The sequence below is a fragment of the Artemia sp. Qi Xiang Cuo genome, chromosome 7 (genome assembly GCF_049724085.1).
Source record: "Artemia sp. Qi Xiang Cuo chromosome 7, ASM4972408v1, whole genome shotgun sequence".
Taxonomy (NCBI): Eukaryota; Metazoa; Arthropoda; class Branchiopoda; order Anostraca; family Artemiidae; genus Artemia; species Artemia sp. Qi Xiang Cuo.
This window is the reverse complement of record NC_142800.1, coordinates 75,968,080-76,040,168: the sequence shown is the minus strand read 5'-3', so window position 1 is coordinate 76,040,168 and position 72,089 is coordinate 75,968,080. Positions and strand designations below refer to the sequence as shown.

General features: G+C 36.2%; 1 protein-coding gene across 2 annotated transcripts; it reads right to left on the bottom strand.

Annotated features, from left to right (window-relative positions):
- Window positions 1-32,132: 32,132 nt before the first annotated feature.
- On the bottom strand, window positions 32,133-59,103 carry LOC148950692 (protein lin-52 homolog). Of its 2 annotated transcripts, none has more exons than XM_089091719.1 (4): window positions 58,984-59,103; window positions 41,987-42,055; window positions 37,408-37,515; window positions 32,133-32,353 (listed from the first exon to the last, which is right to left on the bottom strand). In XM_089091719.1, exons 1-4 carry the CDS (start codon window positions 59,036-59,038, stop codon window positions 32,211-32,213), a joined length of 375 nt encoding a protein of 124 aa, XP_088947845.1. In that variant the 5' UTR covers window positions 59,039-59,103; the 3' UTR covers window positions 32,133-32,210. The 2 variants fall into 2 exon arrangements, with proteins under 2 accessions (XP_088947845.1, XP_088947844.1); XM_089091718.1 differs by having other exon boundaries at window positions 32,136-32,353; window positions 37,408-37,521; window positions 58,984-59,099.
- Window positions 59,104-72,089: the final 12,986 nt, after the last annotated feature.

The following is a 72,089-nucleotide window of genomic DNA, read 5'->3' as shown; positions in this document are numbered from 1 at the left end:
ACGGGCTGCGGCGGCCGTTCACTTGAACACAGCTCTCCGTCCCATGGTGTAGAGCTTTGAAGAGTCTGCAGTATTTCTCGGGGAGGCCTGTCGATTCTAGAATCCACCAAAGAACTTCTCGGTCCACTGAGTTGAACATAGCACGGACGTCGACGAAGGTAATAAATGATTTGGTTGGGAACTCCGTGGCTTTTTCTATGATTTGTCGGATCGTAAAATCTGCTCGATGATTGACCGGTCCGACATGAAACCAGCTTGCTCCGGTCACCGGATTTTACGAATGATATTTCGACATCGATCTAACAGGACTATTGAGAAAACTTTTCCCGGGACAGACAGTAGGGTTATTCCACGGTAGTTCAAGCAGTCGCTTCTAGAACCTTTCCTCCTCCATAAAGGGATAATTACACCCTTCCGCCAATCTTCGGGAATTATCTCGGTTTGCCGGATTGTAGAGAACAGGGTGTGGAGAAACAGGAGCATAACAGGACCTGCATATATTAGCAGCTCCGCACTCAGGCCACAGATACCGGCAGCTTTATTGTTCTTGAGCCTTTTTACTGCATTTCCAATTTCTGATGGGCTGAAAGGCTCATCTGGAGGAGCATCTGTTTCGGATCTTGGACTGCCAGGTTGGCTGGGACTATCAGTAGGAGGCATAGACGGGCTAGTGTTGTTCAGGAGTGAGCAGAAGTGGCCCTTCCACCGCTCGAGACAAGAACCCTCATCAGAGAGAAGTGTCCCATCCCTGGATAGGACGGGTCCCAATGCTGGTGTTTTATTTTCTGTGAGATTGCGGAGGTGCTTGAACAGGCTACCCATGTCTTTCTTTTTTGCTGCTAGTTTGATTTCATTGGCTTTCCTTGCAACAAACTGAGTTTGGTCTCGGTGAATAAGTCTGTTCCGCGCTCCATTGAGCCTTCGATAGGTGGCCATGTCCCCAAGAAGTCTTGCCCTCCGCCTTTGCTCTATGACCTGCAGTGTTTCGTCAGTTAGCCACGATTTCTTCGGGAAACTTCGCTTGCCAAACACCAGCTGTGCTGCTTCGCTGATCTGCGATTTAAAATACTTCCAGGCGTCTTCGCTGTTGTTGAGTGTGCCCAGGAGCTCAAAGCGATTTGATATCTCAACACTATACTTCTGGCGAGTATATGGCTCCTTCAGTTTCCCAATATCCGCTGCTACTGGTTTTCTTTTCGATCGCTGTGCATGGAGGCGAAGCTGGACATCAGCACACACAAGCCTGTGATCTGCATTTCCGAGCTCTGCTGATCTGTAAGTTCTGCAGTTCTTCAGCGATGATCTCCAGCGTTTAGAAATAATGACGTAGTCAATCATCTTCTTTGTGCGACCGTCGTTACTATACCACGTGTACTGGTGGATAGTCTTACGTTGAAAGTAGGTGTTTGCGATCACAAGATCATGGGATCGGCACAGTTCGAGTAGGCGAAGGCCGTTGTTTTTCAGTGGGGCGGGGGATACAGGTCCAATTGTGCCACGCCAAACACCCATATCATCTCGCACTGTAGCATTGAAGTCACCGAGAAGAACAGTGACATCGTGGGGGAAACTGTTGACAGACATCTGGACAGAGCAGAGTAGAACTCTTCCTTGGTTACGTCGTCGGAATCGTTGGTCGGGGCATAGCATACAAAAATTGTCATCTTGCCATTCTTGTGCCCAAAGCGGGCCTTCATTAGTCTGTCTGATGCAGCTTCGTGCAAGAGTAAGGCCTTTCTTGCAAGGCCGTTTAGCGCGAGGCCAACACCATTTCTTCTCATGCTCCCTGCATACCAAACTAACGAATGATTATCGCTTATTCGCTCTTCTCCACTCCCAGTAAGACGGGTTTCTGTGAGACCTGCAATCGCCACTTTATTCTTACGAAGTTCTTGAGAAAGTAGGTTCTTTGATGCAGGTGCATTCAGGGTCAAAACATTCCAGGTGGCTATTCGAAGCCCCCTTTGGTCTAGAAGGTTCAGTCTGTCAGTTTTTCTGACGTCGTCAGCATGTCCGTTGACGCGCGTTGGTCGAGATCTTAAAAGGAGGTCCGGATCCAAGGCTATGTAGTCACTTTGCGTAGCACTTGATTTTCAGGTGGATGGTCGCTAGCCCAACCGACCCTAGGCCTGGAATCTGATTAGAGCTAGGTTTAACCTAGATACTGAGATTCCCGGGGTGGGCTCCACCCGCCACATGAGGTTGCAGCAATGTTTGAATAGATTATATACGTAAATTAAATACACTTAAACATTTTATATAGGAAAAGAGGGAAATCACCATCTATCCCCTACCCCCAAAAGTTTTCTGGCAAGACCCATGATGCCCTTCCTCGCCTTTTCCCCCTTTTTCGGTAGGCATATGAATGCAATATTTATACTACATAGAAAAAAGATTGTAGCCATGAGATTTGCACTATTACCCCACCCCCAGTACCAACAATAAAGGTGTAGACCAAAAATAATTGGACGTCTTTAAGGGAAAAAGGGTCAGGGGGTGGGGCTAGTTGCCCTCTGTTCGTGGTATTTAGCCAGCAGTGTTATACCAGTAGGCCAAAACGCCACTGGCGTGGTAATATACGGATGTCACCACTTATTGGAGGGGAAAGCCCCGGCCCCAAAATATAATGTGATGCCGCGTCTACCACACCGGTTCTGCGAAAATCGGGTTTGGTACTAACCGATTTACAGTACACCCTGTCCCAGGTTATGATAACGCGATCGAGTGGTCAAATAGCCACTTTCTAAAGCCAAGTTTACCCGCCTTGGGTTACGGCTAGAAAATCTTTAACTCTCCTTGGAGGTAATAAACCTCCCTGTCAATATAATAATGACGGTACCTCGTAGCTCTATTCCTACCCTGCCTGGGTTACGGATACTAGTACACAGTTTGTAGAAAACACCTTACTTGTATTCTTCCAAAGGGTCACAATAATCACAAAAATATATCTCCCCGAACAGAGTCCAAACGCAGAATAAAAAAATATAATAATAATAGGTACAGCAACTGTTCATAGGGGTGGACCTTCACTTGGCTCAGCCAATCATCCCAATCCCCATTTGTAACCAATTCTACCTCTTAGTTTTATCTTTCAATGACTCCAAACCAGGAAGTACAAAAATAGAACTTAATTCAAAGCTTACTTATTGCGACGCCTCTAACTTAGCAACGAGAATTTAACCTGTCTTTTGAAATTATACTATAAGCAAATGTAATTAAGAAAACGAAAACAGGTCTTTTATCTGAGAGGAAAAGAAACAGCGTTGGAACCCCAACACCTCCCCCCGTAAGATAAATGACCGACCACGCGCTACCTTGGTCCACCCTTGCACAAAGTAGCCCATAACTTCAACTTTAACAAATGCATTTGTCTTCACTCTTCTGCCTGCGTCGGTGCTACTACTTCTACCACTTGGTTCTGGATTATTCGTCATCGACACGTCTCTACTGTAGGACCACCATGGTCTAAATCGTATAGCATCCGCATTACGTTTTAAAAGTTGAAGTCCCCAAGATTCGTAGACAATGATTGTGCGCAGCACGATCAAAACAAAAAATATTCTCGCTCTCACGAATTTACATTCGAGAGGAGCAGAGAATCAGTTTCTGGCACATATGATGATGCCAGCCATCATGAATAATTGGCTGCACTAGCCTCTTAATTTCTATCTGTGGAAACAACCCCACATCTCAATAAAAAAGTGAATTGCCCTTTGGCATAATTTCAAATAATCTAAGGCCGAAAATGCAATGGCCTGTAAAAACGATAAGGGCACTGGGAATGAAGTAAAATTTTGAGCGAACCATGAATCGCCTTTTTTCTGGGTTCCCTCCCCTGGAATAATCAGATGAAGAATATGCGTTGATGTTAATTGAAGATGAAACTTAGATACATCTCCCACTGAATACAATTTGCCGGAAATAATCGTCGTTTCCCATGAAAAATAACAACTATGACTAGGGTTACTGGAGAAAGGTTTGGGTGAAATATGAAGTGACTGGGAGAGAGTATTCCCCAAGGACTCCAGATCAGAGTGGCAAAATCTCTGTAAAGGGATTACAACTTGTCCGCAAGTTGTGCATTGAGGAAAAGGGCTATCTTTCGCAAGTTCCCGCAGGGGATCATCCCCAAGAGATTGCTCCCCCTCATAAAGGATCGACATATCTTTTGAGTTGATAATACCAATCTTAGATTCCCTTCCAAGTTTTGCCAATCCGACTCGACATTCAATATCTCCCAACTTTCCCCCAATCCGTTGTAGGTCATTCATCTCTATTTTGTAACCATCTTTTTTTATTCCCCATGGGTCTTTGATCTCTTTCCCCCCCCCCCCCCCATTATTTATATTATCAAGGCACAGCCCATCCAACATTTTATTTTTCTCCCTATTATTTATGTTATAAAGGCACATCCCATCCAATATTTTTTATTTTTCGTCACTTCAGGCTGAATCTCCAAATTTCGTCTCTTTTTGCATTTATTTGTTCTTTTTCACTTTTCTCAATTTTTTCCATGGGGCAAAATAATAAATCATCGTTAAATCTGATTTTGACTCCAGTGTCCACAATCTTTGACTGCATTTCTTCATTGTTACTCCGTTTAATATCTTTTTTCTCTCTTTTAGTCTTCTTTATTCTTACCACAGAAACAAATATTTCGTAATAAAATGGGAACTGAATTCCGACATTTTTTTTTCATATTGTACTAAAATTTCCCGAACTTTGCGAGGAAAAGCGCGTACAATAAATTTCGTCTCTCTTTTCTCTGGTACAATCAGTGTTTCATTTTGGCAAATTTTTTTCGGCGTCTGGCACTCGTTAAAGGTGTTCTCAAGTTTTCCATCTTCTGGAAATTTTCCAGAAAAATAATTCTTGCGAGTCTTAGTTTCAATATTATTTTGTCTATTTACTTCCGCATCCAATTTTTGTGAATTATCAATATTTCGAACAAGCGTATCAAGCAATTAATTTTTCTGACAGGGCGGCACATCCTTCCATTTTGTTTTGGGCCAGTCCATCTCCCCTCGTAGTCAACGAAGTTGTATATTTTTCCGGGTTTCTAACCAATGCGATTTTATTGTACGTTTGAAAATGTCTCCCTGCAATTATTTACATTAGTTCTCATCTATCCTCTCTATCTGCCTCTTCTTTTCGTCCTCTAGCTATTCTCTCTTTTTCTCTTTCTATTCTATCTTTCTCTCTTTCCTGTCTATCTCTCTCTCTTTCTTTCTCTATAAAATTTAATAATTGTTGTGTCATATCTATTTGAGTGTTTTTTCGCGAGCTCCTGCTGGATTTCGATTCAACACTGCTCCTTCTTCTCGGACTACTTTGATTCCATCTGTCATTATTTCTTCGTAGTTCATTTTCTGAATCTGTTCGTCCTCAATACGTATTGTCTCTTTCTTTATAGGCTCCTCTAGCCCTTTCGTCCTCTTTTCTGTTCTTTTTAATTTCATCTTTCTCAGCCTGCATTTTTTCCTTGTATTCTCGGTGCTCTCTCTCAAAGGCCTCCATATTTGCCTTTCTTTCTATTTTCCTACTTTTTCTAAGGGCTTCACTCACCCTTCTCGATCTTGAGTTAATCTCATCTCTGTCTGACATAGTTTCAAAATTTCATTAACTTAAATTACCTCTTCAGTCTAAATGAAAATTCTTTTATCCATGTAACTGCCGGTCTCTCGCGAAAAATTGCTGTGTGTCAATTAGCCTTATATTTTTTCTGAATAATTAGTTGCGCGATATTTTGATCCGTAAATTTTTCAATTATTATCTCACAAGGCACAGTCCATAATAGATCATCATAATTTTATTAATTGATTCCGTATTTTTTTTTCTCTTTATATGTAACCACAATAGACTACTATCACTATGTAGGCTAACTCAACTTGTTGTTTCGAAAACGCAAAATTCTTTTACTCTCAGGTTTACTGATAGCTCCTTTTCTTGCTGCCACCAATGTTCGTGGTATTTAGCCACCAGTGTTATATCGGTAGGCCACAACGCCACTGGCGTGGTGATATACGAGTGTCACCACTTATAGGAGGGGAAAGCCCCGGCCCCAAAATATTATATGATGCCGCGTCTACCACACCGTTTCTGAAAATATCGGGTTTGGTACTACCCGATTTACAGAATAACCTGTCCCAGGGTATGATAACGCGATCGAGTGGTCAAATGGCCGCTTTCTAAAGCCAAGTGTACCCGCCTTGGGTTACGGCTAGAAAATCTCTAACTCTCCTTGGAGGTAACAAACCTCCCTGTCAATATAATAATGACGGTACCTCGTAGCTCTATTCCTACCCTGCCTGGGTTACGGAAACTAGTACACAGTTTGTAGAAAACACCTTACTTGTATTCTTCCAAAGGGTCACAATAATCACAAAAATATATCTCCCCGAATGGGGTCTAAACGCAGACTAAAAAAATATAATAATAATAGGTACAGCAACTGTTCATAGGGTTGGTCCTTCGCTTGGCCCAGCCAATCATCCAAATCCCCATTCAAAACCAATTCTACCTCTTAGCTTTATCTTTCAATGACTCCAAACCAGGAAGTACAAACATAGAGCTGAAAAAAATTTGAAAATTGAAAAGACGTGGGTATCAGATCAGATCAGAATTTGAGGTTTTCTGGCATAACCAGCAACACTTTAAGCCTCCTGAAGTACTGGTTCTACCTGCCTACCAGTGGGTAAAGGCAGGCACACATAGCAGCCCCCACCCCTGGGGTGTAAGAGGGGACTCATCAGGTGAGACCTAGACCAATTTTAACTTGTAATTTGACTACAGTAACCAATCCTTGGGTTTATACCACTGCTACTGTTGATGCTTGATTTTTTTTGCTGATTGCTTTCTATTCTTCAAATTTCACAATCCCCTGCTTTGGTATTTGAAATTTGTTACTTCATTGTGGACTACATCCTGCCTTATATCCAAACTGTCTTATACCACTGCTTATTCTAGTCCTGTTTTGTTGTTTACTTCAGATTAGAAATGAAAAGTCAACTCAAGCCACCTCGTGAAGGTCTGACAGCTCAATCCAATTCTCTGGATCAGAATCTGTTTCAGAGCAACTACTCATGCTCACTAACCATATAAATAGCATAAAAATCAAACATAAAATGCTAGCAGATTCACTACAACCTGACAATCTTAAATCTTCAGTGAAAGGGTTACTTGATGACCTTATATTGGCTAAGATCTCTTCCCAGGTAGATGAGGCAGCGGTTAAAATGAAAGAGGAACAGGCATTCATGCAACATAATGTCACTATCTCTTCAGATAAGCTGGATGCAATCAAGCAGGAGGTGTATGCTGGCCTCAATTTAGATCTTAGTAATCTAGTGGATAAAACTCTTGAAAGCTATAACAGACGCATATTTTCTGTTGAATCTTCATTGGCTACTTTAGAGTCATCCATGATAGACCTTAAAAACTCTTTCCAGCCTATCCAGTCCAACCTGGCAAGATTAAATGACCGTTTTGAACAGCTGGATTTGAGCAACCAAATTATTGTCTTTGGGGTGAAAGAGGAGACCTCCATTGAAAACACTGAAAGTCAATTCCTGTCACTATGTGCTGGGAAATTTCCTGGCATACCTATTATTCAGTCTGATGTTGTATCAGCCAAAAGAATTGGCAAACCATCTGCAAAACCCAGACCCATAGTTCTTGAATTTTGCAACTTATGAGTTCGTCAACTGCTTCTCAGACAAAAGAAGGATTTGAAAGGATCAGGGATTCTATTTTCTGAGACACTTACAAAACCATGCTTACAACTTCTCTCATATGCCAAGTCAAAGCTTGGCTTACGTAATGTTTGGTCCAGTAAAGGTGATATCCTGTATAAAAACCAATCTGGAAGAGTGGTTAAGTTTAATAATCAGAGTGAAATTGATTTATGTGCTGCAAATGCAGATAAATTAAAGTGATGGATTTAGATTTATTTTCTTATAATATATTGCATTGTTTCTGTAGGGATTTACTTGCTGTTCTTAAAATATTCCTCTATTACTCTTTACTGTCCTCACATAATTTAGACTGGTACCATATTACACTTTGTGCCAATAGTTTGGATGATATGTCCCTTCCCACTAATATTTCTTTATGTTTGTTTGTGATTCTGTCACCTTCATGTTGTCTGATTTATATTATATTCTTGTTGTGTCATTATACTTGTTACCCCCATAATATCAACTGGTCACACATTATAGTTTGTGCTAATACTTATAATAATATGTGCCTTCCCACTGATTTTTCTTTATGTTTGTTTATGATCCTTTCACCATCATGTAGCTTGGCTTCTATAATGTTTTTGTCATGTCAGCACACTTGCAGCTCATATAATTTTCACTGGTCCTATATTGCATTTTGGGCAAATATTATGAATCATATATGTTATCCCACTGTTATTTATTTATTTATTTTTTTATGTTTGTTTGTGGTCCTATCACCTTTATGCAGGCTGATTTCTTTCATATTTTTGTCATTTCAGCATAATTGCAGCTCATATAATCTTGACTGGCTCCACATTATACTTAGGGCCAATATTTTGATGAATATGTGCCATGCCACTATTATTTCCTTATCTGGGTTAGTGATCCTATCACATTCCTGTAACCTGAATTCTATCATATTTTTTTCATGTCAGCACACATGCAACTTGCATAATTTTGACTGGTCCCATATTATATTTTTGGTCAATATTTTGAATAATATATGCCATCTCATTGATATTTCTTTATCTTATTTTTTGATGCTATCACCCTTGTGTACCCTGAATTCTATCAAATTTTTGTCATGTCAGATTTTTGTATTTATTATTTGTGATAATTATGGGTGATTTCTCTTTTCTTTTGAATTCTTCTATTCTTAATTCAGTTATTTTTGATCAACCAATTAGGGCTGGTAAACAAGAGACTCACACGCTTGACCCTCTCCTTGAATCTATGGTTAATTCTAGCTGTAATTATCACACTATTATTGATTATTGTGATACAATTATACCCTCACTGTCTTTAAATAGTAGCTTCAATGTATTTTGTTTGAATGTGCATGGGATAAGAGATAAGTGGGATAGTCTGAAATCGTATTTGTGGTCTGATAATTCTTGCCCTTTTGATGTAATTGGTTTAACAGAAACATGGTTATCTGATGGTGAAAATTTTACAGCCTATGATATGCATGGTTATGTTGCTGTCCATATCCCCAGAATGGTAACAAAGTGCTCAGGAGGTATTTCTTTATTTATAAAGTCTGATATTGAGTTTAGAATAAGGTCTGACCTTGAATCCTTGTTTACATCAGTAGTGTCAAATAGTAGGACAGTTTATTCTCTTGTTATTGATCTGAAAAGCCAGTTTGGATGTGACACTGTTTGTTTGTTTTATAAGCCCCCTCCTTTTCCAACACATTTGTTCTGTGATTTGCTTGATCAACTTTCTTGTGTGGGGTCTTTCTCTTAAAAACGTATTTGTGTTTTGGGAGATTTTAATTGTAATATGTTAAATATTGGATCAAGTGATGAATGTGATCATCTCTTTGATGTGTTTTCTTCTGCTGGTCTACTTCCTTCAATTTTTTTTCCTTCTCGTGTTGACCCTACTAGAAATTCTGCCACTTTAATAGACAATATTTTCATTTCTCATTCTTCTAATTTGAAGTTTACTTCTGGTATTGTTTTCACTGACCTTTCTGATCACTTCCCTATTTATGTTTCACTTTTTGTGCCTCAAACTGAGATTGCTGTGGATGAGCAGGGTGAGTCTTCTTTTAGAACTTCCACAGATAAAGAAATTTCTAATTTAATACATAGTCTTCAGAGTAATGATTGGTCTAGTGTTCTTGATTGGTCAAGCTAATGATGTTGATTGTGCAACGAATTTATTTTTGTGTCGTATGGGAGCTCTGTTGGATAAGCATTTTCCTCTTAGAAAGAGGCCAAGGAATTCCATACCTAAATGACCATGGATGTCTAGAGGTCTGATCAATGCTACACATATGAAGGCGTCTCTGTTCAAGGCTGCATGTAAAAGTAAGACACAGGATGATCTGTTGAAGTATAAACTTTATAAAAATGTGCTTACTTCTTCAGTACGTGCAGCCAAAAAGCTCTATTTTTCGCGTCGAATTGATGAGTGTAAGGGCAATTTGCGAAAGGTTTGGACTGTAGTTAATGAAGCTTTTTCCCGCAAGAAACTCAAACAGTCTCCCCCCTTGTCGTTACAGGAAAGCTGATAGATCTTCCGTGGACAAAAATTCTTCAGCAAGCGCCTTCAATTCGTATTTCACCTCACTTCCTTCAGTTCCTAATCCACCCTACAGCAGAGTAAGTAGTTTTCCCTTAGCAGAAAAGTCATTTTTCCTTTTTTCATGCAGTGATACCGAAATTTCTAACATTATTTCTCAGCTTTCAAGTAGCCGTTCAGTTGATGGTTTTGGTTTGAGCTGTAATGTTCTTAAAAAAAATTGTCAGTTTGTTTCTAACCCCATCTCACACATAACTAACCTTTCTCTTTCTTCTGGTGTTTTTCCTCATTTATTTAAGGTTGCTAATGTTGTACCTTTGTTTAAAAAAGGTGATTCATCTCTAATTTCAAATTATAGACCTATTTCTCTCCTTCCTGTAATTTCTAAGGTTGTTGAAAAAGTAGTGTATTGTAGACTCTCTTCATTTGTATTTAGTACTAATACGACTGCAGGTAATTCTCTCATAACTAACCATCAGTATGGCTTTCGTCCCAGTTTCTCTACCTTGCATGCACTTTCAGATGCAACAGAGTTTGTGCGTGTTAATCTTGACAAGGGCTTGTGTGTTTTGGGTCTATTTCTTGACTTTTCAAAGGCATTTGATATGGTCGTTCACTCTGTTCTTTTGTCTAAATTATCTTCATTTGGAGTGCATGGAGTCCCACTTGAATGGTTTAGGTCTTACCTCTCAGGGAGATCTCAGTGTGTTTCGGTTAATGGTACTTCTTCCTCTTCCTTGCCTATTGTGAAAGGTGTCCCACAGGGCTCTGTGATTGGACCACTTTTGTTTTTAATTTATATTAATGATCTTGTTGATGGTCTTCATCCCCTTGTGCACCCTATACTTTTTGCTGATGACAGTAACTTTTTCATTGCTGCAGTGGACCTGCCAGCTGCCACTTCCCTAGCTCAAGGTCTTTTTGATAAAGTAAAAGATTGGTGCTGGTCAAATGGTATGACTCTCAACAGCCAAAAGAGTGCCATTGTACACTTCAGAACCCCTTATCGTATGAGAGACGCAAGGGAACCAACCATCCTGACTTATGGCAATGATATTATACCGCAAGCTACTATAGTGAAATTTCTTGGTGTGTATCTTGACTGTTTTCTTTCTTTTAAACCCCATATAACTCATACCCGTTCCCTTGTCCTCCGCCAATCTTCAATGTTATACAGGGTTAACTAATTTTTTCCCCCAGATGTTATGCTTTCTCTTTATTATGCTTTTATTTTTCCTTACCTTTCTTATTGCTGTTCTGTCTGGGGTAGTACTAATAAATCTCTTCTCTGCTCACTTCAAAGAGCCCAAAATAGGGCAGTGAAGGCTACTTTTCTTCTACCTCGTTTTTACCCTTCCTCGGATCTTTATAATGATACTGGAATAGCTCCGCTGGATCGTATTGTGGGTAAAAGTTACCTTTATTTAGCGCATTCTGCTTTTCTAGGTACACTTCCACCGTCTCTGCAGCAGTTTTTCTTTCTGTCAGGCTCAGGTAGGTACTGTTCTTTTTTACGTAGCTCTTATCACAGGTTCATTTTACCTAATCGATCATCGACAGCAGCTCAGAGGTCTCCTGTTTATCAATCTATTTTACTATGGAAATCCATCCCTCCTGGTGTCCCTGTATCTCTTTCTGCAAAGGCAGTTTCTCACTGGCTTTTTCCAGTATAGTATTTTTCCCCTTTTTTCTTCTTTTTTTTTTTGCATTCCATACACATTTGTATTTCTTTTTTTTTTTCATTCAATATATTTAAAATAATTCTCCTATTTTCTCCTATTAATTTTCCTATTTTCATAAATGTCTCTTATCCAATTTTTTTATTTTTTTTTTTTTTTTTTTTTTTTTATTTAATTTTTTTTTTTTTTTTATGTGCTTTATAATAGTGTCTCATTTGTTTTGTTGGCCCTTTACAAGCTTAGCTTCTTGGGCGTATATAAATTTTAAGTTTGTAATTGTAATTGTTTTTTTTTTATTATTAATAAATTTATTGCTTGATTGATTGATTGAAAAATTCAAAGCTTACTTATTGCGACGCCTCTAACTTAGCAACGATAGTTTAACCTGTCTTTTGAAATTATACTATAAGCAAATGTAATTAAGAAAACCAAAACAGGTCATTTATCTGAAAGGAAAAGAAACAGGGGTGGAACTCCAACACCCTCCATTCTGTTTAGTCGCTTAAAAAAGCATGTAAACTTTACATTTCTGTTCGAATGAGCCCTCTCCCGATCTTCTACGGCCCTTGGTTTGATATAACCGTCTGTTGGAAAAAAAGGCAACATATATCCATAATCTTAAATAACGACGAAGACCTCATTACCTTTCCATCATAAAAACAACAAACTTGGGACTGTTTTAATATTTTGACTTCAGTTTTAAAGATCCAATTTTATTGTAAGTTTTATTCTAATCTCTGAGAATAAACTCATCTCTGTTTATTCTAAGTTTGTGTTAACTCTTAGCATATCTAAGAGTTAATCTCATCTCTGTCCGACATAATTTCAAAATTCCGTTAACTGAAATTACCTCTTCAGTCTAAATGAAAATTCTTTTATCCATGTAACTTCCGGTCTCTCGCGAAAAATTGCTGCATGTCAATTAGCCTTATATTTTTTCACTAATTAGTTGCGCGATATATTGATTCGTAAATTTTTCAATTTTGATCTAACAAGGCACAGCCCATAATAGATCTTCATAATTCTATTAATTGATTTCGTATTTTTTTTTCTCTCTTTATATGTAACCACAATAGGCTACTATCACTATGTAGGCTAACTCAACTAGGTTTACTGATAGCTCCTTTTCTTGCTGCCACCAATGTTCGTGGTATTTAGCCACCAGTCTTATACCGGTAGGCCACAAAGCCATTGCCGTGGTAATATACGGGTGTCACAACTTATTGGAGGGGAAAGCCCCGGCCCCAAAATATAATGTGATGCCACGTCTACCACACCGGTTCTGCAAATATCGGGTTTGGTACTACCCGATTTACAGTATACCATGTCCCAGGGTATGATAACGCCATCGAGTAGTCAAATGGCCACTTTCTAAAGCCATGTGTACCCGCCTTGGGTTACGGCTAGAAAATATCTAACTCTCCTTGGAGATAACAAACCTCCCTGTCAATATAATAATGACAGTACCTCGTAGCTCTATTCCTACCCTGCCTGGGCTACGGAAACTAGTACACAGTTTTTAGAAAATACCTTACTTGTATTCTTCCAATGGGTCACAATAATCACAAAAATATATCTCCCCGAATAAGGTCTAAACGCAGACTAAAAAAATATAATAATAATAGGTATAGCAACTGTTCATCGCTTACTTCAAAGCTTACTTATTGCGACGCCTCTAACTTAGAAACGAGAATTTAACCTGTCTTTTGAAATTATACTATAATCAAATGTAATTAAGAAAACGAAAACAGGTCATTTATCTGAAAGGAAAAGAAACAGGGGTGGAACCCCAACACCCTCCATTCTGTTTAGTCGCTTAAAAAAGCATGTATACTTTACATTTCTGATCGAATGAGCCCTCTCCCGATCTTCTACGGCCCTTGGTTTGATATAACCGTCTGTTGGAAAAAAAGGCAACATATATCCATAATCTTAAATAACGACGAAGACCTCATTACCTTTCCATCATAAAAACAACAAACTTGGGACTGTTTTAATATTTTGACTTCAGTTTTAAAGATCCAATTTTATTGTAAGTTTTATTTAACTTATGTACGTAGTGTGCTGTGGACGACTCTTGGATATATTAAATAATAAAAAAAACAAGTTTTTTAAACTGAAAGTAAGGAGCGACATTAAAACTTAAAACGAGCAGAAATTATTTTGTATATGAAAAGGACTGTCCCCTCCTCACCACCTCGCTCTTTACGCTAAAGCTTTTTATTGTTTCAAAAAATAAAGATGTGAGACAGAGTGAAACTTTAGTGTAAAGAGCGAGACGGTGAGGAGGGTACAGCTCCTTTCATATACGGAATAATTTCTGTTCGTTTTAAATTTTAATGTCGCTCCTTACTTTCAGTTACAAACTTGTTATTTTTATTTAATTTCTGATCGTTTTTAGTTAATGCAGCTTTTATTTTGGCTCACCGTCATTGAATAAGTAAACAAAATTTGCATAAAAAATTTACTTTTCTTTTGCTAAATGGCTGTCTCTAAATTTGGTTCTGACGTAATTTACGAATTAACTTACGTAACGAACTTCTATATTCGTATATTTTTCTTCTGGCAAAAAATACAAAGTTGCAGATTTTTGCAGATATGAGCTTGAAACCTATGTTATAGGGTTTTCTGATACGCTGAATCTGACGGTGTGATTTTTATTAAAATTCTTTCACTTTTAGGGGATGTTTCCCCCTCTTTAAAAAATCAGGTAAATTTTCTCAGACTCGTAGCCTTTGATGAGTAATACTAAACTTAATAAAATTCATATATTTAGAATCAGCATTATAAGCCCATTCTTTTGATACATTTATTGACATCAAAGTTCCGTTTTTAAAAGTTTTGATTACTATTGAGCCGTATCGCTTGTTTTGTTTTTTTTATTTATTACGTATATGTTATTACGTAAATGTTTAATTCACAAACCCCTGAATCACAAAGGCCGTTTAATTAGAATAGATAGCTCTTTTGAAAGCACTAAAAAAAACTATAGTGTAAAGAGCGAGGTATTGACTTGGGGGAGATCCCCCTCATATACGTAATAATTTCTGTTCATTTTACTTTCTAATGTTGCTCTTTACTTTCAGTTGAAAAAACTTGTTTTTTTTTATTTAATTTCTGATCATTTTTTAAATAATGCTTGGAAATACGGCGCCCCCTTCATAGAAATGTCCCTTACCCCGAAGAAACATCCTCCACGGAAAGATTCTCCCGAGTAATCCCCTCCTCCAGCCCCCCCCACCAGAAAAAAATTCTTCCTGAAAATGTCTGTATACTTCCCAATAACCAATACAATATGTAAGCAATGGGCAAAGTTCATAACTTGTAGCCCTTTCCCTTGGAGCTGTGGGAGATTAAGTCATCTTAAAAGACATATTTATTAGATTCTCGAAAATGTTGAACAAAGTGGCAATCTCAAACTTTTAATTAGGTGACTTTGAGAAAAAAATGAGTGTGGGAGGGGGCCTAGTTGCCCTCCATTTTTTTTGGTCACTTAAAAAGGGCACTAAAACTTTTAATTTCCGTTCCAATGAGCCCTCTTACGATATTCTAGGACCACTGGGTCAATACGATCACCCCTGGGGAAAAAAACAAACAAACGAATAAACACGCACCCGTGATCTTTCTTCTGGCAAAAAATGCAAAATTCCACATTTTTGTAGATAGGAGCTTGAAACCTCTTCAGTAGGATTCTCTGATACGCTGAATATGATGGTGTGAATTTCATTAAGGTTCTATAACTTTTAGGGGGTCTTTTCCCCTTTTTTCGAAAGTCAGGCAAATTTTCTCAGGGGCGTATCTTTTGATGGGTAAGATTAAACTTGATGAAACTTATATATTTGAAATCACAATTAAAATCTGATTCTTTTGATGTATCTATTGGTACCAAAATTCCGTTTTTTAGAGTTACGGTTACCATTGAGCCTGGTCGATCCTTACCACAGTAGACAGAATATACCAGTATGATCATTCTCTATCTCTCCCATTATAAAAACCCAGACAGGGGTACGAGTGGAAAGAAACAGGCTAAACAAGCTAAGGCAGAAAGAAGTGGGAGGAACTTTTTGTTCACGATGACCAGAAATGATCTGCGATAAGCTTACTGGTATATTCAGAAACAGGCTAAACAAGCTAAGGCAGAAAGAAGTGGGAGGAGCTTTTTGTTCATGATGACCAGAAATGATCTGCGATAAGCTTACTGTCTATAAACTGTGCTCCTTACTTACAGTTCGTTACCACGAACTGTTTGATAACCAAAATATGTTTAAGGTCTAAACAAATTTCACGTCCCAACTCTCACAGAGTCTTCCGATAAATACAGAATTTGTTCTAAGGAAGATATGAGGGGCGGCTGGAGATAGAAACTGATATAATCCCAAGGATCATATCCAGGACTTTTTTTGGGGGGGGGGGTACAATTTTAAGTCGGACAAACATTTCCATCCCTCACTGAGCCTTCAGGTAAATACACAGTTATTTCTAAGGAAGGGAGGTGGGAGGTAGAAACCGATTTTCTAATCCCTCTTGATTTCTGAGACCATTTCTGGTCTACGCTGTTAGTGTGGAGTATCATTAAATCCTAACATGAGTAAAATTAATCCGCATTGGAAGGAATTGCCCCTTCCTCATTTCGACCTCCGCTGCATGGTCGTAGAAAACTCTGGAGGATACTCCTTTGATAAGAAAGCAAGATATCTAGTCTATTTTTTAAGTCGAAACTGATTGGAGACTAACTAGCCGTCAACTATTGACGATGACTGGTCTCCAGGGGCGTCCCCAGTGGGGGGCGGGGAGGGGTAATGAAACCACCCCCAAATGTTTTTGGCATTCGGTAAAATTTTGCAAAATTGGCTGAAATTTAGCAACATCCTTGAGTTCTGAAGAAAATTCAGCATAAATCAGCTAGCGAATTCGTTAAATTTAATGAAGATCACCCTCCCCCCCAATCAAATGAGCCTTGGGAAGCCCCTGCTGGTCTCTACTGTGGTGTCATGACTATCCATTTAAAATGTTCAAGTCAAGAATGATGAAGGTTGAGTCAAACCAAATGGTATGCTTCAATATTGCATTAAACTTGCTTGTAAATTAAAAGAAAACAAATTTGTATACAAAAAGTACTCTCCTTAAGCATAGTAGTCAGTTATAAAATGTTTAAGCCAAGAAAGTGGTATTTTATATTAGAATGTTTTATTTTAACAAGATTAAAAAAATAGTCACGACAGTGAAGACCTTACCCAGGGTCTGATTTTTTTAGAGGGAGGGAGGGTCATCCTCCCTTCCCCTATGAAAAAATCCTGCTCTTTCCTAAAGCAGAAAATCTTTAAATCAGAAAAATCCTGCTTTTTTAGCCAATGCATATCCAAATACCGTACATTTTACGGATTTTACACATTCTTGAGATGACAGGGGTTTGAAATTTTTGTCTCTGGGTCACCTCAAAATCGTACAAGAGTCGTTTTTGTACAGCCAGTGTTATTGGGGGTTCTTTTAACCTTTTTTCTTTTGTTCATGTCTTTATTCCTTTTGACGTGTTTTATTTTATATTTTGCTCCTTTGATCATTGACGAGTTTGAACACTGAGAAAATTCGCGCCGGCTAATATTATGCTTCATAAGTTTCTTTTCTGCAAGAAAAGCTGAAGCTGAAGAAAAACTTTTTTTTTAATTGAGACCGTCTCTTTGTAATTGCAAATTAATGTCCTTAAATCTTTGAAAAAATTGTGTCAAATAAGCTGTGTCTGTTTCTTTTAAATCGGGATCTTTTTTACTCTGTCTCACAACTTTATTTTTTAAAACAATAAAAAACTTTAGCGTAAAGAGCGAAGCGTTGAGGAGGGGACAGCCCCTTTCATATACGGAATAATTTCTGTTCGTTTTAAGTTTTAATGTCGCTCCTCACTTTCAGTTTTAAAAACTTGTTTTTTTTATATTTAATTTCATAAATAGGCCTACATTTTTGTTCAGTGTTTTTACAGCATTGATAATACAGTATTCAGACTTTAGCCGAAAATAAATTAAGGTTGAAATAAAGGAAAAAAGCAACACTAGTATTATTGCTGGATATGAAGGCAGCGTTTTGTTTTTGTAGGGTTGACATTGCATGTTTGTTAAATGAATTGAACAAGGTAAGGTTTGGAAGAGTATTTTAAATTGGATTGGTGATTATTTGATGAAAAGGAAAGTGGAAGTAAATATCGTCAGTAGGTCCAAAAGGTGGAAATCCAATTTAGGACTTCCACAAGGAAGTGTTTTAAGCCAATTGTTGTTTGCAGTTTATTGTAGTGATATTGATTTTGATAGAATTCTAGGATGTAAGCTATGTATTTATACTGATAATATTGCAGCAACTACCTCAAGAGATTATAATATGCTACATGCAATAACTCAAATAGTATTTATTTATTTGACCACATGAGTTGGAAAGAATCTACTGTAGATCTACTGTAGTAGATCTGAAAGATCTGAAAGATCTACTGTAGTAGAACTCTCCAGGGGGAAAGACACAATCAATTCCAGACTGTCACTAGATGGAGCTGATATTCAGAGAGAAGAAAAATACTGCTATTAAAGACTCGTAATTCATGAGAGACTCCACTAAAATTATCATGTTGATTACCTGGTGGGATGCTTGAAAAGCAGTACCAAAATTATGAAAGCCATGTTTTCTGGTAAGAGAGGGCCACATACTCTGTCATTACAAAGTTGACAAAGGCTGTGATAATCAGCAAGGTAGATTCTGGTTTGCTTTATGAAGAGAAAAGGCTACTCAGTATTTTTGAAGAAAATTCCAATTTGATAAGAGTCTGATCAGAGAAGAAATTATGAAAACATATAACCCCGATATTAGATTCCCAACTTGTACAGCCCCCGCATATTTCAGATTGGTTAGAAATGTACTGGAAGCTGGTCTCCCTCTCCCTAGTCAGAATGTGTTTGATAATGGTCCTAGACAACAAAATTTAGGATTACACCAGTTTGTGAAGGTCCCAAATTTAGATCACCATCAATAAATGCTGAATCATTAGTGGTTTAAGTCGACTAATCAATGGTCTAGACACATTAAACTATACAGTGACTCCTCTAAATGGGGCCAGATGTTTTCTGGTGATTTCTGGGTCGGAGATAAGTACAAGTTTTAAAATATCCGAAAAACTGTCAATTTTCTCCACTGGTTTACTTGCTTTGCTTAAAACCCTGCTGATGATTTTTATATTGCCAGCTGGCCCTTTTTTAATTTTTATCGATTGGTTTTCAGTGTTTGAATATTTAATGGTAGGACGTTTGCATACTAGAAAGTGGGTTTTGCAAATTGAAGATATGGCCTTGGTTCAACCAAGATGGACATAGCATTTTGTTTACATAAATAATTTCTTAGACCACACTGCTTTTCCATTTACGAAAAATTAAGCAAGAAAAACGGGTTTTAATTTTTATAAAGCAGTGAATACAATAAAATAAACACTTAATTAAACAAAAATATTCCGAATATTTCGGCCCCACGTCCGGGAGTGTTCTTTTTAAAAACCTTAACTTACATCAAAGTAAAAACATACTAAACGCATAAAAAGATAAAAAAAACAACAACAAAAGAAAAAATATAAATAAATAGGAAACAAAACTCACATATTAAATAAACACTTCCATTCACTGGCGTATAAAAAAAATCGAATGTCTATATTGATTCAAACACGCCTCCTCACAGTATATAAATGGAAATATATTAAATAAACACTTCCATTCACTGGCGTATAAACAAAATCGAATGTCTATATTGATTCAAACACGCCTCCTCACAGTATATAAATGGAAATATATTAAATAAACACTTCCATTCACTGGCGTATAAACAAAATCGAATGTCTATATTGATTCAAACACGCCTCCTCACAGTATATAAATGGCTGGTTACTCCCTTGAAAATCTTTTTCATTAATCTATGAACCGTTGCACAACCATGATGAGCCTTAAAACCAAACTGCTTAAAACCCGTAACACAAGACTGGAAAAGATGCAGCAGCAGAATTCTTTCGAAAATCTTACCAAGAACCGAAGAGACTGTTATAGGACAAAACGAGGAACATATACTTTTGTCACTCCCTTTTTTCTGTATATTAGTTGTTTTTCCACAACAAAAATTCTGCAGGACCATACCACTGTTCAGGCATATAAAGAAGGCAATGCAATCAACTCAAAAAGAAGCTTCGAACCTACATCAAGGTGCTCACTTTCAATTTTTTCAAGTCAAATTGCTTTCCCTTTTTTCAATTTCATAACAACAGCCAGCTATAATTTGACCAGCACTCACATTGATTAGTCTACGGTAACTAGGGTAAACCTGTAGTGAGGCTTGAAGTCTCTTTTCATATTCCGCATTTAAGGTTAGGTTCACATATTCACACACACTCCGGTAGTGATTTTCCCACTCCTCAATGGATATTTTCACTTAACCATCAGTACTTCGTTTCTGTGACTTTAACTGTCGCCACAGCTTTTTGGGTGATCTGATACAGTTTCTGATAACATTTCCACATTTCGCACTTGCAGCTCATGAACTATTTGACTATATTGCTGTTTAGACTCTTGAATTAGCCGAAACAGCGTCCCAGATCTAGGTCGACCTTGCGAATTCCATTCCCGATAACACTGTTTGACACGATTTTTTGCTGTCTTTACTTGTGGGTTTGACCATCCTGGCTTTCGCGTACCAAGAAGAACTCTCAAAACAGGTACAGCGTATTTCTGAGCTACTTTCGTACCATGAATTAATTCCTCAGTAAAAATATTAAGCCCAGTTTGGTCTTCACAACAACCGTGTTCAAGAAGCTGAAACGGGATCTTAATTTTCGAAAGCACAGAAACTGGAACCGTTCTATATAACACAGGATCAGCTTTACCCCAATCATCAAGGGTGTATAATTGCAACTTTCTAGCCTTTTTGGGGGAAGCCCTACTTATTCGGAGGCTAAGATCAAGATGGCCACTATAAACGCATTCACTATCAACTTTACTTAGTCTATCACAGGCCGTAAAGTTGCAGAAAAAATGGTCTATATCAGAAGTTGCACCAGAGGTCTTATGGATGAAGGTAAAACTATTACATTTTGGTCGCATGCCTGTAGGCGAACAGGTAAGTAATGTAGTGAACCACGTATCGTCGTCTCGTGAGCAAATAAAGTCACCGTAAATTACCACTCTTTCATTGCACAACCAAGCTAATGGTCGGCCAAGGCGAAAGCAGGCGTCGTTGAACTTCATTTCTGAGGCCTGGTTTCAATACTTCGTGGGTAAGTAAACAGTCACAATGTCGGTTCTCGGAGCTGCTACAGTTTTAATTCCTAAGAAGTAATCACATGATTCAATAAGGGAGGCATTTAGCTCTGGACTAATTACGAGTTACTAGTTACGACTAATTAGCTCTCGACTTGCTCAGACACCCTAAAGGCCAGGACATAATTCCCAAGGCCAGAACATAATTTGCACTTTAGTGAAAAAATACAAATGTTTTTAATTTTATAACTTTAATAAATTAAATAAAATTAACATTTTGATTACTAAATATCAGTATATGTATATTAAACTGACAACGGACATTCATTTGTATTTTTTTCAGTAAAGTACAATTTATGTTCTGGCCTTGGGAAGGCATAGGGGTTTTGACCCCAACTTATGTAAATTTCTGCTCGTTTTGAGCTTGACTCGGTTATTTATTGTAATTTCTGTTTGTTTTGGGTTTCATTTATTTATTGATGCTGATTTGTGGTAGTTTCACGCTTGGTAGATTATTTGATTTTATTTTTGCTCATTTTTTGTTTAATGGAGTTCTTTACTTTTCTTTGAAAAACTTATTTTATGGAAAAAGTTTTTTTGATTAATTTCTCTTCGTTTTATATTGACTTAGTCTTTTCAGGGAAAAAGAAAATAATACTTTAAACCTTATCTTTTTTTAAGACTTTTTAGTTTGGCCTCCTATTTGTATGCTGGAGAAAAATTTTCAGTAATTTTTAACAACATACACCCTCTTAAAAGTCTGGACACAAATAATAGTGTTTAATTTAGTTTCATACCTCCTCTAGATGGCCTGAAATGGAAAACTTGATACCATTCACAAAAAAATCTTTTTACTTTCTTTGATAGCTTGGATACATTTACGCTTTTTTGATTTGGTTTAATTTTAAGAGCAGAAGTAGCCCCAAAAGTTTGAACATAATACCCTCAGTCGTTCTTCGGATACTTCTGAGACGCCTTATTGGGAATTAGCATTAACACAGTGCATTTCGATTTAATCTTAAGGCAACATTTACAAAGCTTTCTATAAAAACCTTAGGTGCCCCAAGGACACAACTTACAACCCGTGTCCTGGGGGCTGTGGGGGGAGTGTCCTCCTCAAAAACATAATTTCTATTTGAAAGTCAGCTACGTAGAACAAAATGGGTATCTCAAACTTTTGTTTGGATGTGTTTGGGGACGTGGTGGGCGTGGAGGGGCTGTTAGTTGCCTTCCTCAAAATCACTTTTAACCCTTAAAAAGGCCACTAGATCTCTCGATTTTCAATCGAATGATTCCCCTTTGAAGCTTATACGACAACCCCTTCCATATGAAGTGGCTCTGGGGAAAAAATAATAAATAAATAGATAATAAAACATTGGAGCCGTACGGCCTTTACTATAGGCAACGCTATAGCAATACCCCTGATATATAGCTATGATTGCTCAATTAATCAAATATCTTTGAAAATATAAAAAGACATCTAAAGTGCAGTTTTTTTTGTAAAAAGTGATTCTGTTTTATTTTTACTTTCTTTTATTAAAAAAGCTACTAGAGCTTCTGATTTCTGTTCAAATAAGCCCTCTCGCAAACTTCTAGGACCTCAGGGTCGATACGATCACCCCTGATGAAAAAAAGGCAGATAAACACGCATCTGTGATCTTTCTTCTGGCAAAAAATACAAAACTCCATATTTTTGCACATAGGAGCTTGAAATCTCTACAGTAAGGTTCGCTGATACGCTGAATCCGATGGTCTGATTTTCATTAAAATTCTATGACTTTTAGAGGATGTTTTCACTCTGTTTTTGAAAATAAGGCAAATTTTCTCAGGCTCGTAAGTTCACAAATTGGGATTGAGCAAAGTTGTGCAGCTGAAAACAGTTCTCTTACACTTCATTTCTTTTAACTTACAGGATCCTCAGTGCCTTTAGAGAAACATCCCTGTTATGGCACTCTCTAGATGGCTGTTAGTTGGTTTGTCAATTCTTGTTATTCTGATACTTGGCTATTTGAAATTCTCCAATTTAAACCATGGGTAAGGGTCTCCCCAGAATGTATGGCCATCGGAGCCTTGGCACAACATCAATTTTGGAGGAGTGTGTACAGATGGTAGTGCTAACAGTTTTAAGTCACTAAAGTCGTGTTTAAGAATCGTGTGTGTACATGCGTTCTTTCCAGAATCGGTCGAGTTGTGGTGAAACTTTCTAATTAAGTCAATTTGGAATTTAGTAAAATATTAAGACGCGAATGCAAAAGTTTAGAAATACCACTTTTTATTAAGATAAGGAACATATCCTGGCAGGTGTATGCGTAACAGGAAATTGAGAAATTACTAGTTCCTAGCTATGTGCGTCAGTGGGTCCCGATAAGATGGGATTGAGGAAATGTATAAGAGATACATTTTATGGGAAGGGGCAGCCAGATACTAATCTTACACCGGACTGACTGGTCCGTTGATTTAGAAATACCTTGGAATATTGTTGGATTATTGTAACTGTCTAAGTATTTTATTGTATTATATATTATTGTAGATTTCTGATACTTGTGGTCTCTCTGGGACAACTAGTCCCAGCAGAATATATATCTGTTATCAATCCCTGTCCTAGTGTATGTTAACTGAATAAAAGTATTGTATTATATCCAACCTCTCTACAATCTACATTTAGTCCCTCGAATATACCCAGCTGGTACGCCTCATTAGTCAGGTCATAGCCTAAGGCACGCTACCAAAGTTTAATTACGTTAGGGCAACAAGTTATCTCCCCTATAAAGGGAGAAATAAAGGTATCAACGACAACATCACCCAAATACCATAAAAACCACTTTACCACAACCGGTGGCAGCGGTGGGATTGAAGGAAAAGAAATTGAATGGAGTCAGTTAAACTCTTTTATACGCACATATTGAACTGACCGAACGAGACTAGTACGAAATATTTGTATTAAAGTACAAAATAAGTAGCATTAATACTAGGGAGCCACCGTGACAGTGGTGTAGCTCTGGCCGAGATTAATAGAAATATTGGAGATATGCTCCAAGTAGAGAGAGGGAAAATTGTGCTCTTTCTTATGGGAGTCGTTTTAAAAAAATGAAAGTTCATAACAGTTCTTTAAGCATTAACAGTCAGACGAGAGAACCTGGATATGTTCTATTGTGCTACCAAAAAAAGCTTGTGGTAAACAAACCTTCAGAGTGCGGGCACAAGTCAATTGACAGTGTCATAACAGGTAAATAGGTGAACAGCTAAATTTTGAGCTTATCAGATCTAAGCTGTAAATAGAGCCTTGTCCCAAAAGGAACATCAGGATGATATAAAAAAAGAGTAAAGGTGAAAACTTTTTAAAATTATCTTAAGTACCTGAAATTAAAAAAAAATTTAAAAGTTCATAAGCTTGAATAAACAAACAGACAGTTAAGGACACAAGATGATTCGAAATAGAAATAAAGTTGTTAATCCAAGATAAGAAAAAGAAGCGAAAAATAATTGTTTACAGTCGCATATGGAAAATTTACACATTGGTAACAAATATATTTGAGAAAATATATACAGTTATAAAGGTATTTTGAAAACCTTTAATAAATATGGAATTGATATCGTAAAAAATTGTAAAAATAGAAATTTTAATAGCAGAGTCATGTTATATGAACTATTGCCAAGCCCTTATATAGAGGCTAATCACAGTTCTCAGTTATAGTGCATAAATCTATTTGTTAGAGTTAATTTTTTTGTAAATATTTTAATTGCAATTAAGGTTTATCAGATAAAGGTCTTAACAGACTTATTTAAAAGTTATACAAAGAACAAATATTGCAGTAACTAAATAAATTGTAAGGGTACATAATTATTGCTGTGTTTAAACATTTAAGTTATGTAAAAACATAACTTAAGTCATTTTAAATTATCAATATAAATATAGTGAATTGATATGTTGAGTATTTTTGTTTTTTTATTTTGCTTTTTGTATCATTCAAGAAGTATTCTACATTAATACTTTATAAGCAATTAACAAAACACTAATTGGAATTAATTCCAATGCTAGTCTATACCGTGTTTTATTTTTTTAAATGATCTAAATTTTAACCAGTAGTTTTATGTTCTATCTAAGTTTTGCTAATTCACAATGCTTGCGTGAATTTATTAAACAGTACTCGTGCGAATGCCGTGTTTTTATTTTTAGAACTGACGTTAAGTTGTAACTAGGGATTTAACTTTACTTCTAAGCTTTGTGACTTCTAGTCTACGTATAAATATTTTTTATTGTGAAATAACCCGTTAAGTGATCAATGATTCTATATGAAGTTTGAAAAGGATAATGAAACAAATCGCAAACAAGAAACATAATGTTTCTATTTAAGCGGGATGTTATGTTTAAAATAAAAAGAGAGAAAAGTAATTAAAAGACATTTGCCTCTCACTTAACAAAAAAAGAAGAAAGAATACAGTGATATATACAAAATTGAGTGTTTTTTGTACTATGTATATAGCACTTTATGCTTTATGTGTATTCTAATGTGAATATTTATTTTAGATACAGCCTTAGTTTTTTTTTAGAAATCAAATTTTTTGTGACATCCTTTCGGATTCATTTCTCAATCATTTTTTTTACACATTTTTGGGCCTAGAGAATGTGCTATGTAGCCTAAATGGCTTTATATTATTGAAAGATTGTGAAAATGCTTTGTGTTGAAAAAATATGTGAAAGTTTAAAAACCAAAATTTTCATGTGTATTTGGTCCAAGGATTTCTAACCCAAAAAAGTACGTAGTAAATTAGCCAAATCACCCAGGAAAATTAAATTATTAATGAAGATCACATATAAGCTCAAATAATTAGTATACGTTTCTAATATAACTTAAATCAAATGTAAAAAACAAAAAAACACTAAAATACTGCTTCAGCCACTGTAGGTCAATCTAAAACAGAAGATGCATATAAGAATGAGGGTGAAAAAATGATTTTACAGTCTTAAAGACAGAGAAAAAGAGAAACAAGGATAAATTTCAAAAATTGATATCCTTGGAAAAAAGGACATGGCATATATTTGGCCATAAACATGACCCTAAGGAAACCCATTGAGGGTATATGCACAGAATGACCCAAAGATGGCAGCATAAGAACTATGTACAAAATTAAGTTGTTTTAAAAGTTAAATATTGAGACTTGAGGGCAACTCTTCTTTAAAAAAGGGAGCGTTGTGGTGACGCTTTCTAATTAAGTCAATTTGGAATTCAGTAAAATATTAAGACGCAAATGCAAAAGTTTAGAAATACCACTTTTTATTAAGATAAGGAACATATCCTGGCAGGTGTATGCTTAACAGGAAATTTAGAAATAACCACTTCCTAGCTATGTGCGTCAGTGGGACCCGATAAGGTGGGGTTGAGGAAATATATAAGAGATACATTTTATGGGAAGGGGCAGCCATATACTAATCTTACGCCAGACTGCCCTCTGGCCCGTTCATTTAGAAATACCTTGGAATATTGTCGGATTATTGCCAGTGTCTAAGTATTTTATTGTATTACATATTATTATATATTTCTGATACTTGTGGTCTCTCTGGGACAACCTGTCCCAGCAGAATCTATATCTATTATCAATCCCTGTACTAGTGTACGTTAACTGAATAAAAGTATTATTATAGCCAACCTCTCTACAATCTACATTTAGTCCCTCGAATATACCCAGCTGGTACGCCTCATTAGTCAGCTCATGACCTAAGGCACGCTACCAAAGTTTAATTACCTAAGGGCCATAATTTATCTCCCCTATAAAGGGAGAAATAAAGGTATCAACGACAACATCACCCAAATACCATAAAAAGGGGGTCTGCTTTCACAACACTTTCAGGGAGACTGTTCCAGTCGTCTACAACTCTTACACTCCAGAAATTGGCTATTTATTTATTTAGGACATGTGGCTTGAACACTTTTGCCGACTGACCCTGTATAGTCTGGGTTTCTGGGAGTTGAAAGTGATTTTCAAAGCTGAGTTTTTCCAACTTGTTTTTCATTTTGTACATCTGGATTTGGTCTCCTCTTTTTCTTCTGTACTTGAGTGTTGGAAGTTGCAGTTTTTATAACCTCTCTTCATAACTCATCTCTTTGAAGCCTAGAAGAATCTTTGTGGCTTGTCTTTGAACTTTTCTATCTTGGCTGAGTCTGTTTTATAGTGAGGCCCTCATATGATATTACCATATTCAATAGTAGGTCTTACTAACCCTTTGTATGGCTTTATAAAGGTCTGCTGGTTGAGACGCTTGTAGCTCCGCCTAATGAGACCAGTGAGCTGAGAGGCCTCCAAAGCTATTTTATTTGTGTGGTTATGAAACTTAAGCTCAGAGTCAATAACAATTCCGAGGTCTCTCTGATGCCACTGTCTCTAATAGTACCCTTGCACCTGTTCTACTTTTTATAGTTAACTATGGGGCTGTTTTTTTTCTTTTGCCGATCTGTATGACTTTTGTTTTGCTTGGGTTGAAGTTTAGTCCGAGGTTGTTCAGGTTTTCTGTCAGTTTGTCAACGTCTTCTTGAATGATGACTTCATCCATGTGTGATGCCATTTTTCTGTAGAGTTTAGTGTCATCTCAAAAGTCTTGGTAGAGCTTGAAATACCGCTGTTAATTTTGTTGATAAATAGTATGAACAGGAGGGGCCCAAGAACACTAACTTGAATGACTCCACTCGTCACTCTGGCTGGTTCAGAAAAGGTCTCACCAACCCTGACTCTTTGCATTTGGTTTTTCAGGAAATACTCAACCCAGTTTGGTAGATGTGACTGGAGACCGAAATTCTGTAGTTGTTCGACAAGATGTGGATGGGAGATGCCCTCAAATGCTTTTTCAACATCAAACAATACTACCAGGATACTGTGGCCTTCTTCCAGAGCTTGGGTCCATTTGTTCAGAGTGTCTAATAGTTGTGTGGTACAACTTTTGTTTGGAAGGAACCTGTACTGATCTGGGTTTATCAGTTTGTTCTCTAAAACATGGTGCAGTATGCAGTCTCTGATACATTCTTCCATTATTTTACAGACCAGTGACGTGAGACATACTGGTATGTAATTTTCTGCATTTGCCCTTTCCCCTTTCTTATGGATGGGCACAACAATCGCTTCATGCCAGATTTTTGGCAGCTTCCCTTCCTCTATAGATGTCTGGAAAATCTCCAGGAGTTGCTCAACAATGTACTCAGCACATTCCTTCAGCCATACTGCCTATATTCCATTTGGGCCTTTTGACTTGTCTGTCTAAAGTTTCTTAAGTTAGTTTATTAGTTCCTCTTTTGTGAGTGTGTTTTCAGGGGTGAGTTTCTCCTTTGTGACATCTGGGTCATCTTGATTTGGTTTAAAAACTGAGCTGAAGAAGGAGTTGAAGGCATTTGCCTTTTAAGACAGTGTTGTGGCCGTCGATCCATCTTTGTTGACCAGGGTTGATATTTGTCTCCTCAATGCGAGTCTGGAGTTGACGTGTTTCCAGAACTTTTTAGGGGCTGTTTTGGCTTCCCTTGTTATCTTTTTCTCATGTTCTCTTTCAGCGTATCTTGTTGCATTGCGGAGTTTGTTTCTGGCTCTGTTGTATTGCATCTTAGCGCTTTGTGTGTCCAAGTTTAGAGATTCTAGTTTTCTGATTTTTTTTTAATTTTCGACTCTTCATGTTCATCAGCTGCTTCAGCTGAGGGTCAATATGTGGTAGTGTTCGCGGCTGACAGCTTTTCTTTGTTTTGGTTGAGCTTTTGGCACTATGAATCATGATGTCTCGAAATAGTTCAAACATCTGGTCACAGGTCTCTCCCATCTGCAAGCAAGTCCAGTCCATTTGGCTAACAGTTTCTTTAAGCCTTGATTTATTGAGCTTTCTGAATTCCTTTATGTTAAGGTACTGTGGATCTGTTTGATTCAGGTTCAGCTGGACAAGTAGAGTGATGCTGTCGCTTTTTTCCTAGTGGTGGGAGTGAGCTTAGTTTATATACTGTCTCAGGACTGCAGGTTAACACTAAGTCCAGGGTGTTTTCCTTTGCATTTTGGCAGAATCTGGTTGGTCCATTTACCAACTGAGTCAGACAATGGTCTTTGAGCATACTGACAAAGGGATGATTAGATGCTTGGTTTTCATCCCACTTGATTTCTGGGAAATTGAGGTCGCCTAGTATTTACATTGGGTGTTTCATATCTATGAGCTTAGTGAGAGCTGTGTTAAGGAGGTGTAGGGATTCTGTTTTTCTTCAACTGTTTGTGACGGTGACCTATAGACACAACCAAAAAATACATCGGACATCTTTATGAAGATTGTCTCTAGTCCAATCTTAGCACTATCTGCTCCTGGAGGGATTTGCTGGTATTCACACCCAGTTTCAACATAGATGATGCACCCTCTGCCGCACTCCTGTAGGTTTGATGCTGCAACTTCATAGTAGGGGATCTGTATTTCTGAATCCTGGATAGCTATGTTTCACTTTGGACAGACTTCGGTTATGCAGATAACATCTGGTTTCACTTTGTGAACAAGGAGCTTCAGTTCATCCATTTTGTTTAATAGTTAGTCAGTATTGGTATACAGGATACAGAATTCCTTGAGCTTTTCGTCAGATTTCCAGCAAATAAACACGCATCCGTGATCTTTCTTCTGGCAAAAAATACAAAATTCCACATTTTTGCAAATAGGAGCTTGAAACTTCTACAGTAAGGTTCTCTTATACGCTCAATCTGATGTGTGATTTTCATTAATATTCTACGACTTTTAGACCGTGTTTCCCCCTTTTTTCGAAAATAAGGCAAATTTTCTCAGGCTCGTAACTTTTGATGGGTATAACTAAACTTGATGAAACTTATATAGTTAACTCAGCATAAAAATCCAATTCTTTTGATGGATCTATTGGTATCGAAATTCCGGCTTTTAGAGTTTCTGTTACTATTGAGCCGGGTCGCTCTAACTATACAGTTCATTACCAGGAACTGTTTAATACTAAAATATTGTTTTTTCGTAAAAATTTATAAACACCTCTCTATTATGATGATGAAATACCTACGATTATGACGTGATTCATCAATCTTGACCATAAAAATGCCGTTTTTCTTAAAAAAAAATGATTGTATGTTAAAAATAACTTTTTTTAATTACAAAAGATTTTTAATCCCATCAATTTCCTTTAAAATGAGCCATTAAACAGCTTTCTATGATATTCCAGTTTCCCGCTATCTGAGGAAAAGAAGAAGAAAAGATGTCGTATATGCAGAATATCGTGGTTTCAGCCACTTTTGTTGATTTTCAAGCCAGTACATTTCTCTTTTTGTTCAAGCCAAGGACTATAAATTTCTTATATAGGGGTTTCGGACAAGGCGGTAGTATACTTTTTGTTTTGATATGGTTCTAGTTTTAGGAGTTATGACCTATTGCATTTTTTACTATGAAGCGTGATCGTCTTTTACTAGGTTGCTAGCTACCGCTGCAACCTGGAAAAAGAACAAAATCTAATAGTGTCGTATTTCTATACAAGTAAACCCTCTCGTTCTCTGTATAATAACCTACTACAGAGGATATTTATACAAAGTAAAAGACCTTAAGATAAAGTAAGGACCTGAATATACAAATAAGAACCTTTGTACAAAGGATCTTTATAAAAAGTAAAGGATCTCAATAAGAGAAAACTCTCTCTTTATCTGGGTAATAACCAATTACGGCGGTGGGCTTATTTACCCTGGAAAAATTCCCCCCACATTCAAAATAGAGCAGCCAAAGGGAAAGTATGATAAATAAAAGAATGAAGAAGAGAAGGAAGTTTGAAATGATCCAAAGTATAGGCAGAATATGTGGTGTAGAATATTATATAATAATTATTTTTGCATTTTTATTTAAAATAAACTCTTTTTTTCGTGTTTTTGGAGGGTTGAGTTATCATGGCAGGGTAAGATTAAGTTTAACATTGGGGCTGTGGGGGGGGGGGGTATCAAATCCAACGGAAAAAAATATTAGACATTTCGAAGTTTTTGAACAAAACAAATATATCTAAATTTGATTCGATATCATAAGGGTTAGAGGAGAAAAGAAACAAGAGAGAAAGGAATCAAGGAGGTTGATTGCCCTCCAGTAGGTTTGGGCCTTTAAAAAGGATACAATAACTTTCAATTGAAAGATTTCCCTCCTAAGTTTTTAAAATAACCCATTAAATTCGAAGCGGGTGGTAAAAAAGTTTTTGGCACTTTTCTCGGCTGCATTTCGAGCGGAAGCAACTTTTTTGTTCTACACTGAAGTCCCCTTAGCTTATAGTTTTATATAAGTTCCAATCGGGACAAGCGAAAAAAATCCGGCTCTATTTTTAGCCCCCTTCTTTAAAGGAGGGATCAATACGTTGAATATTTTTTTGTACATTAGTCTCCATGGCCCAATGACTTACGGCTGTAAATTTCAAATTAATATGGAAAAACATTTTATGGCTAATTTCTGGGCACCTAACCGACGTATAATTATGCACTGTTCTTCGTTCTTTTTATTTGTCTTCCCAACTTCCCTTTGGCTGCCCAATTTTACATGTGGGAGAATTTCTTTTTTTTTGGGGGGGGGGATTTTCTGGTGAGAGAATAAGCCAGGTTCTACCTAGTACTGAGGATCTAGCCTGCATATTGGAGTAGAAAGGAATAATATTTCAACACAAAATCAGACACTCTAGTAAAACTTTATAAACCGTATCGATAGTTTATTTTCCGTTAGACTACCTTCTTAGTAAAAGTTTTGTTGAACTGCTCAAAATTTTGATTCAAAGACGTTAAGTGTCACATACAAAATTAGACTGACACGAGAGATTTGTTCAGTGCTATATGTGAGTATGCGGTTGTACAGGAGTTTCCTCCTGGGATCGAACAAAAGAATGTCCTGAGATCCCCGCCTTAGGAAATGTGCGCCATAAGAATGTACCATCGTATTTTCGAAGATACAGGAGTTACTTTACGACAAACCTAATATTTTTGGTTTCAAAATATGAATTTTAATACAAAAATAAAAATAAAACTATATATAAGTTCTACTTTCTCCTCTTCTTCTGCAAGACGTTAAGGTACTTTCCCCGCGTCATTTCCTTTGCTTCCTCGAGGCCAAGCTCGTACGCTACATTTTGTAGTCGTTGGTATTCTTGAACCAATGCAGCAGGTGATAGCGACGAATACTCTGAAATTCAAACATAAAAACTTAGAAATAAAAAATGACACCACATCACCTGAATAATTGAAAAAAGACTTTTTCACTGAAAAAAAAACCCGTAGCAACTGTATAAGACAACTGGTCAGCCGTATTGCATTTAAAACCATCTCGATGAACGAATATACGACCGTCCCCCCAAACAAAACTTTTTGAACATTCATATGTTCCTGTACTTAACACCAGTTTTCAGTTTCCCATGTCTTGCACTTTGGACGGAGCACTAGAAGAAACAAAGGGCGAGTATACTTCAAATCGCTGTTAGTTATTCTGATTTATACCTGCTAGCCTATATATTATTAATCAGACTTACTCTGAATCAACTTTTGCTTCAACGTGGCGGGTAACTTTTAACATAACTTCCATATCTGTCTTACTCTATAAATATTTTTAACTACAGGTACACACTAGTTTTACCCTTGTATGTGTTCGTGTGGAGGGGGGGGGGGAATATGGTAAAACCTTACTTTTAGCCACAATGTTTGATCTTTCTGGGGGTGGGGTCTTAGTACTGGCCTGGGAGGAACCTCCCTCGCCTGTGAGCAGGTATACTTTTAATATTCCTTTTTTGGGAGCACTATATATCATTTCACAACAAGAATATCAAATATATCAACAGTTAGTGGTAACAAACTGTAAGTAAGGAGCGACCTGGTTCAATAGTAACAGAAACTATAAAAAAAATGGAATTTTGATATTAATAAATACATCAAAAGAATCAGATTTTAATGCTAATTTCAAATATATACGTTTCATCAAGTTTAGTCTGACCCATTTAAAGTTACGCGCCTGAGAAAATTACCTGATTTTCAAAAAAAAGGGGGAAACACCACAAATTATAGAACCTTAATGAAAATCACACCATCAGATTCAGCGTATCACAGAGCCCTACTGTAGAGCTTTCAAGCTCCTATCTGCAAAAATGTGGAATTTTGTAATTTTTGCCAGAAGAAAGATCACGGATGCATGTTAATTTGTTTTTTTGATTTTTTGTTGTTGTTTTTTCTTCCCAGGGGTGATCGTATCGACCCAGTGGGGCTAGAATATTGTGGGAAGGCTCACTCGAAAGGAAGTTAAAAGTTCTAGTGCCCCTTTTTAAGTGACCAAAAAAAAAGAGGGCAACTAGGTCCCCTCCCGTGCTCATTTTTTTCTCAAAGTAACCCGATCAAAATTTCGAGATAGACCTTTTCTTCAGCCTGGTCAAAAATATAATAAGTATGTCTTTTAGGATGACTTAATCCCCAAATTCCCCGGGGCAAGGACTGAAAGTTATGAACTTTACCCAATGTTTACATATAGTATTGGTTATTGGGAAGTATACAGACGTTTTCAGGGGGGATTTTTTCTGGTTGTGGGGGGGCAGGGGTTATTTGGGAGGATCTTTCCATGGAGAAAGCTTTCATGGGGGAAGGCACATTGCTATGAAGGGGGCGCCGGATTTCCCAGCATTATTTAAAAAAACGATCAGGAATTAAATAAAAAAAACAGGTTTTTCAACTGAAAGTAAGGAGCAACATCAAAACTTAAAACGAACAGAAATTATTACGTATATGATTGGGTCCACCACCTAGTCAATACCTCGCTCTTCAAGCCAAAGATTTTTGTGTACTTTCATAAGAGCTATTTATTCTAACAAACGGCCTTTGTAATTAAGGGGTCATTTTTAAAAAATTGGAACAAAATTCGAACTTTAGTGTAAAGATCATGGTATTCCATAGGGGGCGAACCCCTTAATATACGTATTAAAATATATGAATATAGAAGTTCGTTACGGAAGTTAATTCGTAAGTTACGTATATTTATTATTAATAAAAACGTTCGTAAATAAAATTAAACAACTTTCGAGAAACCCATTTTACCAAAAAAGTAAAATGAATATGAAAATTTCGTTTTAATTATTAATGTAAGGTGAGCCAAAATAAAAACCTGCATTAATTCAAAAACGTTCACAAATTAAATAAAAAAAAAGTTTAAGAGTTTAAAAGTTTTTTTAACTGAAAGTAAGGAGCGAGATTAAAACTTAAAACGAACAGAAATTATTCCGTATATGAAAGGGTTTGTCCCCTCCTCAACGCCTCGCTCTTTACGCTAAAGTTTTTTATTGTTTGAATCATTTCTGTTCGTTTTAAGTTTTAATGTCGTTCCTTACTTTCAGTTAAAAAAACTTGTTTTTTTCTTTAATAGAAAAGAAAGACCAAATATATAGTAAGAGAGAAAAGTGGAATAATACTTTAAAATAACTGGTGTACGGTCTCTGAGGTAATTTTGAATTTTGCGAATAAGACAATTCCACAATTTCTGGGTTTTTTTCGCAGTTGATATTTTTTCGAAGTTGGCATTGCAAGCTGTTGCTCAATTAACCAGTTGGCTTGGGGCATTACTCCCTCCAAGAATCCAACTCATATTAAAAACCAACCAAAATAATGCGCAAAAAACTTGGAAGTGGTCTTGTATTTTTTTTTTTTAATTAAAGTAACTTCGATGCTGCAAACTAATAAAAGAAAAAATATTTTCCAAGATTTGTTTTTACTGTTGAAGCAAAATAATTTCTATTATGCAAAATACTACAAAGAAATGTCTGACTTATTTCCGTCTTACCAAGAAGCTTTTTTAAAACCTTTAATACTCCCCCCCCCCCCCTATCAAGGAATTATCTTTTTTAGTGCCACCGGGAAATTTTCTACTTCCAATAACAAGATACTCTTTTTAAAATCGTGATTTAAATAACTACAATTGTGTAAAGCACGAGTACAAAGCTATAAAAAATGCAGACGCCAAACGCTAGATGGGGTTGTTTTTTTATTGGCACTGGGGCAAGGTTCCATTCTGCAGTTACCCTTTCTCTTTGATTGGAGCTTAAATCGGGAGCATATCCTACAATAAAAGGTTCAAGAGCTTTAAGAATCAAAACTACAGGTATTTAGATACACATAGCAAAGGTATGCCTGAAGTCTGTTCCTTATTTTTGAAATTTATTTTCCCTGTACAAGTTTTTGATATTATTTTTCTACAGTTCTACGGCAAACATCTCCTGCCATTTGATAACTGAGAATAAGTTCTGTCTGCATTTTTTTTAGATTGAGAAAAAAAAATACAGTGACATCCTTTTGGAGCAAGTTACAACAACAACATTGTCAGAAAAAGGTAAATTAAGGAATATAAACCTTAAGAAAGGTAACTTAAGTAGAATCTGGACAAATTATTTTAATTATCTTTCTGTTCTTCCAAATTGAATAAAAAACCGGTTGCTTGTGATTAATTCCAGTGTTTTTGGCACAATTACGAGGTTAAAGATTAAATAACGGATTAAAGAGGAAAGTCAAGCACTTTAACATGGACTTCTTGGGAATTCAAAAAACAGTCTCGGCCCTCAAAGTGCAGAGTTAACCAGCAAAACTAAAGAAACAATTTAACAACATTAATGTCAAAGAAACACCAAACAATGTCAACAACAAACAATACAATAACAAACAATAACAACAATGTCAAAGAAACACCAAACAATGTCAACAACAAACAATACAATAACAAACAATAACAACAATGTCAAAGAAACACCAAACAATGTCGACAACAAACAATACAATAACAAACAATAACAACAATGTCAAAGAAACACCAAACAATGTCAACAACAAACAATACAATAATAAACAATAACAACAATGTCAAAGAAACACCAAACAATGTCGACAACAAACAATACAATAATAAACAATAACAACAATGTCAAAGAAACACCAAACAATGTCAACAACAAACAACAACAACAATGTCAAAGAAACACCAAACAATGTCAACAACAAACAATACAATAACAAACAATAACAACAATGTAAAAAGGAACACCAAAGAAAATGCCCATGTATCTTGGTTTCGTGTTTATCCCCTTATTTGATTTATTCCTTGATAATGTTTTTTGGTCTTTTTACTATACTATTATTTAATATTTTAGTGAGTGGATTTCAAGTAAATTAACTAATTAATAAACGTGACAAGAGAATGCAGGCACACTTTATATGTGACCACTAAAATTTTTGATGCAATTTATTACTTTGTGCTCAAGTATCTTGGTTTCGTGTTTATCCCCTTACTTCATTTATTCCTTGATGTTTTTTTGTCTTTTTACTATACTATTATTTAATATTTTAGTGAGTGGATTTCAAGTAAATTAACTAATTAATAAACTTGACAAGAGAATGCAGGCACACTTTATATGTGACCACTAAAATTTTTGATGCAATTTATTACTTTGTGCTCAGGTATCTTGGTTTCGTGTTTATCCCCTTATTTGATTTATTCCTTGATAATTTTTTTTTGTCTTTTTACTATACTATTATTTAATATTTTAGTGAGTGGATTTCAAGCAAATTAACTAATTAATAAACGTGACAAGAGAATGCAGGCACACTATATGTGACCACTAAAATTTTTGATGCAATTTATTACTTTGTTATCCTTAACTTTTTAGTTATTTTTACGGAAGAAATGCTCCTGAGGGTAGAAGGGGTAGGCATAAAGAGGGGCCTATTAATGCTAATTGAAATCACCGTCCAGTCCAGTGTTTAGCCCCGAGGCAGGACACTTCATGGAATACTGGGTGCGCTGAAGCCAGGAATGGCAGCCAAAATCATACGGTTTTCTTTCCAGAACCGGTTTTGAGGATGAAGTACTGCTCAAAATTAAAAAACAACAAATCGCAGTGACAATGTCTGGTGACACCGTTGTCTGGTGACAAGGAAACAATTCTATCTCTAATACTTACATGGCAGAATAAGAAAAACACACCTCGTAATTTTTCTGATAATATCTAGTATATCTGTGATCTACGTAAAAAAAATTCTGAGTCATGTGGAATTATTTGGTATTTTTATTTAAAAAATTACACCATCAAATTAGTTTCTGTTGTCTCCTGAACAATTCGATGTCTCCAATGTACGAGGTGTGCACGTAGCAGCCGCGAAATATATAAAAGCAGAATTAATCACTTTGGCTCATACAATAATCAAACGCCAATTCCTTACCAACAAGGAGATTGTAATCCTGTTCATCCATTTCTTCATCTAGCCCTTGAGTCGGGATTTTCTTTGGTTCACCATTTTCTTGTTCAGTGTTAGTATAGTCAGAAATACCTGGAACTAAATTACAAATCATCCAACATATAGAACACAATCACATAAGAGAGTATAGCTTCAATCGTTACCTTATATCTTGGTTCCTCCAGAGGCACACAGGGCGCTAGTTAATAGCCTCCAATCACAGTAGAGATATCTGGACAGTACGATCATCCTAAAAAATGTCTTTCACCTAGAGTTACGGCGCGTATAAAAGCTCCTCTCATTTCCTTTGTTTAAGCGATTCATTGCATATTTTCCAGTTGCTCGGTCAACTTTGAAAAATGGTGCTAACCTGTATTACTCATGGTTAAAAAGCAGAAAGAAAGGGGATGAGCCGACGAAGTGGTTCGCTACTGTCCCATTTCACATATATGGCGTATGACTTTACTGAGTGGCGGATCCAGAATTTCTAAAAGGGGGATTTGGATTACATTTTAGCAAATACGGAAATTTTCAGTGCTAACTTGTGATCAAAGCTGCGACAGGGAAATAGGTGGAATTTCATAAATAGTGGGAGAAGGATCCGCGAAGTGACGGGATTCTTTGAAATTTGCCACAAAATGTTTTACCACAAAGAGGCAACCTAATAGTTGTAGCACCGATTATCTATTGGGTTTCACAATAATCTCTGGTTTTAGATGGATATATTGCGCCATGGAGCGACAAAACTTTTCCTTTTGGTAAGGAAAAAATGTTCCCTTGAACTTTTCCTCTTTTATACTCTTTTTTGGGACATGAAAATGTTCTTCGAAATTTGATGTAGGACCTTTGTTGTCTTCTAATGACTGGTGGGATAGCCCAAGAAAATGCCAAACGTCTGTTAAGAACTTTTTTTCGTGAAATTTTTGATGGGTTTTCAGATAATAGAAGAAGATGAAAAGAAATGTATTTGTGCTATAAGAAGAATAAGAAGTAAAGTTAGTAGTTATTATTGTTGGAAATACTCTGCCACAAACTTGCAAATTACGTTAAACTTCTCATCAGATACGACTCATTAAGTTAACCATAATTTTTTTATGACTCATTAGGTTAACCATAATGATTCTTTTCATTATCTTTCAACTTTCGAGTCACGTGCAAGTTTGGTATAAAACTTGGATTTCAGAATTGTGTCAAAATTATTTAAAATTATTTAATTCTTCTAGTTACCAAGTTTATTGTCAGTTGCTAATCAAACTTTGTTTTGTCCAGGGCATGTTTGGAGTCAGGGGGGGGTGTTGCCCCTTACTAGATCCACCATTAGTAAGCTTTAATAAGACATAGCAAAAGACTTGCAGATTTTAGTCATGCGCATTTCTAGGAGTTTCTTTTTTGGAGAGGGAGAGAGTTGTTTTTTTATTTATTTTTTATTTTTTACATTCAGTTCTTGTTTTAGCCGCCTTGGCATAATTAGCTTCGCTTTCTAAGAAAACTGTCCTCGTCTAGGCTTCGAGGGTTAGCTAACAGAATTTTATAATGCCCCTTTGTGCTTTTGAATATCTTTGTCTTATCCGCCTATACAGGTAGCACTGTTATTCGGCATTTCCAGGACTTACAGGAAGTGACAAAATTTAATTTAGCTGCGTCTGCATTCATGCCGACCACATAACTTCCCTTTAAAAAAATGATAAAACTATGGAAATGAAATATCAATGTAAAGCGCCAAACTTCCTAATCAAATGTTATCACATTATGGCATTGTTCAAATAAAACTTATTTTTACCTTGATTATTCTTATAAATTCATTCTTTATTTTTTTTTCATTCTGAAACTAATGTTATCTTTACCTTTTGTATTATTACAGACAGACCAATTATTTTCCTTTTTTATCTCTTCAACGTGTTGCATTCTTCTTTATCCCCTAGACGCTCAATTCATCTTATTTCTTTTCCTGTTCTCTAGGCTGTGAATATCGACGCCACGCGCGTGCCTACCCATGAAACAATCTAATGCCATTTATTCTTCTCTGGGTTTAAATGTTCTCCGAAGGAGCTGCATCCCAGTCCCGCTTTGTCTGATGGTTGAGATAGGAGATAATATTACTGTCTAGGATATCTCTACTGTGCCTCCAATCGTCCCTCAAGTGAGCTACATCATAGATGTCCACCACTCTGGGATGAGACTCGTCTGAAGGGCTCTTCCGTCACGTTCTTACATACTGTTTATTCGCATTCAAATAAATGGTCCAGGGTTTGCATGAGTTGTCATCGAATTAACAGGTTCAGATCCAACGCTCAAACCTCCTCCTTTTCCAAGCTTGGGGAAGGAGGAATATCACCAATGTATATTCTAGAATCTTATAGACATATTTATGAACTCGTATATTTATATATAGATATTATTTTATGGACAAAAAAAAAAACGTTAAGAAATGCAAAAATCTCAAATGTTGCCTAAAAACGGCCTGTCAAAAACAAAATGTCAACAACTTTCAGCAGTTGAAAGCTACAGGCTGATGATGTACATATATCCACTGTACATTTTATATATATATAAAAAAAAAACATTGAGAAATGCAAATATCCTAACACTATGGCAACAAGCGCATTGCCAAGAAAATGAATCAACAGAATCTAACCAATTAGGGATTTCTGGAGATTTGGGAGTCTTTTCTGTGATTACCATTTTGTACTAACTTTGGAAGTTTTATTTAGGTATCTCATTTGCCAATCCGATCTTATAGAGAAACACTATGTAGAGATTTGAGTGTCTTGTCCGTGATTACAGTTTTGCTGCAATTTGGAAGTTTTTGTTAAGATGTGAGTTGTATTTATTTGTTTTGTCTATTGGTTCTCGTTTGTGTTGTTCTTTGTCTTTTTCTTTAGATGATTAACTGATTTTTTCTCTTTTTTTCCATTGATAAAGGCTTCCGGATGTGGAGTCAAAATATTCGGATTTTTTTTTTATTAACTAATGTTTTGTTGTTGCTTTTGTTTTTAGTACGTTTGTCACAGCTTTATTTAAATTAAACCCATTTTTTTTCTTAAACTCTCTTGTAAATGAAAAAGCAGTTTGCTCTAAGAAATTATTAACTGTTAGACCTCCAAAAATATTCTGAAAGATCCAATTATGTTATTGTCTTGAAGTATCACAGCATTGTCTAGAAAATAGAATTTGCCACAGCATCTCAAGAGTTCCCACGTGTCACTTCAACAGAGCAGGTTAATTTACATTTGTCTATATGTATCATAAAACAAAGAAAGAAATCTTGAGAAAACAACAGGTCTATGGCAAGAAAAATAAAAATATAATCACACAAATATTTCACCTGTATCAAACTAGGAGTCTTCAGCATTGAGATAGGGATAATCTAAAACTTAACACTTAAGAAAGAAAAGAATAAAATAAAACAATCAAACCAATATACATACAATTGCTGCTCAATGTCAGACCACAGTAGAAGAAAATATTCACAATTAATGAGGTACTTCTATGAAAACACAAAAGGAACTCGTAAAAATAATAAAACGAGTTGATAATAAAATTTATTCTGTTGAGAAAACAATGCTTTTTTTAGCTTCAAATATTGCTTAAATCGAGGAAGGTATTTTGAGAGCTTTAGAAAGAATGAGATTCTTTTGTTCCCAGTAAAGTTAAACTGACACTATCATCAAGAGACCAAGGGTTGGCCTGGCCACGGCCACCTTCGTCAACATCTGGTCTTGGCCAAGGGTTGACCTTTGAAAATAAAGGAAAAAGCTATATTTGCATAAAAGTGAGAAACAAACATAAGGAGAATGCAATTTTTTCAAATACAAGCAAAGAGGAATGTTAAAAATTAAAGTAAGCAAAAATAACCATTAGCTGTTGGATATATATCTCCCCCTGTTAACTCATAGCATTGAAGTGTTAACTGAGCTTTACTGGAGACTTACTATAAAAAACCTACTGGCAATTACAAAACGTTAGTTTTCAAAAAAATAGAAGTATTTTAAAGTTTTCAACTAAAGGTACAAAAATGTGTTGTTTTAGTAGAGAGCAAGCAACACTTGAATGTTGTAAATGGTAGGAAAGACTCTTCTTCAGTTTTTTTTTTGCTTGCTTTAAGTTTTTGATGTCATTACTTACATGTACTTTAAACCTTCTCGTTTAAATTGTTTTTGAAGAAGAGAGACCTTAGATCATACCTTATAGGGTTTTGGCAGAGTAGACCTCCTGCTGCAACAATTGCTACTAGATAATTATTCTACCAGTATTCACACTCAACAGACATTACAAACAAAACGAAAGTCTTTACTTCATCTGATCTAGCACTAATCTAGTTCAGTTTGTTTTTGCATAGCTATCTCCTATAGATCTCAACATCTATTAGTAATAATTGTTTAGAATATGAGTTCTGAAACTTTTTCTCAAGTCTGCACCCCTTTCATCATAGCAACAAGATCTTGCACAAAATAGATGGTTTTGATGTTAGAATAGCAAATAACAGAAAATTTAAACATTTTATGAAAGTATTTATTACAAAACACATGGGATCTAAATTCAAGATGTTGGGGTGAATACTTACTTTTCTCTGGCCAAAGGTCAGGAGATGCTCTGTCAAGGGATTCCATGCTGACTAACTCTTTAAGAACTTCTAGAAAGAAAAAAAAAGAAAAACGTTTCTAGCAAATAATTCAAATACATTTTTGTTTTTTTTTTTTTTTTCACCTTTTTGCTTCTCTAGTTACTTAAACCAAATACAATTCTCAAGTTTAGAAATCACAGAAACTGAACTATAATAATGATAATGTTAATTTATTTTTAACCCACTATACAATACATGTAAATAGTGGAGAAACACGAAAACAAATCTGACAACAAAATAATTGATACAAAAACTGGATTCAAGTATGATGTGGACCAAACCAAGAACTGATCTTTCATTGTACAGTCATAGGCAGCGCAATCGCGCTGCCTAAGTAAAGAACAATATTGGCACAATGTATTTTTTTTTCCATACCAGGGCACTTCGTATCACAGGAATTGTCGTAGAAACTTCGAAAATGGCTCATTCGATTGGAAACTGGAGCGGAGGGCAACTCGCCCCCCCCCCCCCACGCCCATCATTCCCCCAAACACATCCAATCAAAAACTTTTGATACAGCCATTTTGTTCAGCATAGTTGATTTCCAAATAGAAAATATGTTTTTGAGGAGGACACTGCCCCACAACCCTCAGGGCAAGGATTTTAAGTTATGCCCTGGGGGCATATAAGAACAATGTTGGCACAATGTATTATTTATAATTTTTTTTTTCTTTAGAGCAGGGCACCTCGTATCAAAGAAGTTGTCGTAGAAACTTCAAAAAGGGATCATTCAATTAGAAATTGGAGTGGCTTGTGCCCTTTTTAATAGTCGAAAGTGATTGGAACGCGACTAACACCCCTTCCATGCCCACCATTTCCCGAAACACATCCAATCAAATTTTGAGATAGCCATTTTGTTCAGTGTAGTTGATTTCCAGATAGAACTTCTGTTTTTGAAAAGGACACTCCCCCACAACCCTCAGGGCAAGGGTTGTAAGTTATGCCCTGGGGGCATATAAGAACAATGTTGGCACAATGTATAATTATTATTTTTTTCCTTTAGAGCAGGGAACTTCGTATCAAAGAAGTTGTCGTACAAACTTCAAAAAGGGCTTATTCAATTGGAAATTGGAGTGGCTTGTGCCCTTTTTAATAGTCGAAAGTAATTGGAAGGCAACTAACACCCCATCCACGCCCACCATTTCCCGAAACACAACCAAACAAAATTTTGAGTTAGCCATTTTGTTCAGCGTAGTTGATTTCCAGATAGAAATTATGTTGTTGAGGAGGACACTCCCCCAGAGTCCTCAGGGCAAGGGTTGTAAGTTATGCCCTGGGGGCATATAAGGTTTTTTATAGAAGGCATTGTTGTAGAAACTTCATAAAAGGCACATTCGATTGAGAATGCAAAGGGCTAGTGCCTTTTTTAATAGTCAAAAGTGATTGGAGGGCAAATAACCCCCCTCTCACGCCCACTTTTTCCCTAAACACATCCAATCAAAGTTTTGAGATAGCCATTTTATTCAATGTAGTTTTAAGTTCTGGAAATTAGGTCTTTGAGGATGACAGCCCCATCAGCCCTCCAGGCAAGGGTTGTAGGTTATGCCATGGGGGCATATAAGGTTTTTATGCAACACGTTGTCGTAGAAACTTCAAAAACGGCTCATTCAATTGGAAACTGAAATGGCTAGTGCCCTTTTTAATAGTCAAAATGATTGGAAGGCTACTAACACCCCTTCCATGCCTACCATTTCCACAAACACATCCAATAAAAATTTTGAGATAGGCATTTTGTTCCACACAGTTCAAAGTTCAGGAATGTATACCTTTGACCATGACACTCCCCTCGCCGTCTTCAGGGCAAGGGTTGTAAGTTATGCCCTGGGGGCATATAAGGATTTTATTGAAATCTTTGTTGTAGAAACTTGAAAAGGTGCTCATTCGATTGGAAATTCAAAGGGCTAGTGCCCTTTTTAATAGTCAAGAGTGATTTGAGGACAACTTACCCCCTCTCACGCCCACCTTTTCCCGAAACACATCCAATCAAAATTTTAGATAGCCATTTTATTCAACAGAGTTGAAAGTTTTGGAAATTAGGTCTTTAATGATGACAACCCCTCCCCCCCAACAACCCTCAGGGCAAGGGTTGTAAGTTTTGCCCTGGGGGCATATAAGGTTTTTATTGAAAGCGTAGAAACTTAAAAAGGGCTCATTCAATTGGAAATCGAAAGGGCTAGTGCCTTTTTTAATAGTTGAAAGTGATTGAAGAGTGATTAACGCCCCTCTCACGCCCACCATTTCCCCAAACACATCCAATCAAAATTTTGATATATTCATTTTGTTTAACATAGTTGAAAGTTCTGAAAATTATGATTTTGAGGATGACAAACCTCCCAAACCCCTCAGAGCAAAGGTTCTAAGTTATGCCCTGGGGGCCTATAAATTTTTTTTTATAGAAAGTGTTTTCATTGAGACTTCAAAAAGGGATCATTTGATTGGAAATTAAAAGGGCTAGATCCCTTTTTAATAGTCGAAAGTGATTGCAGGGCAACTAGCCCCGCTCTCAAGCTCGCCATTTCCCCAAACACATCCAATCAAAATTTTGAGATAGCCATTTTGTTCAACATAGATCAAAGTTCTGGAAATTAGGTCTTTGAGGATGACACTATCCCCAGAGCCCTCAGGGCTAAGGTTATAAGTTATGTCCTGGGGGCATCTAAGTCTTTTTATAGAAAAAGTTGTTGTAGAAACTTCAAAAAAGGCTCATACAATTGGAAATTGAAAGGGCTAGTGAACTTTTTAATAGGCTAGTCGGAACTGATTGGAGGGCAACTAACCTCCCTCTCACGCCCACCATTTCACCAAACACATCCAATCAAAATTTTGAGATAGCCATTTTTTCAACATAGTTGAAAGTTCTGGATATTATGTCTTTGAGGATGATCAACCCCCACACACCCCTTAGGACAAGGGTTGTAAGTTATGCCCTAGGGGCATATAAGGTTTTTATAGAGCGTTATAATAGAAACTTTGAAAAATTTGAAGGGCTAATGCCCTTTTTAAGTCAAAAGTGATTGGAGGAAAACTAACGCCCCTCCCACACCCACCATTTCCCTAAAAACATTCAATAAAAATTTTGAGATAACCATTTTGTTCAAAGTAGTTGAAAAGTCCAAAAATTTTGTCTTTGAGGATAACACTCCTCCCCCCCCAGCCCTCGGTGCAAGGGTTGTATGTTATGCCCTGGGGGCATATAAGGTTTTATAGAAAGCATTGTTATAGAAACTTCAAAAAGGGCTCATTTGATTAAAACTGAAAGCGCTAATCCCCTATTTAATAGTCGAAAATGACTGGAGGGCAACTAACGCCCCTCTCAAGACTTCCATTTTCCCAAATACATCCAATCAAAATTTTGAGATAGACACTTTGTTCAACGTAGTTGAATGTTCTGGAATTTAGGTCTTTGCCAGCGTTGTCATAATGTCAATATTGATGTCATATAAAAATATGAAAAATTGAATTTTGTTTGGTTATGTCCTCAAGTATCGAGAATATTCTTAAATGTATTCCAGGCCACATTTATTAATACTGATTAGTTAAAACAGTATATAGAGTTAACTTCAATATTGAAAAAAAAATGTCAATATTGATGTCATATAAAAGTATAAAAAAATTGATTTTTGTTTGGTTATGTCCTTCAGTATGGAGAATGTTCTTAAATGTTTTATTAATACTGGACACGTTTATTAATACTGGTTGGTTAAAATAACATATACAGTTAACTTCAATATTGAAAAAAAATGTCAATATTGATGTCGTATAAAAATACGAAAAATTGATTTTTGTTTGGTTGTCCTTGAGTATCGAGAATGTTCGTAAATGTATTCCAGGACACATTTATTAATAATGGTTGGTTAAAATAATATATAGAGTTAAGTGGTAAGTACGTATTTTGTCTTTTATTAGTTAATAAAAAAAGGTCTCCTCAGTTAAAAGGAGGCTCGAGTGTTATAAGTGTCGAAAGTTTTCCTTTCGAATAGATGTCGAGACTCGGTCGAGGCCGAAGGCCTCGACCGAGTCCGTTGATTTTTAATTAAAGTTATCAAGTATTTTGCAGGTTAGGTTAGCACAAAAAAAAAGAAAACAAGAAGAGGCTAAACTATAGAAATCAAACTGAGTCCATCAAACGACCAAATGTGTATGCAATATTTTGACATATTATGTAATTACTAAATAAATTTGTTAAATTTGTGAGCATATGTTTTATACCACTTCCGAATGGTCAATTACTTCCGAATTTTATCAGTATATGCACTTCCAATGACAGTGCAACAGTACATTCCCCACTTTTGTGTACTCCCCCCCCCCCAGGCCCACCTCGTGTATAAATAAAAGAACATAAACAGGTTACTGGACACAAAAAAAAGTTACAAAACAAACACAATTATGTAAGATTTGATAGCGCAGCTGTAAGAAGACTTGTTTTTGGCAACTTAGGCTCAAATCAAATAGGCGGAGGAGGAAGAAGGCCCCTCTAATGTACACTCAAAAGGACCCACTGGTTTGTCCACAAGTCCCATGAGTTGCAAACCTTCTCCCAGTAATGGGTTAAATTGCATGGTGATGCAGAACACCATCGCGGGAGGATCCTCTATAGGAGGACAACTGTGGCAGGGCGTAAGATCCAGATCTATGGACAACGGCCTCTGCAAAGGGCTGCCTCGACCTTTTCGGGGTACCTTCAAGACTGGGGACCTTGCGGTCAACTCTATTCTCATTTAAGGAGTGGCTCCCCTAGAGGAAATTATAGCCTAGTAAACGACAAAGCAATCGCAGGGGATTCTGACTAATGGAAAATTCTTCTGGGCTTGGTATGTTTTGATGGGCGTCTTTGGGCTGAAAAACCTCTTCCTAGCTAATTTATCTATTATGGGTTGCCTCCCCGCAGTAGCATAATATTTGTAGGCATGAACATATAATGAGTCGGAGGTAATAGACTTTAGACTGTCTGTGCAGGATTTCGACTCTTGTTGATAGAAGAGCATCGCCAAGTGCTGAAAACCATGTTGTGACCAAGATGGGCCCAGGATTGCACAAAGTCCCCATTCATGAAGGTCCCAGGGACTTCTTGCTGCCCGGTTCTAAGCCGGCTTTGGCCCTTCGATGTAGGCTTGAGAAAAGCTATGGTCCCTGTCCAGCAATGGTTTCCGGGATCATTGCTCTTCCTGAGGTCAAAACAATTTCAATGATTTAAAGAACATGAAAATTGGATCTTGGAATGTTACGACATTAAAAAATGACTTTCGTATCGACATTTTGAATGACGAATTCAGACGATTCGAACAGGATTTATTAGGAGTTTCAGAAACTCATTTCCCAGGGGTAGGAAGCATGAAATTAGGTGATATAGAATTTATTTACTCAGGAAAGAAGAATGGAATATATAGACAGGGAGTAGGACTCATGATGAATAAGGAACCTGCCAAGTCTTGCTTAGGTTGGGAAGGTATTAATAATAGAATACTAATTGCTCTTTTTATGACTAGAAAGTTCAGGGTATCAGTTATAGTAGTATACGCCCCTGTAGAACCAACTGACGGAGATGCTAGGGACTCAGATGAATTTTACTTACAGTTAGAGGAGCAAATAGACATGGTCCCAGGTAGAAATATGATGTTATTACTGGGAGATTTTAACGCCCAGGTTGGCAGAAATAGGGATAGATGGTATCCCAGCCTAGGTAAATTTGGTGTAGGAAAAGGAAATAGTAATGGATACAGACTTTTGTAATTCTGTAGGTATAACAACCTAGTTATAACCAGTATGGCGTTTGGTCATAAAATGGCTCATAAGTTAACATGGTATTCACGTGATGGTAAGACAGCAAACTTTATTCATTATGTTATAGTAAACCGAAGACTGGCAGGATCAATACAATATACTAGGGTATATAGGAGTGCTGTTATTGATGTTAAAAGTAAAGATCGCTATCTAGTAGTGCCAAGGGTTAATTTAAAGCTGAAATATTGAAAGGGTAACTACCTCCCGGGAAGTTATGATGTTGGTAGACTCCAGAATAGTAACTTGAGAGACACTTTCCAGGGTCAGTTGAATACTATACTAGAGAATTCAAAATTTGACAATGTGGAAGATGATTGGAATAATTTTAGAAAAATAATTTTTGAAGTTGCTGAATGTGTCTTAGGGAAGAAAGCTAGAACTGCAGCTAAGAATATTAGTGAAAAAGCTTTATGCTTAATAGAAAGGAGAAAGGACTTGTACAAGAATTATCTGAGTGATAGATCATATGAAAACAAAAGGAATGTAAAGAAAGTGGAGGAAGCATTAAAATATGAAGTAAGGAGGTGTGAAGAGGATGCTATGGATAAATCTGCCAAGGATCTGGAAGATACAGCTGGACGGCATAAAAGTAAAATATTGTACTGGCACGTTAAGAAATTCAGAGGGAGTAGTCAATCCGGAACTTGTCCCAGTTAAAGATAGGAATGGGGTCGCAATTAGCGATAAGGAATAAACTAAAGAGAGATGGGCCGAACATTTTGAGAACTTGCTTAACCGAGATAGAGTTGCAGGAAAAAATATAGAGGAAAATGAAAAAGTTTGTGATACTTTGGATGTGAAGGAAGATTTGTTTTGTGAGGAGGAATTAGCAACAGTACTAAAAGGATTAAAGAATAATAAGGCTCTGGGTGCTGATAGGGTGGTAAATGAGTTTCTTAAATATGGTGGATCTGAGGTTAGAAATAAGTTATTGAAGATTATGAATATGATTTTTGAAAAAGGGGAAGTACCTAACGATTTTAGAAAAACCTTAATTAAGCCACTTTATAAAAAAGGGGATAAAAATGAGTGTGGTAATTATTGAGGCATTAGTCTGGTCTCGGTAGGTAGCAAATTACTTAGTAATATGATACTTTTTAGACTGAGAGATGCTGTAGATAAAGTTTTAAGAGAAGAACAGTCCGGTTTTAGAAAAGATAGAGGATGTGTCGACCAAATTTTCACTCTTAGTCTAATAATTGATATGTGCCTGAGTTTTCAAACACCTTTGGTCCTCAGTTCTATAGATTACGAGCAAGCGTTCGATTATGTTGATAGAAGAGCTTTAGTAAAGGTTTTATCCTTGTATGGTATACCAGCCAAATACATTACAGTGATTAGTGCTGTGTACAAGAATAACACTGCTGCGGTTAAGGTAGGAAATGAGCTTAGCAGCTGTTTTCGTATTAAATCAGAAGTTAAGCAGGGTTGTGTTCTATCCCCCTTTATATAGATTATTTTTATGGACTTTGTTTTAAGGAGCACAGGAAGGGCAATGGGAGACCACGAAATCAAATGGGAAGGAAAAAGTCTCCGGGACTTGGATTATGCTGATGATTTAAGCATCTTAGATGAAAGTGTGAGCAAAATGAATGAAGTTTTAGAGGTTTTGCGAGTTCAGGGTGCTAGAATTGGTTTGAAAATTAATGTTAGGAAGACTACCACTAAGGCTAGGAATAAGTGAAGATGAAAAGGTGATGTTGAGTAGTGAAAAGATTGATCAGGTGGACAGCTTCACTTACCTTGGTAGTAATATTTGTAAAGATGGTGGGAGCAGAGAAGATGTTAAATATAGAATAGCCAAGGCTCAGGGTGTTTTTTTCACAGTTAAAAAAAAGTCTGGAAGAATAGGAAGATAAGTCTGCAAACCAAGATTAGAATATTAGAAGCTACAGTGATGACAGTAGTCAAATATGGCTCTGAAGCATGGATGATCTGAAAAGCAGAAGAAGATTTGCTTGATGTTTTCCAGAGAAATTGCTTAAGGATTGTTCTGGATACCCGGCTGACTTACCATATTTCAAACAATAGGCTCGTATACAAAAAATGTGGTTCAATACCGCTCTCTAGGGCTATAATGAAAGAAAGGTTGAGGTGGTTAGGGCACGTTGTGCGGAGGAAGGATGACAGATTGCCGAAGATTGTTCTTTTCGGCCAACCATCTGGGACTAAACGGAAAGCAGGTCGTCCCCGTCTGGGGTGGGAGGACGTCATAAAGAAAGATTTAAAGGAAATGGGAACTTCGTGGGCGGGTGTAAAAAGGGAGGCTTTGAATAGATTGGGGTGGAGGAGTGTGCATAGCTCTGTTGGCTTCAGGCTGCTTGGTGCTGTGGTGAGTTGTTAGTAGTAGTAGTAGTAGTAGTTGAAGGGTCCTACTACAATACGAATAGTACGGAAAAAAAATAATACAGAAATTATGTTTTTGAGTATGACAACCCCCAACAGCCCCCAGGGCTAAGGTTGTAAGTTATGCCCTGGGGGCATATAATGTCATATGGAAAGTGTTGTCGTAAAAACTTCAAAAAGGGCTCTTTCAATCGGAAATTGAGAGGGCTATTGCCCTTTTTAATTGTCAAAAGCAATCAGAGGGAGAATAACCCCCCCCCCCTTTAATGCCTATCATTTCCTTAAACATTTTGATATGACTATTTTGTTTGATGTAGTTGAAAAGTCTAGAAATTATGGTTTTGAGGATGACAATCCTCCCCCCATAGCACAAATGACAAGGGCCATAAGTTATGCCCTTGGGGCATATAACGTTTTTATAGAAAGTTTTGTCGCAGAAACTTCAAAAAGGGCTCATTCGATTGGAAAGTGAGAGGACTAGTGCCTCTTTTATTGGTCAAAAGTGATCAGAGGCCAAATGTCTCCCTCCACGCCTATTATTTCCCCAAACACTTCCATTCAAAATTTTGATATAGCCATTTTGTTAAGCCTATCAGAAAGGTCTGGAAATTATGTCTTTGAGGATAACAAATCCCTCCAGCCCTCAAGGCGAGGGCTGTAAGTTGTGCCCTGGCGACATATAGGGTTTTTATAGAAAGTGTGGTCACATAAACTTCAAAGGGAGCTCATTTGATTGGTAATCAGACACTCTAGTGCTCTTTTTAAGAGTCAAAGGGATCAGAGGGCAGCTACCCTATCACCCCTAGACACACGTCATATTGTCCCAAAGTGCATCTAACAGAAATTTTGAGAGAGCCATTCTATTCAAAATAGTCTAAATACCATATAACAATGCTTTTGAGGTTGAAACAAACCCCAGAGTTTTAGGGCAAGGGTTGTAAATTATACCCAGGGGGTATTAAAGGTGTTTAACTTCAGAAGAGGCTCAGTCTTTCTTCCTAAAAAAGAATATGTCAATATAAAATGAACAGAAATTAATCAAAACAACTTTTTTAACAAAATTATTTTTTCAAAAAAAAGTAAAGAACTCCGTCAAACCAAAAATGAATAAAAATAGCATAAAATAATCTACTAATCATAAAAATACCACAAATCAATACTGATAAATAAATGAAACCCAAAAGGAACAGAAATTAAAATAAGTGAAACTCAAAATGAGCAGAAATTTATCCGAGTAGGGTTCTAAACCCTATGCTTTATAAAAGCCAGAATATAATTTATACTTCACTGAAAAATAATCCTTTTAAATGTTTTCACTTACAACTTTAAGAAAACAAAAATTAATTAAGATTTTAAGGAATAAATGTCAGCATATGTATATTAAACTGACAATGTACATTTTTTTCATTAAATTCATTTGAATTCATTTTTCAGTAAAGTAATAGCTGTAGCCTACAATTATTAATAAAGTGCAATCTCTCACACTCAATATAGCCTACCTTTTAATATTTTCTCTGAATATACTAATTGCAAACCTTGAAAATTCATCCCCTCCCCCCTCCAAAAGGGTAGTTACTGTTTTATTTCATTTTGTACCTTCAATGTTAAAAAATATACCCTCTAGAATATAAATTATCATCTTATTACTGGGTTTATTGCCTTATATTGCATTTTCAGCAAGATAAACCAGTGTTTAATTCCTTCTAAGGAATCTTGTGGGTGGTGTGTCATGATTATGATCTGCCTTCTCTATTTTACCTTTATTAAACATTGGACCACTCTTGAATAACTCCTTTCTTGAGGGCTTCTATGGTTTGGGACTAGAGAGTGGTTTGCAATGGAGGACCTGCAGCTTCTTAAAGTGCCCTTCTGGTGTTTGAGAGGGATGGGGCAAAAATTGACCTAAGAGGTCATTTTCTAGCAAGCCATTTTAACATTTTCTCTTTTCCTACAGTGCACTAAAGCTGGGAGTTTGAGGCAGCCAGTAAGGAGAAGCACTTGAGGGTCATTGTTGACAATGAGTTCACATTTTATAGCAAGACATAAGCTCAAGATGCAAAAGCAAACCAAGCCTGTGGGCTCATGATAAAGACATTCAACACCAGGAGACCATGTGTGGTCACAATGCAATGGTATGTCCACACCTGGAGTTTGGCATGACCTTAGCCACTCCCCAGTATAACAGATTTGTCCTTCACACTTGCAGGCAAGTGTGATTTAATGTTTTAAGGTAATGAAGCTGCAGGTCCCCCATTGCATCAAGCAAGAGCACCAACAGGTTTTTGTAATCTATTCTACACACTCTACTTCTCTCAAAACACTGTCCAGTCCCAAATCCCAGAAGCACTCAAGAAAGGAGTCAATTGAGACTGGGCCAATGCTCACTAAGTGCAAAATTGAGAAGGCTGATGATTATTTTGACACACCACCAGCAAGATCCTTTACAAGAGGCTTCACACTAATTTACCTTGCTGAAAATACAATATAAGGAAAAGATAGATATAAATTGGAAAACATAAAGCTATAAAATTAAATTAATATAAACTAAAGGAAAACAATGTACCTACAATATCAATACTGGCATCATTATTATTAAAACATTTGCTGCAGCTCATGGATACATGAATGTGTAACTTTCACACAGAGATGTGATGAATCGTTAATATTTTTATGACCATGCTGAAATAACTATTTGTCTAAAGCTTGTTCTGTTTGCTAATGTATTTTTACCACAAAGTTTTACCATTAGGAAAATGGCTAAAATGCTGAAATCATAAGATTTATGAATTGCTAAGTTTATTGTAATAAATCAATGCCTTTAGAAAATATAACTAAAATCTTGGCATTTACATGTTATCTTGGCCACACTTAAGAAGTGAAGTTAGGTTAATCAGAATGAAATATACCAAAACCTGATGAAAATATAATATTTTAGTAACAAAATTATGGAAACTACAATAGAGAATTACGGAAAGCAGGCTACCTACAGTAAATTATATTAAATACCTAACCAATTCTACATATTAAATATTTAATTAAAATTTCTTTTGACCTTTCTTTTGCTTCTATTTCTAGTGTTTCTTCTGCAATAACTTACTCACCTAATGTTTCTTCCTTGTTATTTCAAAGTACGGTATCCAACAATATTCCTAGTTCTTTGGCTCCTGCTTATACTAGTCCTGCATCCTCTCAGATTCCTACCTCTCAAGGAATGAACTTCCTTAGTTCCAATATTGATAGACTCCCTAATAAACTTTCAGAACTTTACTTTCATATATTAATGGCAGAAATATATTGCAGCAATTACAGAAGTTGCACCTGAAAACACCTTGTCAGCCTTATCACCTGGTGAAATCCAAATCAATGGTTACCAACTCTCTTCTAACCTGAATTCCCCACTTTGTCACATAGAAGTGTGTTTATATGTAAGAGTTGGACTAAAGGTTAGTCTCATTCATTTTAATTCTCTTATTACTGATGGAATTGAGTTTGTTTGGATAAGCATACACTATTGAACAATCTCAATTGTAGTGGGTGATGTTTATAGAAGCCCAAATGCTCCCTGTGTTTTGGACTCTGAATCTAATTTGGCTGCCATGTTATCAAATGTGATGTCCAATTTTGGAAGTTATGACCTTGTCCTTCTGGAGGACTTCAATCTTCCTGAAAACCAATGGATTGATGGAGCTGGTTTTTGCACTAGAGATTCTTGTTTTTTGTCTACCCTCTCTGATAATTCCCTATGTCACAACCAACCCATTTCAGGGAAGGTCAAGTTTCTAGCACTCTTGATCTGGTTCTTCTCATTAATCCCGACCTTCTTATTAAGAATGTAATAACCACACCCATTGGTAGTAGCAAACATGTTGTAATTATTTCAGAGTTATGTTTGCCTACTAAACAACCCTCTTCCAAGCAATGAAAATATATCAATTACAAACTAGTCTCCAAAAGACTTGCCATTGTCAGTTGGGAACATCTTATCACCAATGATATTGAAGAGAGTTGGTCTAATGTGAAAACTGTCATTTTGCATGCTGAAAAGTCATGTACCAGAATTATTTGGGCTAAACAGGCCAAAAGTGTACCTTTTTTAACTACTGAAATAAGTAAGCTAATTAACAGAAAACATCAAGCATGGAATTGTTACAGGAAAAAGAAAACCTTAAAAAATTATCAACTCCTCAAAACTTTTTGTAACCAGACAACCAACAATGTCAATCAGTTGAAGTGAAGGTTCAAGGAACAATTGGCTGAGGATATTAGGAATAATCCTAAATCATTCTGGTGATATGCCTCTCAAAAATGTTGCACCAGATGTACAGTCCCTGATATCATGCACAATAGTCAACCAGTTGCTGATCCTCAACTGACAATTTCAACCAACAATTTGCATCTGTTTTTTTCTCTAATTCCAGTATTGTTTTTCCCCCACCTCCTATATATGATGTATCACATAATATGGGACCTATTCTGATTAATTATATAATAGTTCTAAAGGAACTTACTTAGGTCCCTCAAAGTGAATAAATCTGCTGGTCCAGACTGTATTCATCCTTGTATCCTCAATGAATGTCAAACAGTCTTGTGTCAACCTCTTTCCTTACTGTTCAAATTATCCTTAAATCTTTCCAGACTACCACTGGATTGGAAAAAAGCCAATATCATTCCAATATTTAAGAAAGGCAGAGAGGACCTTGCTGAAAATTACCAACCTATTATCTTGACATCAGCAGTTGTTAAGGTTCTTGAAAGAATAATCAATTCTGCAGTTATTAGACATCTTGAAGCAAATAATCTCTTGCACAGCTCACAGCATGGCTTTTGTTCTGAAAGATCTATTGATACCAATCTCCTTGAGTCATATGACAATATCACTAACTTACTTAATACAGGGGTGCCTACTGACATGATTCTGCTTGACTTTTCTGAAGTTTGACAAAGTTTGTCACAAGCAACTTGCAATCAAATTATGTGATGTTGCTTTTCACTTATCAGCTTGTTGTACATCACTGTTGCAATTAATTACAGCTTGAAGAGAAGTCCCTACTTTGGATCCTTGATTTCTTTAAATGTGATCTTAATGTGTTCAGTTATTTGATGACTCTGGTAGCTATGTTCTTTCTTTGTCTTAGCATGTTTTGAGTGGAGTTCCACAGGGTAGTGTTTTGGGTCCTACATAATTTAAAATCCATTTATGATGCTCCTTCCACTATCAGCAGTAAACTAACACTCTATGCTGACAACCTGAAGCTCATTGGACCAACCTTCTTTTGTGAAAATCATGCCCTTCTACAAAAAATCTTTGATTGAATTTATTGGACTAAATTTAATGTTGTCAAGTGCCATATCATTCACTTTGGCAAAATGAACCCTTGTTACTCTTATTTTCTATCAGGTCACCCACTTCCCTCTGTAAATACTGAGCAAGATCTTGGAATTACCCTTGATAATGAACTAAAATTCAGCACTCATGCTAATAAGTCACCTGCTGGTGCTAATTTAACCATGGGGCTGATTAAGCATAATCTTTCCACTTATTCCCCTAAATTCATCAGTCATTCTTGTCCTAATCTTGAAGTTGGAAGGTTTCTATCCTCCCCTTATTTTAAAAAAGAAAGTGTTGGAAGATGTGTTACCTAAGTGATATCTGGCATGAGGTAAGGTTACAAAAGGTAAGGCTGCAATTTAAGGCAAGGTTAAGGTACAAATATCCCTGTATAGTAGTTTATCTCACTGAGGCTAAGCTAATTATCTCCAAATGCAGACAGAGAAATCAGTTTTACTCAGATCAAAAACTAGATTGTGGTCTAGGCAACTGCCCCCTATCCCAATGGCACCCCTGGTCAGGGTAACACATTAGTACCAAAATTTAAAATTTCAAATCTTAGTAGACCTATAGCATGAGTTTAGAATTAAATGGTTCTATAAGCCAAAAGAAGGAACAGGATGTCTGTTTCTTTTCTACCTATGGCTAGCAAATTAGTAAATAAAAATAAAAATGTAGGCCTACCCTTTTTTTCAGATAATCTACAGCTAAAATATGAACAGGAGTACTAGGAAAACACTGTAAAAGCAGTGATTATAAAATTTGTAAACAGCTTTGAATACAGAGTTTAATGATAGGCCTGCCTATATTTTTTTTTTCTATCTGATTTATGTCTACTAGTAGGACCAGCTATTCAGCCTGAAAAGTAATTAAATTTACACTCCTGAATAGGATAGTGCAACAAAATAGGCTACTAGTCTATTGAAAAGAACAGTTGGTATAGGCCTAAGTCTAAAATTGGGCCTGTTGAGAAGGAAAAATGTTAAAAACAAACAATTCTTACTTCATATTATGCACAATAATTGTATTTTACATGATTTCACTGCAGCTCCACTTTACTTTACCCCCTCCCCCCTAATGTGTAAATATATAACCCAAATTTTATATTTCCCATGTGATTTCTGATTGCATCCTAGTTGATTCAATTTACAGGTAAACAAGTCAAACAGTTTGTGGTAATGAACTGTAAGTAAGGAGCAACCTGGCTCAATGGTAACCAAAACTCTAGAAAACGGTATTTTTATACAAATAGATACATCAAAAGAATTAGATTTTAATGCTGATTTCAAATATATAAGTTTCATCAAGTTTAGTCCTACCCCTCAAAAGTTAAGCGCCTGAGAAAATTTGGCTGACTTTCGAAAAAAGGGGGAAAGACCCCCTCAAAAGTTAGAGAACCTTAATGAAAATCACACCATCATATTCAGTGTAACTAGAGGTTTCAAGCTCTTATCTACAAAAATGTGGAATTTTGCATTTTTTGCCAGAAGAAAGATCACGGATGCATGTTTATTTGTTTTGTTTTTTTTCTTTTTCCCAGGGGTGATTGTATCAACCCAGTGGTCCAAGAATATTGTGGGAGGGCTCATTGGAACAGAAATTAAAAGTTCTAGTGCCCTTTTTAAGTGACCAAAAAAAATGCAGGGCAACTAGGCCCCCTCCCACACTCATTTTTTTCCCAAAGACATCTGATCAAAATTTTGAGATAGCAATTTTGTTCAGAATGGTCAAAAATATTACAACGATGTCTTTTAGGATGATTTAATCCTTCGAAGCCCGCCGGGGGAGGGCTGAAAGTTATGAACTTTACCCACTGTTAACATATAGTATTGGTTATTGGGAAGTATACAGACGTTTTCAGGGGGAATTTTTTCTGGTAGTGGGGGGTGGGGGTTATATGGGAGGATCTTTTCATGAAGGAAGTTTTCATGGGGGAAGGGACATTGCTATGAAGGGGGCACCGGATTTCCCATCGTTATTTAAAAAAAAAATCCAAAATGAAATATAAAAAAACAAGTTTTTCAACTGAAAGTAAGGAGCAACATCAAAACTTAAAATGAATAAAAAATATTAGCTATATGATTGGGTTCACCTTCTAGTCAATGCCTCAATCTTTAAGCCAAAGATTTTTTAGTACTTTCATAAGAGCTATTTATTCTAATTAATGGCCTTTGTGATTAAGGGGTCATTTTTAAAGAATTGGAACAAATTTTTTTTTATTTATTCAATGATGGTGAACCAAAATAAAAGCTGCATTAACTAAAAAACAATCAGAAATTAAAGTTTTTTAAACTGAAAGTAAGGAGCAACATTAAAACTTAAAATGAACAGAAATTATTTCATATATGAAATGGGCTGTCCCCTCCTCAATGCCTTGCTCTTTATGCTAAAGTTTGACTCTGTCTCACAACTTTATTTTTTAAAACAATAAAAAACTTTAGCATAAAGAGCAAGGAGTTGAGGAGGGGACAACCCCTTTCATATACGTAAAAATTTCTGTTTGTTTTAAGTATTGATGTTGCTCCTTACTTTCAGTTTAAAAAATTGTTTTTTTTATTTAATTAAATCAAGAGTGATGCTTGGAAATATAGGCCTATATATTTTTTGCTAAATATTTTTGCATTGGTAAATTTTTACCAGATCAAATTATTGATTTATGAATAAAGTGAATATACCACTCAATGCTTTTTTTATGCTCTTTCCAAATATAATAATCATTTTGTCAGAAATGAATTTGGTAAATTTTTACCAAATCATATTATTGAGTTTCAGGTCAATATCTACCAAAACATATTATTGAGTTACATCTAAAGTGAATACCCCGTTGTATACCTTTTTTATGCTGATTTCAAATATAATAAGAATCTCTATTAGAAATGAATTTCAGCCCCCCCCCCCTATAAATGCCAGTTCAGGGGTAGGGTTGGTATCGCCTATATCGGGGGGGGGGGCTGAAAGTCATTTCCGATAGAAATGCTTATTATATTCATAATCAGCATAAAAAAAGGCATCAAATGGTGTATTCACTTTATTTCTAACTCAATAATATGATTTGGTAGATATTGACCGAGTTTCAAATAAAGTGAATATACCATTTGATGCCTTTTTTATGCTGATTACAAATATTTACCCTCACCGCCCTAATATGCAAGCATATACCCTGAATTGGTATATTGGGGTGGGGGGAAAAACTATTTCCAACAAAAACAGTTGGCCTATTATATTTGGAAAGAGCATAAAAAAGGCATTGAGTGGTATATTCACTTTATTCGTAAGTCAATAATATGATTTCTTAAAAATTTACCTTCACATTAGAAGAGGGGGTAAAGTATGGTGGAGTTACAAAATAGGCTAGGCCTATGTTAACTAGCCTACAATTATTCTGCATAAATGAAAAAAAGAATTGTTTTCCTAACATGTTTCCTCGTCAACATTTTAGACTTACATCGAACAGTTTCTGCAAGGACTCTTTATGAATTACCTCTTTTTTGCTCAGGATGAAACCTATGTCCAGACTTCAAAGATCCATCCTGCATTTTTTCAAATTTCAATTATTCTAAACGATGAAACTGATAATGGAGTAAAGATAATTATTTTGTAATAGATGACGTCTTAGAGACAATGCATGGAAATTTTTGACTAGGATAGAAAAAAACAAAAACTCCTCAGTTAGTGAGTAAATTTTTATTTACAGCTCGAGATAGAAATTACAGAGTTAAACTGACATTAAAAAATACGCACCTCACTCTTTAGAAAAATTCCTCCGCTGTTTCAGTAAAAACTAGTTATTGTCTTATTCAACAGACAATAAATCACTTACTTTGAGGATGTTGGAAGACCATGTAAGGTAATGCAAATAATAACTTGGCAGAACACATAACAATTTATGATCAAACAGAGGAAGAGAATCTGCCTGGGTAAATGTCTAGATTACTAGCTATTGAGAAGAAAACACGTTAAGAAAACAAAAAAAAAACTATAATTTGATAAGTAACTTTAAACTGTTAATTATCGTAAGTGTCAACTTCGGTATTTACTTCGAGCAAATGATTTTTTTAATTAATCCATATTCGTTTTTAATATAAAAAAATATATTAAATATATTTTACTACAAAAAAAATCAGAAAGAGGGGGTCTATTACACTTCTTAATGTGTTCCACACTAATATTTATGCAAACATACCGCCTTTGAAACATTATCATCAAGTAAATAGGTGGGACTGGTTAATGGCAAAATTACGAAAATTTACTATACTTCCTGTTTCGCCACGTTTGCTCAGGTCAAATTTTACTTCCCTGATATTTAAGGTCTTTTTATTTCCCAAAATCTATCAGTTCAAGATTAAATTTTTTTGTTTCAAAACTTTCAAAAGCGGATGTGAATACTACTACTGCTACTAACAACTCACCGCTGCACCAAGCATCCTGAGGCCAACACAGCTAGGCACACTCCTCCTCCATTCCAATCTATTCAAAGCCTCCCCCTTTACACCCTCCCAGGTAGTTCCCATTTATCTTAAATCTTTCTTTATGATATCCTCCCACTCCAATGTGGACGGAGTGGGACTTGCTTTCCGTTTAGCCTTATATGGTTGGCCAAAAAGGATAATCTTTGGCAATCTGTTATCCTTAAACCGTGGAACTTGCCCTAGCCATCTCAACCTTTCTCTCATTTTAGCCCTAGAAAGTGGGACTGGAAATAAGATAGAGATAAAATCATTGAAGAATACGAAGGATATAGTGAATATAATTTCCTAAATGAAAAAGAAATCGAAAAAAAGAATAAGACTTAGGCCTTTTTATAATAATATTTGCACCATAGCTAAGTGGAAGTTGATAAGAAGGGATTATATAATTGTTTAATTCTTATTTCCAATATTTAATCAAACTTCCAATATAGGTCCAGGTTTACTTATTTGTAATTGAAACGCCTAATAAGCGCTGAAAAAGTCCTTATGTTTTGGTTTCAAATACTAACCCACAAATATTGAACTGGCTTTATATATAATAATATGCTGACTTCTCGTTATTTTTACTTTTATGAATATTTCTTTTAACCACCTCCAAATAAAGAACTGAAATATCGCATTTCAAGTAACGCCAGCGCTACTTGTGGAACATTTATCCCTTCATCAGCATGCTGTACGAAATATCTGCTGAAAGTAGGATAAAAATTCGAGCAACGTATGAATATTTCCCTCACAATTTGCGTGCACATATAAAATGTACCAACCAATACTCTTTTTCTATTGTTATCACTTTTAACATACAGCACCAGGAGACCAAGCTTTGATTGGTGGAGGGAATTCTAGATACAAAAACGATATTCAGTGCCCCCCCCCCACCCTGAAAATGTACAATCTCATCAGGGCCGTTACGTATGGGGGACCCCCCCCCCCCATGTTTTGCGCCACGATTTTTCCGACGCCGCTAAAATTCTGACATGTTAATACTGACATGTCATCTACAGAAATTTTGAGCTTGTTCGGTAGAAACCGTAGTTTTACTGACTCCTGCAGTGATTATAAGGATGGCGCCACAACTATCTATTTGGTTAAATAATCAAACAGTTCGTGGTAACGAACTGTAAGTAAAGAGCGACCCGGCTCAATAGTAGCCGAAACTCTAAAAAAAGGAATTTGGTTACCAATAAATGCATCAAAAGAATAAAATTTTTATGCTGATTTCAAATATATTCAATAAATCACAATTTCATCAAGTTTAGTCTTACTCATCAAGTTACGCGCCTGAGAAAATTTGCCTTGTTTTCGAAAACAATTGGGAAACACCACTTAAAAGTCATAGAACTTTGATGAAAATGACACCGTCAGATTCAACGTATCAGAGAACCCTACAATACAAGTTTCAAGCTCCTCCAGTTCGAGTTTCCAGTTCCAGAATATGTATGAGAGTATATGGACTACCATGCAGTCCTTTCGCCCCTTTGATTTCAGAGTAGTATCTTCAAATTTCAATCCTTCTTATTCTACATCAATGTTTTCAGAAATGCTCAGAAATAATTCTTTATCTTTGTATAAACAGCACCTGAAAACAAAAATACACTCCACTAGGCATGTTATTTGAACGGTCTATTCAGTTTCAGCGAAGCAGCTAAGTGGAAAAGGGCGACCCTCCGGTGGTATTGCCACTTTTGTTCGTTCGACTCTAAGATCTAGTGCATTTGAAGTCAATGATAATTTTCTGGCGATTCGTGTTGAGGGCTGTGTTTTTATTAATGTATATTTGCCTACAAATTACCAAGATGAGCGTTCGGAGCGTGCTTTTACTTATTCTAGTGATAAACTCGGACAGTGTATTAACCGTATTAGATCCTTAAGCCTTGAATGCATACTAGTTGGTGACTTCAATTGCGACTTGAATGAACCGCTTTTATCTAGGTCTTTACGTTCTACGTTGTTGCTTAGTATTTTTGGAGACCAGTTTGATCTCAAGTACAAAGATTTAAATTTTACACATGTACACACCTCAATGTCCACATCAGATCTCGATCACGTAGTTGCGTCCGCAAATCTCGGGATTTCGCCTGTCAAGGTTGTGCTTGATTTTCAGCTGTCTGATCACTTACCAATACAGTTCTCAGCCGAGATTCCTTGCCACAGCTCAGATACAAAAACGCAAACTACTTCGAAAACACCTCCTAGGTCTCGCCGTGATTGGCGTAAAATTAATCCTCTTTTATTTCAAGAAGAAGCCACCAGAGTCCTTTGTAAGATCCGTGTCCCTTTCCATCTTCTCTCTGGATTAACTGCTCTTTCAAGGGAGGGAACACAACTATCAGTTGACTTTTATTGCGCAGAAATTGGCCATGCCCTTTGCTGTGCTGAAAAAGCTGCCGTCCCTCTAAGTAGACCCCGTCATCATACCCTTCCTGGCTGGTCTTAAAATCCAGAGTTAGTGGATACCCATTCTAAGTCTAAATTTTGGCTTTAACTTTGGGTTTCTTGTGGACGACCCCGTTCAGGGGTAGTCAATTCAATGCGCCTTCTCACAAAAAGAAAATTCGTAAAGGAGCTAAAAGCTCACAGAAAGTATTTACACTACTGGCAAGTATTTACAGACACTTATTAGCCGGCAAAAAACAAAACCAGCAATTCTAAAGCACGAGTGGGCAAGTTTGCTTGTTTAATTTTCCCTTTTGTTTCCCTTTTTATTTATTTCTTTCTTTTTTTTTCTTTTTTTTTTTCTTTTTTTTTTCTCCTTTCAAAAGTTGTTGTGTTTATTGATATTTTAGAAGAAGTTGACCATACTTATCAGGCAAGACCATACTTATCATCTGATGTTTTATAGCCAGTGAATGTGAGGATTTACTGGCATAAATGGTGACAGGGGTGATAAGCGAGTTAAGTAGCCTCACTTTAAGCGTTGTTGATAATTTCTTGTTCCTTCAGATAGGCATCATACTTTTAAAGTTGGAATTTGCAAGTGCCTGACTTCTCTTGATATTTTTGGAGGGATTATTGTCGGAGGTCAGTAAGCTACCAAGGTAGGTAAATTCATCGACCAAATCTATATTTTCATGTTCAAGATGGAGGCTGGAGTTTACCTGAAAATATTACGTTATAAATTGCAGATACGCCTTTTTGACAACCAGAATGCATAAGTTTTGTTTTCGTTTACTCAACCACCTTTGTCAATATTTCTTGAAAGTTTTAACTTAATGCCTTTAGATATTCCTGAGATATTGCAGATACACCCTTTTGACAACTTGGATCCACAAAGTGTCTTTTAATTAGGTTCAACATCCCCCTTTAAAATTCACTGACAGTTGTAACATAAAATCCCTGTCCATTCCTAAAATACTGTACAAGCTTCTCACCCCTTTTCTATTATACAAAATATGTTTAAACGATCGCCTATTTGCATTATCTATGGCCCTCGCCCCGGGGCTTGTAGTTCTGAAAAAAAAAATAATATACTGAAGGCTTGTGGCTCTGTACCACAGGCAACGCAAGAACGTTGTCTCTAATCAAAGAGACTTTGCCCTGAGAGCGATTGCTTATCCGCTTAAAACTCATCCAAAAATCTGTCCTATTCCTTTTTTTGTGGCGACTACTATTATATGAAAAATGTTGCAAAATTAGGCGATGGAACTGTACAAATAGTGAAATGCCAAATAGAGATAATACATAGTGACACCCATCGTTACTCTTAAGTTTTATGAACTTTCATTTTATTAACACTTAATATTCATGATGTTCGCTTCAGGCATTTTACTGGCTTTTATTTGAGTAGCAGGGGCCTTTCTCCCTTTCAGGACAACATTTTTCGGCAAATATTTCGTTTCCTGCTTGAATTCAACTGATACCAATTCAAATTTTGCAGTCGGTGCGGGAGTTGAGCCCACAAGTCTTTGGTAAGTAGGTGAAATCTTCCCCCGTAGACCATACGGTGTACTAAGCCTCAATCATATAGGCCGAGTTTGTGAACTAACAAGCTGGCTTGTAAAAAGCCGACGAGTACGCTAGTAGTCGAGGACACGCAGAGTTCCCAGCTTGCTCAGTAGCCAACGCACTGGTAGGTGAAAAATACGTGTTAAAGTCTGCTGTTAAGCCTAATGTCCATGTTACTCGCAACTCGTGCACAAGCGGCGTCACTCATAAGGCGATGACTTATACGTAAAGTCGCTGACAGCTCACATTTTTCAGAGTATCAAACAGTTCGTGGTAACGAACCGTAAGTAAGGAGCGACCCGGCTCAATGGTAACCGAAACTCTAGAAAACGGGTTTTTGATATAAATAGATATATCAAAAAATCAGATTTCAATGCTGATTTCAAATATATAATTTTCATCAAGTTTAGTGCTACCCATCAAAAGTTACGCGCCTCAGAAAATTTGGCTGATTTTCAAAAAAAGGGGGAAAGACCCCCTAAAAGTTATAGAACCTTAATGAAAATCACACCATCATATTCAGTGTATCAGAGAACCCAACTGTAGAGTTTTCAAGCTCCTCTCTACAAAAATGTGGAATTTTATATTTTTTGCCAGAAGAAAGATCACGGATGCGTGTTTATTTGTTTGTTTGTTTGTTTTTTTTTTTTGTTTTTTTTCCCAGGGGTGATCGTATCGACCCAGTGATCCTAGAATATCGTGGGAGAGCTCATTGGAACGGAAATTAAAAGTTCTAGTGCCATTTTTAAGTGACCAAAAAAAATGGAGGCAACTAGGCCCCCTCCCACGCTTATTTTTTTCCCAAAGTCACCCGATCAAAATTTTGAGATAGCCATTTTGTTCAGCATGGTCGAAAATATGATAAATATGTCTTTTAGGGTGACTTAATCCCCCGAAGTTCCCAGAGGGAGGGCTAAAAGTTATGAGCTTTACCCAATGTTAACATATAGTATTGGTTATTGGTAAGTATACAGAAGTTTTCAGGAGGTTTTTTTTCTGGTTGTGGGTGGGAAGGGTGGGTCGGTGGGTATGTTGGAGGATCAGTTCATGAAGGAAGTTTTCATGGGGGAAGGGAAATTGCCATGAAGGGGGCGCCGGACTTGCCAGCATTATTTATTGGTTATTGGGAAGTATACAACCATTTTCAGGAAGGATTTTTTCTGGAGGGGGGGGGGGCTAGTGGCGGGGCTTACTCTGGAGAATATTTCCGTGGAGGATGTTTCTTTGGGGGAAGGGACATTTCGATGAAGGGGGCGCCGGATTTCCAAGCATTATTTAAAAAAAGATCAGAAATTAAATAAAAAAAAAAGTTTTTTCAACTGAAATGTAAGAAGGAATATTAGAACTTAAAACGAACAGAAATTATAACGTATGTGAGGGGGTTCTCCCCCAAGTCAATACCTCGCTCTTTACGCTACAGTTTTTTTTAGTGCTTTCAAAAGAGCTATCTATTCTAATTAAACGGCCTTTGGGATTCTGGGTTTTGTGAATCAAAATTTTTTTTAACTTTTAACGTAAAGAGCGTGGTATTGACTAAGGGGAGAACCCCTTCATATACGTAATAACATATACGTAATAAAAAAAACAATAAAAAAACAAGCGATACGGCTCAATAGTAATCAAAACTTTTAAAAACGGTATTTTGATGTCAAGAAATGTATCAAAAGAATGTGTTTATAATGCTGATCCTAAATATATAAATTTTATTAAGTTTAGTATTACTCATCAAAGGCTACGAGCCTGAGAAAATTTACTCGATTTTTTAAAGAGGGGGGAACATCCCCTACAAGTGAAAGAAATTAAATGAAAATCACACCGTCAGATTCAGCGTATCAGAAAACCCTATTACATAGGTTTCAAGCTCATATCTGCAGAAATTTGCAACTTTGTATTTTTTGCCAGAAGAAAGATATACGAATATAGAAGTTAGTTACGTAAGTTAATTTGTAAAGACATCCATTTAGCAAAAGAAAATTAAAATTTTTATGCAAATAAAAGCTGCATTAACTATAAAACGATCAGAAATTAAATAAAAAAAAAAACAAGTTTTTGAAACTGAAAGTAAGGAGCGACATTAAAACTTAAAACGAACAGAAATTATTCCGTATATGAAAGGGGCTGTCCCCTCCTCAACGCCTCGCTCTTTACGCTAAAGTTTGACTCTGTCTCACAACTTTATTTTTTTAAACAATAAAAAACTTTAGTGTAAAGAGTGAGGCGGTGAGGAGGGGACAGCCCCTTTCATATACGGAATAATTTTTGTTCGTTTTAAGTTTTAATGTCGCTCCTTACTTTCAGTTTAAAAAACATGTTTTTTTTTTTTTAATTTTTACAAGGAGCTAACGGAAAGAGTGCATGTGCATCGATTACACTAGATTAGCTTACGAGCTGCTTGTAGAAATGCCGGCTTGTAGCTTGTAAACTCGCCTCGTGAACTTGAGCCTTTAGGAAATGTCTTGGTTTTACCGTACCAGTTTTGTTTAGGCATCCATTTTTTTTAATTTTGAATGAAAATGTAATCAAACGAAAAAATAGTGACAAAGTAAAGTGTCCTTTTAAAATAAGTTTTCACTTTTCCATTTCTAAATAGCCGTAGATTTTGAGTCGGTATACTTCCTTCCTCAGAAGCTCTTGTTAAAGCAGCATGAACAATTTCTCCTTTTCAAGACCACCCTTTTTGACAAGTGTTTCTTTTCTTCCTTGAATTCAACTGATTTCCGGAATATTACGCAGATATTGCGGTAGCCTTATTGTCCAGCTTCGACAAGGGTTTACTTGTGTATCTAGCTTTGTTATGTCACGCCAATAGCTGAAATAAATGGCTTTTAAGGGTTAATGGTCTGCATAAATTTTACTTCCTTCCGACAGATTTTCAGCCTCTTTACTGTATTCAATGTAGCAGTTCAAAGGATTAATGCAATCATTGTATCTAACCTCTATGGCTGATATTTAATTCAGAAGTTGAAAAGAATAGTTATAAGTTAGTTGAAGCAAAGAACCTATTACGCTTCATGTTTAAGGAGGTCAAGTAAGGGTATCCACTGGGTAGGGCAAGGGGGTCTGGGCAACCCTTAGAAGACCAAAAATATAATAAAAGTTTAAGCATTTTCTGGAAAAAAAATGTCTTTTAAAACCCAAGTCCCCCTTAAAATATTTTTCAGGATTGCCCAACCTTGGAAAAGATTGTACAGTTAAGTTTTGCATGGCACCAAAGTACAAAGTACCTGAATTTACTACGCTGCTGGGACCTCACAAATAATTTTTTTTTCATCAGTTTTAGAAATTTTTGTACAATTTTTTGAAATTTATGTTAACATTTTAATCACCAGGCTGCCACAGTATCTTTGGTCCTATCACAAGCAAATCCACTTTTCCAGGAGAAAAAAGGCCCAGGAGCCCCAATTAACAAAAAAAAACACATTCACTGTAGAACTTTAAGATATTAAGCAGAAATATGGACGTTTTTCTATCAAACGGCCCTTTTCAAATCTTAATTCTTATTTGAAGGATTTTGGCTAGCTGGCCCAGTCCCCGCAAAAGCTACATGGTCAGCCTTCCAATTCACGAAAGATGTCCGTGATTTAAACCAAAGACTGGAGCAGGGCCAGCACCCTGGGCGGTAAAACAGTCTAAAATTGTAGCATTTATGGGCAATATATATATATATATATATATATATATATATATATATATATATATATATATATATATATATATATATATATATATATATATATATATATATATATATATATATATATATATATATATATATATATATATATATATATATATATATATATATATATATATATATATATATATATATATATATATATATATATATATATATATATATATATATATATATATATATATATATATATATATATATATATATATATATATATATATATATATATATATATATATATATATATAGGCATTTGAGCCAATAAGAGAATTAGCACAAATAACCATCTCCCCTTAAATCTTCCATTTCCCCTGAAATCTTGGACTTATTACGATTTACTCATAATGCCCTTCATTTTGCGTGTAATTTGCCTTTTTGTTCTTACCCCCTTAGGAGATAAACTTATATGTACGCATCCTGCCTCCAAGCTACTCTGTTGTCCTTTGTTTCACCATTACCAAATGAAACCTAACAACAAATAAAATATTAAATTTGACCAAGATTCCGTAAAAAAAAAAAAAAAAAAAAAAAAAAAAAAAAAAAAAAAAAAAAAAAAATGGAATACCATTTTTCTGCCAGGCCTTACGGTGAATTAGTTCTTTAAAGACTTAGTGAGTAAAATAAAACGGAAAATATTTTTTCAAATACAAGTAAAAAGTGACCTTAAACATTAAAACTAAGAAAAATTAACTTGGGCATGAGCAGTGCCGGCCTTTGGGAAGTGGTGTCACCGGACAGGGCTCGTGCCTACTGGGGCTCTGCGCTAACAGTGCCAAATATGTTACGAACTACAATCACCTGGAATGTACGGCTGGAATTTTCAAATCTGCCCCCCCCCTCTTTGTGGAGCAGCGCCGGCGGCTGTACAGTGTTAAAACTTCCTAAAATTGTCAAAGCCCCCCAATCTTAACGCCTTTTCTCCCTGGTTACCAGATAATTGTCAACGCGAACAAAAACTTATAAGCGATAGAACGCATGCAGCACCCTTCGTCGTTACGTGGTTATTATCTGCCGTCTTGTCGAAACCACAACGTTCCCGCTGAATCCTAGGAATCAAATTGTTACCGCTCCCGCTGGAGGCTACGTTATTATTACTCCCGCTAAATTATAACACGACGTCAGGCCCTGCGCAGTCGCAGCTTTTCAAGGCCCCGTGCACCAGTAAGGCCGCCCCTGTGCATCATTATCCCTAATGCAACCACTTTTTACACTTGAGAATCAGCATGTTGTGCCTGCATTTGGTATTACATTTGGTATCCTATATTGAAGTAGAAGTACCCTTCGTGTTTGTGCTTTTTTTGCACAAACGCAAAATGCCTATTCGTTTTGTGCTTTGACGTTTCTCATTGCTTCCTTTAGATAAAAAAAGTTTTCTTTGTGCTTGTGCATAAAAATACTTCAACAATAAAAATCATCCCTGGGGGGATACATCCTTAAATTTATTTTATGGAAGAGGGGGGGGTATGGAACGTCAAAAACATTTTGAGGACAATATCTCTTAATTTTGAGAGATAACTTATCAGAGAAATTTTCCTCTTGGCCATGCCCCCCCATCCTCTTCTACGTTTGTTTGGGTGAGCATTTGAGTGTGGTAATGTATTTTATATTAAAAATGTTTCTACAGTATGAGATGGAGCTTTCACCACCTCAGCTTCCATGTTTCACATTTAATCTAAATATATCTTCATCGTATAATTTTTGTTTCCTGGCTTTCTGTTTGGTAAATGTTGCAGTGAAATCATTGTAGTCTATTTTTTGTACCAACTTGCTGAATGGATATTGCTGTCAGTCTAATCAAAATTTCTGAAGTCATAGATCGCCAGAGGTAAGTTTCTATGAGCAACTTCTTTCTCCTTATGCAGGGGATACTATAGGATTAGAAGAGCTCAAAACACAACATGCAAATTTGGTAAATATTCTTTCAAGTTGGATTCTAAAATTGAGCTTGACTGCTTGGTAACTTCTTTACTCTCATGGAAAAATTATTTCGTTTTTCCTCAAATTTTTCATTGCTGAATTTTGTTGAAATTTCATCTATGCGTCAACAACCTCTGCATTTTCTAGCATCTTCTGGTGTCTTCTCGAAACCATCATCGCTTCTCGATTTTTCAAGGAATTCCTTGGTTTTGCTCAACTGTTTCAATGTTGCAGATAACTCATTGGCCGTTGTTTCAAGTAACACGCTCGTCAAATTAACTTTGTAAAAAATATTTTATTAACACCATAAGAGATTCTACAAACTTAAATTTTCTGAATTTGTTTATTGATTTCGTCAGCATCAACCCATGAAACATTGCCAAAAATACCTAGCAAAATCACTGTCTTTAACTGTGTCTATGAGAGCGTCATGTACTTTACTTAAGGGCTGGGCACACGTAGCTGACTTTGGGAACTTATTTCCAAATCAGCGCCGATTTTAAAAGAAATTGGTGTCGATTTGAGCTTGAAAAATTTTCTAGTTTTCGGTGCCGATTTACAAAATAAGCGTCGAGTTCCATCATGATCATCACAAAAAAAATTGGGATACAAATATATAGTAAGCCAGAGATCTCTGTAATGAAAGACCCCGGCACTGAGCTGAGAACTAAGCTGAGATCAATCATGCAACTATTAATAAACTCCAGTTGACTATTTGTGTCCATGATTTTTGGTTTTGAAAATCTCGCGCAATAAATTTTTCTTTCAGCAAATTTTTCTTACATCTATCGTTTGTCCACTGATTCTGAAATCGGTTCCCCAAATCAGCTACGTGTGCCAAGCCCTTCAGTTGGTAACGACGTGGCAGCAATGGATCGACTCTACTCTCCATCTTGTATCACTTATAGGTTAGAGTATTTGGGATGACACATTGCTTAAGGTCATTTCCCAAGTGGGTGCTGTTTGGAAAAAATGATGCGGTTTTGCATAAAGCAAAAGAAAGCAGCACTTAAAACCATAGTTCTAAGTCTTCTAATTTTTGGCTCAAATCCAAACAACATGAGGACACGAGGTGAGTAGAGAACAATATGTAGCCCGAGTATGATAGTCAAATAAAGCAGCGGAATAAGGAGCGTCAGGATGGGAAAGGTTCAAGCTGTACTGATCAGGAATTTTATTTAGCTTTATAAATTGTAACTATCTACGTTAAATAAGAAAAAAAAAAATGTCAAAATGTAGTTTTAAACCAGGGGTTTTGGGGCTTACTTGACGCTTGTGTACACTAAAAGGTAAAATAGAGGCTGCAAGGTTGCAGACAAAACATCTATTTACATTTTGTGCCAATAGTGACTCTCTTCTCTGAAATAGAAGGTCTGAATTGATAGACAAAAAACGTAGATAATTCAGTTTAGTTTTACTACTGATGACGGTCACTGCATATGTGACCGAAATATATGGTATTTTTGTAAATCACTGTTTGTGAAACACTGTCTATTAAAAGGATTTTATCCCTGTTTGAACTTATATTTATAGACAAAAAAAAAATGGGGGAAAAAAAGTTTTGGCTGCCTAATTTTGTCTTTCGGTCAGCGTATAAGATATAGAACTACTTCTAGTAGACTTTAAGCAAGAGGAAATGAACAATTTCTTTAGAAAATTGACTTTTTCGACCGTATGGAAGAAAAGATGTGTGTGTAAATACAGGTATTAAATGTAAATAGGGAGCTATATAACAACGGGTAAAATTGTTAACTAATATTTACATTATTTACATTATTTATTTGTCCCTATTAAAAGCTGTAGCCTATCTGTTTATTATATTCAGAACAAATGGATAGGCTGTGTGGCTTAAGAGTATAAAAGGGTTATTTTACTTCTAAGGCTACCCAAGCGTAAATTAGCTTCGTTCAAATAAATTAAAAAGAGTTTACCTGAAAAAGCCTCAAGAACTGAAAAAAAGTAGAGGGAGCTAGGGGACCGGGCCAAACTTAAAATTCAAAGCTATCCCAAATTTCTGGACACTTCTTATTCAAACTATCAAGCAAGATTCACTTTATATTATCCAATCCCCTCCTCCAAAAGGTGTTTACGCACGTGTCTGCTTCTCATCTCTTGAAAACGCTTAAGTAAAATATCCAGGAAGATGAAGCAAAAAATGTATAAAGCAGAATTGCCACGTTAACAGTAAAAAACAAATTAAGTGGTTTAGAGGCTTTATGGTCCTACCTTAAATTCATTCAAGATTATTTTTTTCTTCTTTTTATGCTAAAATAAATTTTGAAATGGTTCACAAAAAATTTTGTATCAAAATAAATAAATAAAAATTTGATTTTAGTAACAAAACAAATATTGACATTAGTAACTATAATCAGTACATAGTTAGGACAAATTTATGAGTAAAAAATATTAAACTGAAATAATAATTTTAGAAAACAATTGAAAGCTTCAAAACGAATGGTTGCTCCGATGTAGGTAATTTATTTCAAAAGAAAATTCAAAGTTGCCACATATTTGTTACCGTTTGACATAATATCCAGCTGACTTTACACTGGCATTTATGCTTAC

Coding starts and splice junctions, on each gene's coding strand:
- LOC148950692 (XM_089091718.1), bottom strand. CDS start 59,038: ATGCAGGATGGATCTTTGAAGTCTGGACATAGGTTTCATCCTGAGCAA. Junction 42,056..58,983: donor TCATCCTGAGCAAAAAAGAG/GTAATTCATAAA, acceptor TTTTCTTTCTAG/AAGTTCTTAAAGAGTTAGTC. Junction 37,522..41,986: donor TGACCTTTGGCCAGAGAAAA/GTAAGTATTCAC, acceptor TTTGTAATTTAG/TTCCAGGTATTTCTGACTAT.